General features: G+C 35.7%; 1 pseudogene; it reads left to right on the top strand.

The window, feature by feature from the left end:
- The first annotated feature begins 5,686 nt into the window (after nucleotides 1-5,686).
- LOC132667933 (protein ZAR1-like pseudogene) lies at nucleotides 5,687-57,308 on the top strand (annotated as a pseudogene).
- Nucleotides 57,309-72,089: the final 14,781 nt, after the last annotated feature.

Below are 72,089 nucleotides of genomic sequence, written 5' to 3' on the forward strand. Positions count from 1 at the left end.
TGGAATTTAGAAAGCACACAACAAGTAGTAACAAGTTGTTTTCTTTTTTTTTTTTCTAATCAAAGGTGAGACCAAAATTAACTTTGTTAGGCAAACCAACCCATAAGTAAATTTACTATTAATTTGTGTCCATTGGGGAGATGATTTATTTGGAGTGTCCTTGGTGCCATTTTGCTATGTCTCTTCAGTGGACGAATTAGGGCAAGAAGGAGAACTGAATCTGCTCTTTCTAATTAGCAGGGAATTAGTAGAGGAGTCTACTTCCCTGCCCCAGAATATCCCGGTGGTATAAAGTTAAGAGGAAAAATAATTTTCTGCTTTCATACTGTTTGTAAATTAAAGTTCCTTACAAATCTGTTAATTTTGCTGCAACATTTTTAACGGTAAAAGGGCGGGGTGGGGAGAGGGAAATCTTACTTTGTGAGCAGGAGTTCTCACTTCCTTCCTTCCACAGCTGAACTTAGTTCATACAGAATAGCTGAAAGAGTAAGTCCTTGAATTATGAGAGCGCCTTGCACTTAAAGGGCATTTTCTTTCCTGCAGCATGATAGCAATTTTAAATCTGGCTTCAATGAATATATCATAGAATCTCAAGGGTCTAAATTAAGCTGATTGTTAGTTTGAATATGAAAAAATACAAAAGCATTAATCATATGGACTACTTCCCAAAAACTCTGCAACTGAGTTATGAAAGCTCTACTGGATCTCCTTGTGTTGCTATCATTTTTCACCCAGTGTGTGGTCAGTACATCACTTGAAGCACAAAATTCTTCACTCTGTTCATTGCAGAGTCTGCGACATGAATGCCAATGTAGGAAAAAAAGAATTTAAATAACACCGCAAAGTGTCACGTTGCACAAAACCTTGAAGAGTGTAAAACTAAATCTTGAGAGTCTGATTATAAGAGAAGATGCCTGTTTTTTAAAGTCAACTTAAGATCATCATGTTTTTTCATTCACCTACATTTGACAGAATTCCTGACAAATCTCTCACTCACTTCTCTATTGCTTACTTGTATGTATGTATGTTTTAGAAAGAGCATGTGAGCAGAGAGAGGCAGAGGGAGGGAGGGAGGGAGGGAGAGAGAGAGAGAGAGAGAGAGAGAGAGAAAGAGAGAGAGAGAGAATCTCGAGCAGGCTCCATATCAGTCCCACAACCCTGGGATCATGACCTGAGCGAAAATCAAGTATCAGTCACTCAATATTGAGCCATCCAGCGGCCCCACTTAGTTGTTATTTTTAAAGATCCAGGCTATTTTATGAAACACAAATCTTACATACTTCCTCAGACCCCCTCAGTGATGGCAGCCTCCCTGACACTGGCTCACCACTGAGGCTGCCATGTTGAATAGAGTATGTTGTGATCCTCTCAGTCCTCCTGGGGCCAACCAGTTCCAAATCTGATGCAACTCCCCATCACAAGAAAGGACTTGATAGTCTGAGTTTCTACAAGAATAGCCAAGTGATGCATCACAGAATATACGGGAGTTCCCTGCTACTATGGTTAAACTTTGACTTACGGGAAGCAAAAAAGTTAGTGAGGCAACTAAGTTCTTTCTCCTTCCTCCGTCCAATAGACACCCAAAGTCATAGTCTTTGTCATTGATAAGATTTCTCCTTGTCATCCTCCAGAGAAGCCCCGTGTCCAGCAATGCTCTTGCTAAGAAGCTGCTATGTCTCTGTGCAGGGGGCCATGAAGTGGTAGCCGGTGTGGCCATGCATTCCTGTGGCTTCCCCTCTTTCATTGCCTCACTCATTTTTCCTCACCTGTGCTGCACTGGGCTGGGTTTCGCCTTTGACATTGCTGCATTATTACTTTTATCATTGCCTCAGGCTCTCTTATCTAGGCAATGACAGTTATATTTTTCTTGTATTTCAAGATAGGGAGACTGATCACTTTACTCTTTTTATCTTCCTGCAGAAAATTGTTACTTTTGGGGATTAAGAACCCTAGCATTCTAAATTAAAGTGTGCTGAAATATTGTTATGAGCAATAAGAGCAAATAACTTGATGGCGAAAAAAGGAAAACATAATTAATGTCTACTTTCACCCTATTGGGAGACCAAGATAATTCAGAGCAGAGCAATGCACCTATTTATAAACACTCTTAGCAGGAAAGAAAAATACAATTTCTTTAACAAGGCCCATGACTTTTACTTTTTCCAAGAAACATTAGAAGAGGCTGGCCCCTGGGAGTCAGAAGGATGGTTGTTAAGGCAAGCATAATTAGGCATAGTGCATAGAATCGACTCAGGAAAGGCTGAAATAAAACATGTGGTTCTAAAGGACAGCAAAGACTTTTTACAAAAGATAATAAACCCAATCTCCTGGTTGAGCTCAGGCTCATAAACCTTCACGAGTTTGTTAGTTTTTTTGTTTATGTGTTCGTTTTTGTTTATCTCTGGTTTGTTTCTTGGGAAAGGAATGTGATGGGATTTGCAACCCTCCATCCTAAACTCCACTCCTTGGAGCAAGGAGGAGATTCTCTACGTGCTCCTTCACCTCCTACCCCCTCATCTCAACAGAAAGGACCTATAACATGGCAGCCCAACAATTACCTTTTAAAGTATCTCAAATATATTATTTAAAACTTTTTTACAATTTATTTATTTTTGAGAGAGAGACAGAGAGAGTGAGAGGGGGAAAGGACAGAGAGGAGAGACACAGAATCTGAAGCACGCTCCAGGTTCTGGGCTGTCAGCACAGAGCCTGAACCGTGAGATCATGGCCTGGGCTAAAGTCAGATGCTTAACCGATGGAGCCACTGAGGCACCTCTAAAATATATTCCTCTAAGTAAAATAACTAAGTATACCTTGACCACCAACTCTCATTTTTAACTGCACACAAACTGTAATGAATCTCACAGAAGAGCATGAGGAAAACCCCTCTGATTTTCAGGTCCGCTGTTTTATTTGTATTTATCTAACAGGCAGTGATTCTACTCTAGATAAGAAATGGGCTTGAAGGATGGGAGAATATGCCACCCCAAAATATGCCACTTTGGAATAAGGATTATTTTGAGCTAAAGGCATTTAAAACTCAGCAGATACAAAAAGGCTGTTCTAATTTCCCTCTTCTTCCTAAAAGCAGGAGATTAAAAAGTCCCATGTGAAAGACACCCTCTCCGTACTGAGAGGATAGGAACATTCTTTGATGGTGAGTCAAAGCTGAGAGAATTCTGTACAGATTTTGTTAAAACAATTCGTAGCTTCCTTTGGCCTCCCCATTTATTTTAGTCACCTTTCACAATTGTCTCTCTTTGTTAAACGTAGTATAACAAAGGTGTCCCTACTCCTTTGGGTCCTCATTTCCTTGTGAGGGCACCTGTGTCAGGTAAAATTTACATACATTTGTAAACTTTTCTCCTGTTAATCTGTCTTATGTCTGAATTCCTGGGCCCAGCTGAAACACCCTAAGAAGGGCGGGGTAAAATTGTGCCTCCCCTACAGTCTCCACATCCCTTTACCTTCTCCACAGCATGTTTTGACTCCTCCTCTGCTATTGCTTGGGGCAGAATCAGGGGCAACAGATGCTACTGTGAGCAATTGGAGTCCGGCAGCTGATCTGCATAGAGGAGGAGGTAATCAGCTGACACAGGATGCAGCAATCGACTAAATGTTCTTTTCCAATTCTGCGTGGGCTGTTTAAGACTAAGGATTATTTCATGGTTCCAGGCTGACTAGAGAAACAACAGTGATGTAAAAGGAGATAGTTTATGTTTTCACGTAAAAACGAAAAGTGTTTATGACCCCCCTAAATGATAAATACACGGTCTTCATTCTACTGTTGCAGCTGATACTTTTCCTTTTGAAAATTTGTCTTACTGTGGCTTTAAAAAGACCCTTCTCCCCTGTGTGTTTCTCCTTTGTTTGCATTCATTTCACCCAGTAAATACTAATTTTCTCTAGGATTCTAAACTCAACCCTGTTTAAATAATGTAGATGAAGAGGCTGGCATAATGTCTATAGGCCATAAATAAGGTCTTTCCTTCCTTTCTCTTCAGACTCCCCCTCTCACCCTTTGTGGCCTTATTCACCATCAGCAATTCAATGCCCATCTCCAGCAGGAGCCTGCAAATCTGTCTCCAATCCTGAAACCTCTACAAAGGCCCAGGTCCATGTAGATAAATGTTTTTAGTCATTTCCTCAAATTTTTCAGTCATTTCAAAGTCAACTTCCACCGAACTGAAAATTTTTATCACCACTCTCTAAAAATGTTTCCCTCTCCTATGCTTCCTATAGCTGTCTAAGTTATCATAATTATTTGCCGCAAACACTGAAAATATTTTTATCCTCTTAGAGTTTCTCATTTCATCTTTCTTCTATTTTCCCTGCTCCTAGTCTATTGTACTCCCCATAATTTCTCACTAGTACAATGGCATCTAACACTTGTCCCTGCTTCCTGTGTCCTTCAACACCAGTATATCCATCCCTGTGCATCAGAATTATATTTTTATAATCCTTTCCATGTCATTGTACACATCTTCTCTGAAGTCATCTACAGCTCTAGCTCATTGCCAGTTGCACCAGATCTCTATTTACTGTTCTTGATATGTCCATGTTGCAGCACCATTGTTAATACAACTTCTTCTGTCTGAAATTCTACCCTTCTGACTTGATAAAATCCATATCACCCTTTAAACCTTAACTCAAATTTCTTCTTTTCACTGAAACTCGCTTTGCTCAGGCATGTTTCACCTCTGCTTTCTCTATATTCCTGTAGGAGTTCATCAAACTTTTTAAAGATTTTAACAAATGTGTATGATTAATGAGTGTACTTCAGTCTTTCTTCAATTCATCAACAGCTTGAGGTTTGCGATTACAACCTTTACTATACCATATCATTGGCCTATTTATATATACAAATCTCCCTTTCCTGTATATGTCTGCTTCTTGAGAAAAGGGGTGAAATCCTTGACACCTTCTTATACTCTGTGTCTACCACCAGTATCTTGCTTATAGAAAGTCCTGAAAATACTGTTTCTCAATAAGCTTCATTGCACAAGAATTCAAATTAGGTAGTTTGAACTTTTGTGTATCTCACTTATTTTTTGATAATTCCTCTTTATTGCTTAATTGCATATCCATCACTACTGACACTTGGGAAAAGGACCCAGCCTTTCCAGTTCACATGAGATACAACTGAAAATGATGAATACTGGGGGAAAAGAGGAGTTAAGATGGTGGAGCAGCATGGAGACCCTCAGCTTGTCTCATCCCTGAAACGCAGCTAGATCAGCACCAAAACATATTTCACACCTAGGAGATTGCTATGAGGATGAATACAACGATCTGCATAACTTGAGCCACAGAACCCAGCAGGGACACAGTGTGGAGGGGTGAACTGGGGGAGAGAGAAGCTGTGGAGGGTAGGAACCTGTTTTTGTGGAGAGGACAAAGAAAGGGGGAGAGTGCAGTGCATTGGGAGAGTGCAGGAAAAACATTCCCCCGAAAGTACCTGGAAAGAAAGAGGGAGAAAGAATGAAAACACTCGCAGGGAAATGAACAAGAAATTTGTTTCTCAAAACCACTGCCAGGAAGAAAAGTATCCTTCAACACCAGCAGGATTAATACAAACAGTGGATTGCAGAGTCTGAAGTTTTGGAGCTCAAGTGCCTGGTGCTGGTGAGGAAGCAGAGTGAATCCCCAGAAGCAGGCAGCAGGGTCTGAGGGGTCCGTGTGCCACATGGAAGAAGTGGTTCCCTTGTTTGGCAGTGGTTCCCCTGCTTGGAGAACATTTGGTACAGCCCATATGGCCTCCCAACAGGCAAAAGTCCCAGCAGATCCCAGAGACCAGCCTCGGTTGCTGATATTGGAACCAAGACGCCAGAATGTGGTGAAACCTGGCCTTGGCTGTGTGTTGTGATTTGCCATGATCTCTGAAGCTCTGCCACTGCATGGTCACATGAACGTTTTCCAGGGCAAGTTCAGTGAGACTCTCCTCCAGAGAGTCAGCATGGGTCTGAGCCATATGGGTCTCTGAAGCTTGAGGTTTTGAAACACAGCCCCATCTGAGGTAAAACTCTGGAGGGAGGTGCTGCCGGGCAGGTCGATGGCTTGGACACCGACAGGGTAGAGGCGGGGAGTGGATGGAGGCCTGAGACAAAGGAGGGGTGCTTGCTCGCAAGTTGGTCAGAGCACAAAATACCTGTGCCAGAGATTAGGGACCTGGGTGAAGCCATTACCACCTTTTCCCCACACACTCAGGTGTACCACACTGATCCACCCCTGTAACCTAAGCAGTGCCACAAGGTGGACAATGGAGCCGTTACATCAAGCCCCACCCAACTGCACCCTCCAAGCACATCCCCTAGAAGACCAACACGAGTCCCTCCACCTGCTTAGTAGACAGACTATAGAGTGCTTCCTAGTTTGAGTTCTAGGTGAAAGTGGTTATAACGTCATCCAGCTTTCATTCTGTTTGCTGGTTCATCTATTCTTTTTGTCTTTCTTTTCTTTTTCTTACATAAAGAAAGAGAAAATTTTATTTTTATTTTCTTTTTTTAATATTTTATTTTTTCATTATTTTTTACTTTACTTTTAAAATGTTTTTATTCGACTTCATTTTCTCTATTTTATTCTATTCTATTTTATTATATATTTTTAAATTTTTTAACCTTTTTCTTTATTTTCTTTCCCTTTTTTCTCCATTCCATCAAGCTTCTTTCAACAAGCAGACCAAAACACAACTAGGATCCAGCTTCCTTTATTTGATTTTTGCTTCTTTAAAAAATTTTTTAATTTTAATTTTTAATTTTATTATTTTTTTTCCTTCTCCAAAATGACAAAACAAAGGAATTCATCCCAAAATAAAGAATAGGAAGAAATGACAGCCAGGGCTTAATCAACACAGATATAAGCAAGATGTCTGAACTAAGCTTTAGAACCATGATAATAAGAATACTTGCCAGAATTGAAAAAAGCATAGAAGCATAGAATCTCTTTGTGCAGAATAAAAAAAAAAAAAAAAAAAAAAAGAAGAAGAAGTAAAATTTAGTCAGGATGAGATTAAAAATGTTATAACTGAGATGCAATCTCGAATGGATGCCATGACAGCAAGGCAGCGAATCAGCAATGTAGAAGACAAAATTATGGGGAATAATGAAGCAGAAAAAAAGAGGGAAACAAATGCAAAAGAGCATGGTACAAGACTTAGAGAACTCAGTGACTTATTAAAAAGGAATAACATCTGAATCATAAAAGTCCCAGGAGATGAAGAGAGAGAAAAAGGGCAGAGGGTCTATATGAGCAAATTATAAGAGAAAACTTTCTGGGGAAGGACACAGACATCAAAATCCAAGAATCATACATAACTCCCATCAGATCCAACAAAAAGTGGCCATCAGCAAGGCATATCATAGTCAATTCACAAAATACACAGGCAAGAATTATGAAAGTAGCAAAGGAAAAAAAGCCCTTAACCTATAAGGAACACAGAAGAGGTTCTCAGCAGATCTATCCATAGAAACTTGGCAGGCCAGAAAGCAGTGGCAGCATATATTCAACGTGCTGAATCAGAAAAATATACAGCCAAAAATTCTTTATCCAGCAAGGCTGTCATCGAAAATAGGAGAGGTGAAGAATTTCCTAGACAAAAACTAAAGGAGTTCATGACCACTAAACCAGCCCTACAAGAAATTCTAAGGGAGACCCTTTGAGTGGAGAAAAGACAAAACGAAACAAAAAAGACCAAAAGCAACAAAAACTAGAAAGGACCAGAGAACATCACCAGAAACACCAGCTCAACAGCGCAACACAATGGTGCTAAATTCATATCTTTTAGTATTCACTCTAAATGTCAATGTACTAAACACTCCAATCAAAAGACACAGGTATCAGAATGCAAAAGAAAACATACCCATCTATATGCTGCTTACCAGAGACCCATTTTAGACCTAAAGACACATGCAGATTGAAAGTAAAGGGATGGAGAATTATCTATCATGCTAATGGATGGCAAAAGAAAGCTGGAGTTGCTATACTCATATTAGACAAACTAGATTTTAAAATAAAGACTGGAACAAGAGATGAAGAAGGACATAATATCATAAGTAAGAGATCTATCCACCAAGAAGATCTAACAATTGGAAATATGTATGTCCCCAACATGAAACACCCAAATATATGAATCAATTAATGACAAACATAAAAAAACTCATTGATAATAACATAATAGTAGACGATTTCAACACCCCACTTACAACAATGAACAGATCATCTAAACAGAAGATCAACAAGGAAACAATGACTCTGAATGACACACTGGACTGGATGGACCTAACGGATATATTTAGAACATTTCATCCTAAAGCAGCAGAATACACATTCTTCCCAAGTGCACATGGAACATTCTCCAGAATAGATCATATACTGGGGCACAAATCAGCCTTCAACAAGTACAAAAAGCTCAAGATCATACCATACATATTTTCAGACCACAACACCATGAAACTCAAAATCAACCACAAGAAAAAAATTTGGAAAGACAATGAATACTTGGAGAGAGTAAAGAGCATGCTAGCAAAGAATGAATGGGAGGGCACCTGGGTGGCTCAGTCTCTTAAGCATCTGACTCCAGCTTAGCTCATGATCTCATGGATCATGGATTCAAGCTCCAGATGGGGCTCTGTGCTGACAGCTCAAAGCCTGGAGCCTGCTTCAGATTCTGTGTCTCCCTCTCTTTCTGCCCCTCCCCTGCTCGTGCTCTGTCTATCTCTATCTCTCAACATTAAATAATTGTTAATTTTTTTTTAAAGAATTAATGTGTTAACCAAGAAATTAAAGAGGAATATTGATGGAAAATACTGATAAAATTAATTAAATAATTATTTTCTCTTAATTAGAAGATAGGGTAAAAATGCTTTCTTGAGATGATTTCCTCTTTTATTTTTTTATTTGATGAACTAGTGTAAAACCTCACAGTTAAAATGTTATCTATTTGCTTACTTACTTGATTTTATTAGTTTCTTTTAATATGCCAAATACAACACATAGTGTTTCTTATTGGCGGGTTATAGCATGCAAAGTCAAATAAGACATTGCCTCTACCCCCAAGATATTTATAGGCTAGTGCAGACTAGACATGTAAATAATTAACAACAAAAGCCAAATTAATCAAGTGATAAATAGAGGTATAGGCAGTGCTGTGAAAGAAAAAAATAGGAAAAATTAGTTTATACTGAGACCAAGAGTGATGTCACCAAGATAGTGGCATAGGTTGTTTCTGACCTAACTCTCCCTCACAAGAACAACTAACAGCTACTCAAGAACAAACCACCCCGAGAGAATCCTAGAATACAGGGGTGAGGCTGAAGTATCCCTGTACCACAGAGAGGAAAACACCATTAGAAGGGTAAGAGAAGTGGCTACGAATTGACCTCATTGCCCCTCTCCCCAGCCAGCAGAGTACCACGTGGAGAGGTCTCAACTGAGCCTTTGGTTCCTCCAGTGGGAAAAGAAAACCCTGAGTGGACAACCAGAATCCCCACCACCACCAGCATTTTGTATTGCTTTACAAGAACCCATACTCTGATCCCACACCTTTGAAATTTCAGGGGAATCTGTGGGGCTCAGCCACAGGGAATTTGACTGTGATGGAGAAGGGGAAAGGGCTTGAAGACTGACTTCATACCAGCAATACTCAGGTAGTAATACCAACCATCAGCTTTGCTCACCTGCAAAACAAAGTTAGGAGCACACATTGACCAAGTAACACAGGTGGGTACAGATCTGCCTGATGCAGATCCTCAAATAAGGAGTTTTTCTGGCAATAGAGCCTGGGTTTTCATGTCTGAGCAAGGAACTGAATCACAGCCCCGCCTGTTCTGTAGAGTATCTTCTGGCCACATCTGACCAGAAGGGTTAGAGATAAATCTTGGAAGCTGTGAGGCCCAGGGGCACTTGAGCCAAGAGGTGGGCAAGAAAGACTGATCACCGCAGAGCAAAGCCAGAATCAGGTACAGAGTGTCCCCATGCTATGCACAGGCCAGGGATGATTTATAGCCAAGGCTGAGGGTAGCTTCCAACTCCTCCCAACTGGAGAGACTGCTTGGGAATATGAGAGTAGCCAGAAGTGACTTTCCTCCCCCTGCACAGGCAAAAGAGCTAAGATAATAGCCTCAACCACTGTGGAGAGGTGTTCTGGCCCCATCTGACTAGAAGAGCTGGTAAAAACACCTGGAAGCTGAGCTGCTGATACGTGAGCTAAGAGGGGATAGAGCTAACCACTTCCAGAGCAAAGCCAGTGGCCCTGTTTGGTCAGGGAACTTGGAGGGCAAGTCAGCTTGAGTTAAGACAACAAAGAGCTTTACCAGCTCTAGAGCTGCTTCTGCCGAACCAAAGTAGGGAATTTAATTCATAGTCCCACTCATTGTTGAATACAGCCTTCAGCCTGCTCAACCAGGAAACCTAACCAGAGCATGTGAGAAGCTGCATAACCCTTTCAACAACCCTAAGCAAAGTAGCACATGAACAGAGAGCACAGCCCATGGCTTCCTCCTTCTATGGAGCAAAACTAGTGGCCTCACCTGACCAGGTAATTTACCATTCTGATTTGGGTCCTCAAATAACAAACGGTATAGGTTCTGGGTCCCATCCAGCTGCCCTGCCAGGGCAGGGATACTAAGTCACAGCCCCATCTACTACTGAATATAGTACCTAATCCCAACCACCTACAAACCTGACCAGAGAATCCAGGCAACTGTGAAGCCCATCCTTCAGCCTCCTTGAGTAGGGAACCAAGCTAGCAGTCCCATCTAACTATTTCAGCCAGTGCCACACTCTCTCATTCCCTACCCTCAGAGCTTGAACAGTTGCCTCACCCAAAATCGGACCATAATGGCAGGCCCCACCTACCCAAGGACATTACCAGTAGACACACCCAGAAACTAATAGATGACTGGTGAAAAGCTATCTCTGCCAAAGGAAATTTGTAAAGTCTGAAACAGGAGCCCAATTATTCAAATATGCAGGTACAAATGTAAGGATTATGAAAATCAGGTAAATATGACACCAAAAGTATAATAATATGTTATTAGGTACACAATATTTTTTTAAGTTTTTTAATTGATTTATTTTAGAGAGAGAGAGAAAGTGTGTGCAAGCAGGGGAGGGGCAAAGACAGAGGGCAACAGAGGAGGATCTGAAGCAACTCTGTGAGGAGAGCTGAGAACCCAATGTGGGCCTCAAACTCATGAATCATGAGATCATGACCTGAGCCAAAGGCAGATGCTTAACTAAGTGAGCCACCCAGGTGCCCCCACAATCTTTTTTAAGTCATGTAAATTTTAATAGTAATAACATAGAATGTGAGTGAGAAGAAATACAAGTGTAAATTTTATGAATTCTATTGAACTTAAGTTGTTATCAGTTTAAATAAGATATTATAAATTTAAGACATTTTGTGTAAGCCTCATGGTAAACACAGGGGAAAATCCTGTAGTTATTACACAAAAGCACATGATAAAGAAGTCAAAGCATGCTAATGCGAAAAAACATCAACACACAAAAAAAGACAGCAGGGTAAGAAACAATGAACAATGGATCTACAAAACAGCCAGAAAACAATTAACAATATAGCAATAATAAGTCCTTAACCTATCAATAAGTACTTTAAAAATAAAAGTATTAAATTATTCAATTGAAAGAGAATAGCTGAATGGATTAAAGAAAAAAACAAAACAAAACGCCAAGATCCAATAATATGCTGCCTACAAGAGATTTAGTTAGTCTTTAAAGATACACATAGGCTGAGAGCTAAGGAATGAAAAAAAAGATATTTTAAACAAATGGTAACCAAAAGAAGCAGGAGTAGCTATACTTACATTGGACAAAATAGACTTTAAATAAAAAACAGTAAAAGGATACAAAGGTCACCATATAATAATAACTGGGTCAATACATAAAGAAGATATAACAATTGTAAATATTTATGTCCTCAACATTGAGGCACCTAAATATATAAATCAAAAATTAATAGTGTTAAAAGGAGAAATAAACAGTAATAAAATAACAGTTGAGGCCTTTAATCATTCTCAATAACAGATAGATCATGCAGACAGAGAATCAATAATGAAACAGTGGTTTTGAACAACACTTTAGACCAAAGGGACCTAACAGACATATATAGAACATCCTATCCAACAACAGCAGAATACATATTCTTCTCAAGCATATATGGAACAATTTTTTTTAGAATAAACTATGCCTTAGGCCACAAAACAAGCCTTAGCAAATTCAAGAAGATTTAAATCATATCAAATATCTTTTCTAACCACAATGACATGAAACTATTAAAACAAGAGGAAAGTTGGAAAATTAAACAATTAATGGATCAAAGAAGAAATTAAATTTGGGGGTAAATTTCTGGAACGTTTTTAATGAAAATGGAAACACAACATACCAGAACTTGTAGGATGCAGCAAAATCAGTTCTAAGATGGGAGTTCATAGTGATAAACACCTACATAAAAATCAAGATCTCAAATAAACAACCTAAGTCTACACCTTAAGGAACTAGGAGGAAAAAAAAGAAGACACAGAGAGAACAAACTGAGCCCAAAGTTAGCAGGAGAAAGGAAATACAGAAAAACAATAGGAAAGATGAACCAAACTATGATTTGGTTCTTTGAAAAAATAAGTGACAAATCTTCATTAGAAAACTCAAGGAAACAAGAGAAAGAACCCAAATCAACAAAATTATAAATCAAAAAGTTGATATTAGAACTAGTAACACAAAAATTCAAAGGATTGTAAGAGACCTATGAACAATTTTATGCCAACAAACTGAACAACCTGGAAAAAAATTTCTTTTTAATCTTAAAAATAAACAATTTACTAAAACTGAATCAGGAAGAAATAGAAAATCTCAATAGACCACTTACTAGTAAAAAGATTGAATCAGTAATAAAAAATCTCCCAGGGGCGCCTGGGTGACTCAGTCAGTTAGCTCAGGTCAGGTCAGCTGACCTCAGCTGAGCTCAGTCAGCTCAGGTCATGATCTTGCAGTCTGTTAGTTTGAACCCTGCGTCCAGCTCTGTGCTGACAGCTCAGAGCCTGGAGCCTGCTTCGGATTCTGTGTCTCCCTCTCTGCCCCTCCCCTACTCATGTTCTGTCTTTCTCTCTCAGAAATAAATAAAAACATTTTTATGCTTTGATTGTTAAAAAACTGAGAACAAACTGAGGGTTGATGGGGGGTGGGAGGGAGGGCAGGGTGGGTGATGGGTATTGAGGAGGGCACCTTTTGGGATGAGCACTGGGTGTTGTATGGAAACCAATTTGACAGTAAATTTCATATATTAAAAAATAAAAAAATAATAATTAAAAAAAAAAAACATTTTAAAAAAATCTCCCAAAGAAGGAAAGCTCAGGGCCAGATGGCTTCACAGGTGAAGTTTACCAAAAATATAAAGAAGAATTAACACCAATCTTTCTCAAAGTCTTACCAAAAAATGAAGAGGAAGGAATACTACCAAACTCATTTTAGGAAGTCAATATTATCCTGATCCCCAAACCAGAAATGGACACTACCAAAAACAAAAATAAAAACAAAAAACAAACAAAAAACTATAGACCAATATCCTATCCTGATGAATATAGATGTAAAAATTCTCAACAAAATACTAACAAATTGAATTCAACAGCACATTAAAAAGATTATTCATCATGATCAGGTGGAATTTATCCCTGGGATGCAAGAATGGTTCAACATTTGCAAATCAATCAATGTAATATATTACATTAATAGAATGAGAGAAGAAAATCATTTAATCATCACAATAAATACAGAAAAAAAAACATTTGGCTAAATTCAACATCTGTTCACAGTTTAAAAAAAAATTAAGAAATTAGGCATAGAATAAATATACCTCAACATAATAGATGCCATATACGGAAAACCCACAATTAACATCATACTCAATGGTGAAAGGTTGAAAGCTTTTCATATAAGATCAGGAACAAGATAGGGATCTCCATTCTCACTATGTGTGTTCAATATAGTACTAGAAGTCCCAGCCAAACCAATCAGGTAAGAAAAATAAATAAAAGATATCAGAATTGTAAAGGAAGAAGTAAAATTGTCTCTATTTGCAAATGACATAATTTTATATATAGAAAATCCTGAAGACTCAACCAAAAAACTGTATATCTAATCAATAAAGTCAGCAAAGTTGCAGGATAAAAAATTAACATACAAAATCAGTAGCATTTTTATACACTAACAAGAAATTTTCTAAAAGAAATAATGAAATTTATCCCATTTACAAGAGTATAAAAAACAATAAAATACTTAGAAATAAATCTAAGGAGACATTGATGAAAGAAATCAAAGAAGACACAAGTAAATCAAAGAAGGTATCCTATGTTCCTGGATTAGAAGAATTGCTATTTTTAAAATAATAATATAACAGCCATCTACAGATTTAATCAAATTCCTATAAGGATTCCAGTTATATTTTTTACAGATGTAAAACACTTCTAAAATTTATATGGATCCACAAAAGACCCTGAATAATCAAACAAATCCTGAGAAAGAAGAACAAAGTAGGAGGCATCACACTTCTTTATTCCAAGGTATACCATAAGGCCATAGTCAGAAAAACAGTATGGTACTGGCATAAAAACAGATAAATATATCAATGAACAGGATTGAGAGCCCAGAAATAAATCCAAGCATATACAGTTAACCAATATCTGACAAGAGAGACACAAATATTTAATGGAGGAAGGTCACTTCAATAAATGGTGCTGGCATAATTGGATCACATGTAAAAGAATGAAACGGACCCATATCTTACTCCACTCACAAAAATTAATTCCAAATGGATTAAAATGTACTCCAAATGGATTATAAAATTAACTCCAAATGGATTAAAATATAAGACAAGAAACCATAACTAGAAGAAAACATAAGAATAAAGCATGGTAATCGCTTTTTAGATATGACCCCAAAGTACAAGCAACAAAATAAAAATCAATGAGACCAGGGGTGCTTGGGTGGCTCAGTTGGTTAAGTGTCTGATTTTGGCTCAGGTCATGATCTCACAGTTCGTGGGTTCAAACCCTATGTCAGGCTCTGTGTTGACAGCTGAGAGCCTGGAGCCTACTGAGATTCTGTGTCTCCCTCTCTCTCTGCCCCTCCCCAGCTCACACTCTATCTCTCTCTGTGTCTCTCTCTCAAAAATAAACACTAAAAAAAAATTAAATAAATAAATAAATGGGACCATATTGAACTAAAAATCTTCACAGCAAAAGAAACAATCAACAAAGCATAAAGACAACCTATTGAATAGGAAAAAAATATTTGCAAACCATGTATCTGGCAATGGATTAACATCAAAACAATATAAACAACTCACATGACTCAATAGCAAAGAAACAAATAATCCAATTTAAAAAATGGGCAAAAAACCTGAAGATATTTCTCCAAAGAAGATATATGAAAGGCAAAGAAATACATGAAAAGATGCTCAACATCATTTGTCATGAGGGAACTGCAAATTAAAACCACAGTGAGATATAACCTCGCATCTGTAAAATGGCCATCATCAAAAAGACAGGAGATAACAAATAGTGTTATGTGTGAATGTAGAAAAAAGGAAACCTCACACATTGTTGGTAGAACTGTAAATTGGTACAGCCACCATGGGAAACAGTATAGAGGATCCTCAAAAAATTTAAAAAAGATCTACTATATGATCCAACAGTTCCATTTCTGGGAATATATCCAAAGAAAACGACACCACCAATTCAGGAAGATATCTGTGGCCCCATATGCATAGCACAGTTATTTACAATAGCCAAGACATGTAAACAACCCACGTGTCCATAGATGGATGAATGGATAAAGAAGTGTGGTATATATATACAATGGAATGCAATTCAGTCACAAAAAATTAGGAAATATTACTGTTTGTGACAACATGGATCAACTTAAAGGCATTATGCTAAGTGAAATGAGTCAGACAAAGACAAACACTGTGTGATTTCATTTATACGTAGAATACAAAAAGAAAAAAAGAAAAAAAAGAAGAACCAAACAAACAAACTCATAGAGATCAGACTTGTGGTTACCAGAGGTGGAGGGTGTGGGGAGGGGCAATTGGAGGCAGGTGGTTCAAAGATACAAACTCCCAGTCATGAGATCTACAAACACTTTAGATGTACTGTACCACATGATGACTACAGCTAACACTGCTGTATGATATACAGGAAAGTTCCTAACAGAATAAACCTTGGGGCACCTGGATGGTTCAATAAGTTAAGCATCTATCTGACTCTTGATTTCAGCTCAGGTCATGATCTCATGGTTTGTGGGTTTGAGCCCTGAGTTGGGCTCTGTGCTGACAGCACAGAGCCTGTTTGGGATTCTGTCTCTTTCTCTCTCTCTCTCTCTCTTCCTCTCTCTTTCTCAGAATAAACTTAAAAAAAAGAGAGAGTGTAAATCCTAAGAGTTCTCATCAAAAGGAGAAAACTTTTTCCACTTTTTTCTTTCTTTTCTTTTTATTGTATCTGTATGAGAAAATAAGTGTTAGCCGAACCTATTGTGGTAATCACTTCACAATATATGTACTATGCACCTTAAACTTATACAGTATTGTATGTCAATTATTTCTCAATAAAACTGGAAGAAAAAAAAGAATATATTTCATGGAGGAGTTGGCCATTTAAAGGACATTTAGCAAATTCAGCCTTGATTCTTGGCCCATTTGTAACAATGATTAACTCACCTTGGATACCCTTATTGCAATTGCCTCAAACAGTAACTTGTTTATTTCTGTTCCATCTATTCTGTTTTGTCATAGAATAATAGAACCTTACACATTATGTTTACTTGTTATTTGTTGCTTAACCATTACAGAGTTAGGTACTATTAAATGCGACTTAACAGAATGTGTAGAACTTTCAAGTTAATTACCTGTAACAATGCTATTAATTGAGCATTTCTGAATTCAGGATCATTTGCAATAGCTGATAGATAATTTCAAAAAGTACTGTGGACTTCACTGATTATTTTTTATGAAAAAATGTCATTTTTCTTAATGAATCTCTTCGAGACAAAAAAGGATAGTTGTTTTAGGGTGCCTGGATTGCTCAGTCAGTTGAGCATCCGACTTCAGCTCAAGTCATGATCTCCCGGTTCGTGAGTTCAAGTCCCGTATCGGGCTCTGTGTTGACAACTCAGAGTCTGAAGCCTGCTTAAGAATCTGTGACTTCCTCTCTCTCTGTCCCTCTCCCGCTCATGCTCTGTCTCTGTCTCTCAAAAAATAAATAAATGTTAAAAAACAATTTTTAGAAAAGATAGTTGTTTTGAGGTACTTAAATTTACCTTAAGTAAATATTACATTTTATCAATCTATAAGTAAAAATTAGTTTGCATAAACAGCTATTCATTTATTGATTATAATTGGAATATTAATTAATCCACCTCTTTTGTAAACTACTTAAAATTGTTATCCTTAAAAAAAAGGCAGTGAAAAAAAGAACTTCTCTAATACTGACTTCTAAGGCAAAAAAACAAAAAATAGCCAAATTACTTTACTTTGTATTTTATGTTATCAGTATAAGCATAATAGAAAGTTTTAAAATGTCTCAAATTATTTGCAAGCTTTTTTCTGCATTCCTGACCCTGTTCCAATTTCCACAATATAATTTACAATCCTTTTTCCTACAACAATGGATATAAGGAATCTCATTCCTAGAATAAATTTATTCTTAGGATAAATTAAAATCTAGGAATGTATCAATCCAAAGCAGACTTCTACAAACTGGAAAGAGTAATCATTTTTGTGGAATAGTGGGGAGAATAATAAAAATATGTGCTGCTCTTTAAGCGTGTTCAGTTATAAATTCCTTTCCTAAGCCTCTGAAATTTTAAAGACATTCTATGCATCATTAAGGTACTTATGTCAAGGAAAGGTAAATGATCAAAGAAACATCCTAGACAACATCCTCCACAAGGAATATCAAACAGACATAACGATTATTAAAGTATTAACTACTCATTAGTGGCAGTGCTGATTAATGGAACGGTTATTTGAATCTTAATAATTCTGCGTTGTTGAGCAAGATATGCTAAGTCTCTGCCTCATGCTTTATGTTTTCTTAAGCATAAGTCACGCACACACAATGCCTCCAAGAAAGCTTCAAAGAGCATAGCACTTTGTACAGGCTTTCTAGAAGAGAGTTGTAACTAATTAAAGTAGTGATCATGCCATTGAATAATAACAATTTTTATAATTTTTTTTGCTTCTACATACACTATGTATATTTAATCCACTTTATAAGCTTTCAACAGCCTGGGATAGAAAAGAAGAAAAGGTACAGCTTATGAATCATTTCCTATACCTTAGATTAGTCCTTTATACTGCTATTCACCCTACTGAGAGCTACTGTTAGCTGAAGGAGAAGACATTAGAACAAAAGTGCTCTCTGTTTTTCCTCTTACTTTTTTTCATGGACAAGCAAGAATCAGGGAATATAGGGAATTTTATACTGCTTTCACAAGAAGGAAGGTAAAATCTGCAGTTTCACTGTTAATAAGAAAACTTCTTGGTAACTTCTATTGGACCTATTTCTACATCACTGAGACAAGTATGTCTGGGTCTGATGATGATGGCCAACAATTATTCAATGTTAACGCTATATAGATATTGTGCTATATACTTATACATGCACTCTTATTTGCCCCTCATAAGTTCCACATAAAGTAGACACCATTATTACTCTCATTTTAACCTATTTCACTGAAGGCATAATATCCAAATTATAGCCAAGAAAGAAGGGTAAAAGGACATAGGGAAAAGAGGTTTCATGGGGGGTTTTTGTTTGATTTTTGACAGGCTTTGGATTTTACTCAGAAAGGATGCCTTCTCCAGGGACTTTTGCCAATAGTCCAGCCAAAGTCATATGGCCCCCAAACTGTAAAGGAGCCTGAGATATCAAATATTAGCTTCTATCCTTGATAATAGAGAAATGCCAGGAAACAGGATTTGTGGCATTGTTAGAGAATAAGCCAACCCACAGAATCTGACACATTTAAAAAAGAAAGTAAGGGCACCCGGGTGGCTCAGTCAGTTGAGCATCCGACTTCATCTCAGGTCACGATCTCGCAGCCCGTGGGTTTGAGCCCTGCATTCTGTGCTGACAGCTTGGAGACTGGAGCCTGCTTTGGCTTCTGTGTCTCCTTCTCTCTCTGCCCCTCACCAGCTCACACTCTGTCTCTCTCTCTCTCAAAAATAAACATTAAAAAAAAAAAGAAAGTAAACTTCAGGTACATTAAATAACTGAATTTAAATTTAAATAAGATAAAATTTGTAAAAAAAAGTTAAGAAGAATATACATCTATCAGGACCAGGGGAGACATTCTTATACAAGACTGGAAAATTATACATAACAGAATAAAAAAACTTATTTAATAATATAATTTTAGTTACCAAAAAAACCCCCACAAACAGGGTTAATAAACAGAACATTCAGAAAATGACTGATATAGCTGGCAAACACAGACACATATACAAACACATGCACCCAACACACATACTCAACACAAATAGTCCTTACAAATACACAAGAGAGATATAAAGTGCAAATGAGTAAATGGGCAAAGATATTGTTGGCATAATTCATAGGAGTAAATTGAAAGAGAAAAATAACATAAAAGAATCTTCAACCTCCCCAGTCATAACTAAAATGCAAATTAGATTAATAAGAAAATATCACTTCTTATTTATTAGAACTGCAAACATTTTCTAAAAAGAGAGAGATATATGTCCTATGGTGAGAAGCCCAGCAAAAGGATATTCTTTTCCCAGTGGTGGAAACGTCAAGTTTTATATCCTTTTCAGAAACCAATCTGGCAGCATCTTTTAAAATCTGAAATACACACTTGACCTTAGAAATGGCATTCCTAGGAACCTAATAAAAATAAAAGCATTACTATGTAAGGATATAACTAAAGATTATTAATTGCAATATTATTTATAATGCCAAGAACTGGGGGAAAAGTTTAATATCAATCAATAGGAACAGGGTTGGCTAAATTATGTTATATTTATGTTTTAGAATACTATGTAGCCCACTATAAAAAATTTAAATTTTACCAATTGACTTAAAGCATTTTTATAACTTTCTGAGTGAAAAAAAAATGTGCAGAAAAAACATACATGATCATCCCATTTGGGACAAAAATAACATATTTCTGATAGATAGACTTTTGTATGTGTGCACATATAGAGGCTTATATACAATTACATAAACGTGAAGAAAATATGTAAGAAATGCTGGTGTAAACATATGTTACAGAGTTGAAGAGTGGTTTAGGTGAAGCATGGGAGAAGATAGAGAACTTAACCAAGTAAAAAAGAAAGAGAAAAATACCACTAATAATAACTATATAACAGCAGATATGATCTGCTGCTAAGTGTGCATTCATGTAAAATTATATTTAAATACACATATATATGAATACATTTATGTTAAAAAATTAAAATAGTAACATGATATAGAATAAGGGTTGTGACCATGCTTATAATGTCATATGTGGTTTTAGGCAAATATAGAAGACATTAAGAAAAGAAAAGAGTTTTGTAAAAAATATTTAATGTAATTAAAATATACACAAACCTAAAATAGAAAAGTCAAAACAATGTGGAAGCAAGAATCTTCTACATGCATTACCTCACTAGCAAGATAGCGGTTTTTTTTTTTTTTTTTTAATTTACCATATTACAACAAATGGCCTGTTGCTATTGTATATTCTGTATATGGCATGGTTATGTCTACAAATATGAAACATTTGGAACAAATCTGAGAAATCCAAACATCAAAAGTGTTTTCAAGTGCTTATATAGACATCATCACGTTGATAAGACAGCCAAATGATGACCAAATTTTTCAAACTTTATTAAGGTATTTATTGTTTTATAGATACCACATTTGTTCTATTTATTAAAATTATAAGTCTATGTCAAAGTGTGTGTAAATTAATAATGGAAACCATTATTTTTTTCCTAAAAATCCTAAATCATTTTACTAAAAAAAAGAAAGAAAAGAAAAAAGATAAGAAGAAAAAAGAAAAGAGAATCATGAAACAAAAATGACAACTGAAATCATCAAGGAGTATTTGTTGTTTTATAGAACATTTGTTCTATTTATTAAAATTATAAGCCTATGTTAAAGTGTGTGTAAATTAATAATGGAAACCATGATTTTTTCCTACACCTCAAATAAATAAATAAATAAATTAATTAATTAATTAATTAAAAAAGATAAGAAAAAAGAAAAGCAGAGAATCGTGAAACAAAAATGACAACTGAAGTCATTAGGGAGTGCAGGACCTTCAATTCTTCTAGGATTTTAGGAAAATGAGGATTAAGATGGACTAGTTTCCTCCTTTTCTCCTCAACAAATTCTACCCTCCTTTTCCCTCATATTTGACAGGTGGTTTTCCCACCCACTTCAGGGAGAAAATACTAATTCGTGGACTGAAACTCCTCAACTTCCTATTTCTGTGCATATAAACTTAAACCCATTTCCATGCCTTCCTCCTTTCCTCCCTGTACAGCTAAGACTTCGCCCCAAACTCTGGGATTCCACGCACACCCCTCCTTCTCGGAAAATGCCTTCTATGCATCGTCCCTCCTTGTCCTTTGGCATCTTCAACTTACCCCTCTTTAGGCTGTTAGTTGTTTTTTTAATTAGGCCTTACCTATATATCATTTTTTTTAATGTTTATTTTTGAGAAAGCACCAGCGGGGTTGGGGAGGCGGGGAGGCGCAGAGGATGTGAAGAGTGTTCTGCGTCGCGCTGATAGCAGAGCCGGATGTGGAGCTCAAACGCATGAACCATGAGATCATGACCTGAGCAGAAGTAGGACGCTCAACGGACTGAGTGCCCTAAATCTTTTTTTTTTTTTTAATCCAAGTCTGGGCTAGAAAATGTAGCAAATGAGTCTGTCACATTTTACATATCTGAAGACAAGAAAATTATCAAAAACTACTGAGGACTTGTCAAAATGACTCACCAATTTTAAGAGGTTTGCAGGGTCCAAACATGGTATAGTTTAAGCATCAGTGAGAATAATAGCTACAGTGGGTGGAAACTTGTGAAGCCATTTAAAATTCTTGCATTCATAATAACCATTTTTGAAAAAAATTAAAAATGCCCAGGTATTCTTTGAAGGATGTCAGATAATTAACTCAGAATTTTGAAACTGGTCAATAAATGAAACTAATCACTGTCCATACAAATTATACCTCAGAGTAACCAAATAGTTAATGAGGAAAAGTCTCATTTACAGACTTATTCCAGCTAATGAATGACAAGTCAATATCACATTTTGCAACTCTTAATAAATTAATAGACCCAGGCAAAGGTTCTCAAAGGCTGCTGATTTCACAATAAAAAACACAACGGGACATTTTGTGCCTCCAGATGAAAGAACAAACTGCAACATGTGAAGCAGTCTTCAAAAAATAATTGAACTACAAGAGGATCAAGACTCCAGTTTTAAGTACCAATTTAAAGAAAATGTGGAGCATAGAAAACATATTACATAGCACAGTTCAGCAACTAGCAACATCCAAACCATGAAACATTCTGCAGGACAAATGGTCCATTTGCTCAAAAAAATCAATAAGAAGAAGGAGTGCGGGAGAAGAAACCTATAGCTTAAAAGAGATATGGGAGGATTCCTCTCTGTGCTCCAAAGGAGGACACATCCTCTTTCCAATTGGAAGTCTCCTGCCTATTGGTGGTGGGTCTGCAGGGCTGGTCAAAGTATAGACCCTGGCCTGGTTCTGGTCCATGATGGCAATGGAAGAAGACCTCACCTCCTCCACAGACACACCAAATCCACACCTATTTATATAGCAATTCCTCCTGAAGAAGAACTGAGGGCTGACTTAATAGCTTCTGTATAACAAAAGATAAAGAGACCACGTAGAGGGGTGCCTGGGTGATTCAGTGGGTTAAGCGTCTGACTCTTGATTTCCCAGGGTTGTGGGATCAAGCCCCACATCGGGCTCTGCGCTGAGGGTGGAGCCTGCTTAGGAATCTCTCTCCCATTGCCCCTCTCCCCTGCTTGTGCTTGCTCTCTCTCTCTCCAAAATTAAAAAAAAAAAAAACAATAAAAAATTTTTAAAAAGAGACCACATAGAGAATGACGAGCAAGACAAAGACATGATAATGAATCCTCACATCTGATCCTGTGAACTGCAGTGGGGAGGGATAGTACTAAGGGACTATGAGCAGATTCATCTGTCCTAAGGCAGAGAAAAAAAACCCTGTGATTTAAAAGGGCAACTAGTGGGGTGCCTAGGTGGCTCAGTTGGTTAAGCGTGAGACTTTGGCTCAGGTCATGATCTCTTGTTTTGTGAGTTCGAGTCCTGCATCAGGCTCTGTGCTGACAGCTCAGAGCCTGGAGCCTGCTTTGGATTCTGTGTCTCCCTCTCTCTCTGCCCCTCCCCCACTCACACACTGTCTCCCCCTCAAAAAAAAATAAACATTAAAAAAATTTTAAAAAACAAAGAAAATCCTAAATACTCCACCCAAGAACTATTAGAACTGATAAATAAATTCAGTAAGGTTGCAGGATACGAAATTAGTACCCAGAAATCAGTTGCATTTCTATACACTAATAACAAAGTAACAGAAAGAGAAATTAAGAAACCAATTCCATTTATAAGTCACCAAAAAGAATAGAATAACTAGGAACTAAATTAACAAGGAGGTGAAAGACATGTACTCTGAAAACTCTAAAACATTGATAAATTAATTGAAGACAACACAAACAAATGGAAAGGTATTCTATATTCATGGACTAGAGTCACTGATATTGTTAAAATGTTCATACTACCCAAAGCAATCTATAGATTCAATGCAATCTCTGTCAAAATGCCACCAGCATTTTTCTCATAGCTGGAACAAATAATACTAGAATTTGTATAGAACCACAAAAGACCATGAATAGCCAAACACATCCTTAGAAAGAAGAACAAAACTGGAGGTATCACAATCCCATATTCAAGATATACTATAAACCTATAGTAATCAAAACAGTATGGTACTGTCACACAAATTAACACAGAAATAAATGAAACAAAATAGAAAGCCCAGGTATAAACCCACATTTGTATGATCACTTAATCTACAACAAAAGAGGCAAGAATATACTATAGGAAAAGGCAGTCTCTTTTTTAAGATGTAGATATTTTTACTTTTTATTTTCTTAATTTTTTATTTAAATTCCAGTTAGTTAACATAAAGGGTAATATTAATTCCAGGTGTGCAATAAGTGATTCAACACTTCCATATACCACCTGGTGCTCATCACAAGTGTACTCCTTCATCCCCATCACCTATTTCACCCCTCCCCTTGCTCACCTCCCTCCTGGTAAACATCAATTTCTTCCCTTTAGTTAAAAGTCTGTTTCTTGGTTTGCCTGTCTCTCTTTTTTTGTTTGCCCTTTGCTCATTTGTTATTTTTTCTTAAATTCCCCCATATGAATGAAATAATATGGTATTTGTTTTTCTCTGACTGACTTGTTTTGCTTAGGATAATACTCTGTAGCTCCATCCATGTCATTGGAAATGGCAAGATCTTATTCCTTTTGATGGCTGAATAAAATTCTATAGTATATATAACCACATCTTCCTTATCTATTCATTAGTCAGCTATTTCCATAATTTGGATATTGTAGATAATACTGCTATAAACATTGGGGTGCATGTATCCTTTTAAATGAGTATTTTTGTATCCTTGGGTAAATACCTGGTAGTACAATTGCTGAATAGTGGGGTACTCTTATTTTTAACTTTTTGAGGAACTTCCATACTGTTTTCCAGAGTGGCTGCAACGGTCTTTTCAAAGTGTCCTCAGAAAACTGGACAGCTACATGCAAAAAAGTGGAACTGGAAAACTTTCCTACACTGTACACACATACACACACACACACACACACACACCCTAGAAGAAAAGATAGGCAGTGGTTTATTTGACAATGGGCATAAAGCACCATTTTCCTACATATGTCTTCTGGGTCAAGGGAAACAAAAACAAAACTAAACTACTGGGACTACACCAAAATAAAAAGCTTTTACAGCATGAAGGAAACCATCAACAAAACAAAAAGGCAACCTACTGAATGGGAGAAGATATTTGAAAATGATATATCTGATAAATGGTTAACATCAAAAATATATAAAGAACTTATATAACTCAACACCAAAAAATAAAATAAAATAAAAATAAACTGATTAAAAAATGGGCAGAGGCACTGAATAGACATCTCTCTAAAGAAGACATTCAGATGGCCAACAGACACGTGAAAAGATACTCAACATCACTAATCATCTGGGAAATGCAAATCAAAACCATAATGAGATATCACCTAACACCTGTCAGAATAGCTAGAACAAAAAGACAAATAAAAAGTGTTGGTGAGGGTGTGGAGAAAAAAGAACCCTGTTGGTGGGAATGCAAATTGGTGCAACCACCATGGAAAATAGTATGGAGCTTCCCCCCAAAATTAAAAATAGAAATACCATATGATCCAGTAATTCCTCTACTGGGTATTTATTCCAAGAAAACAAAAACATTAATTCAAAATGACATATACACCCCTATGTTTATTGCGGCATTATTTACAATAGCCAATATATGGAAGCAGTCTAAGTGCCCATGGATGGACTAAATGGCCAAAGAAGATGTGACACACACACACACACACACACACACACACACACACACACACAATGGAATATTACTCAGCCATAAGAAGGATGAGATCTTGCAATCTGTGACAACATAGATAGACCTAGAGGGTATTATACCAAGTGAAATAGTCAGAAAGAGAAAAACAAATACCATACGATTTCACTTATATGTGAAACCAAAAAAAATAATAGTAAACCTATAAACAGAACACACTAATGGTTGCCAGAGGGAGGGCAGGTGGATGAATGGACAAAATTGGTGGAGGAGAGTGGGAGACACAGTCTTCTAGTTACGGAATAAATAAGTCATGGGGATAAAAGGTACAGCATAGGCAAATAGTCAATTGGACTATAATAACACTGCGTGGTAACTACACTTGCAGTGAGCAGAGCGTAATGACTTGTCAAGTCACTATGTGGTACACCTGAAACTAATGTAACATTGCTTGTCAATTATGCTTTAACAGTAAATAAATACATAAATATGTAAATATATACGTCAGACAAAAGACATTATTAAAGGGTGATTCCGGGACTTAGCTCCGCTGTGTGTATGGGAAGTTCCTTCACACCAACAATTCACCACGACACCAGCTGGATGTCCTACAATTTATCTCAATCCTGACACTGTCTGGAGGTGGTGTCAAACTCCACAGGTTAAGGGGTAGTCCCACAAGACTGCCTCCCCGCCTCTCCCCGCAGCCACCACTTGAGACACCAGTCGGAAACCCAGGTTATCCTGTGCTTCTGACCAACTAGCTATACATTGGAGGTTTCAGGGACTCCCTTCTTGGGTTTCATTAATTTGCGAGAGTGACTCATAGAACTCAGGGAAACACCTAAATTTACCAGTTTATTAAAGAATATGACAGAGGATACAGATGAAAACAGCCAAATGAAGAGATTCACAGGATAAGATATGTGGGAAGGGGCAGAGAGTTTCCATGGCTTCTCTCAGTTCCTTGTTCTCCTGTGTCCCATTATGAAACTACAAATCATCTGTGGTAGAAACCCCTCTGTCACCACATTCTTCAGGCTCTGGTTACTTTCATATATGCTGATTTAAACCTCAGATTTATAAAAGTTACCAGGTTACCACCCAGATGCACAGTATCAGCATTCATGATGTAAGAATAGCTCTGCGATGTATCGTGATCAGATAATCATTCAGTTACTGAATTGTAAATAATTCTTGGGATGGCTTCTTGACTTTAAGTCCACTGAATAAAACTATAAAATTGTACTCTGTGTTACCAGGCACTAGGATAGGGTACTGAAAATTGTGCATGCAGACACGTGACACGAGCCCCTTTGCACACAATTCATAGTTACGCAGTCTCCGTAAACACTTATGTTCACATGCACTATGTGTATGGCAATAGATGGTCTGTGTTCAGACAAAAGTAAAAGAACAGTTTTCTCAAGTTGTTTTTTGGAGAAATTTATGAAAAGCCGGCTGTATATATTTGACATAAAAAATTTCCATTTAGAGCCAAAATAATAAGAAAAATTAATCTGTATATTCCTCAGTTCCATTGAGTATACCTCTCCTTTATTTATACCTCTGCATTTCCTTCTGAGCTTCTCTGCTTGTTAAAATGCAGCTTCGTTGTAAAATAAAAGACCATTTTGTGATTCTAAACAACACTCAGTAAATACCACCAGTGTAGCATTGGGAATCTCCATACTTCTACTTGTTCACTAACTAGAAGCTTCCTGAATCCTCTATTATTGGCATTTTATGGAAGCTTCCTCACATAACCATGATCAAGTATTAACTTCATTTTGAGCCCCTTTCCCCTCTCTGGAGGATGGAAGGGTAGACTGAAAATTCCAAGCTTCTAATCATGGGTTGGTCTTTCTGGTGACAAACCCTCATCCAGGAGCCATTCAGGAGCTCACCCAGTCACCTCAACAGAACAAAAGGTGATCCTAGTATTTCCTTATCACTTAGGAAATTATACGGGCTTTAGGAGCCCTGTGCTAGGAAACAGAGACAGGACAAACTTATAGTTTGTATTATCTCACAATAATCAATGACAATGTAAAGGCTCTATTTCAATCCAAAATTTAAATAAATGGTAAAATGAATTACAGAATAATTGAAGCAATTTGAACACTGAATGGATATTTAGCAATACTAAGTAATTACTATCAATTTTTCGGTAGTACAATCATATTGTGATTAATTTAAACAGCAGATAACTTTTGAGGGAAATAGGCTACATTACATGTTAATGAAATTACACAGTGTTTAGGATTTGCTTAAAAATACTGCAGATGAGGAGTGCCTTGGTGGTACAGTCGGTTAAATGTCTGACTCCTGATCTAGATTCAGGTCATGATCTCACAGTGTGTGAGTTTGAACCCCGCATCAGGATCTGCAATGATGGCGTAGAGCCTGCTTGGGACTCTGTCTCTCCTCTCTGCCCCTCCCCAACTTGTGCTTGCTCTCTCTCTCTCTCTTTCTCTCTCTCTCTCTCAAAATAAATAAATAAATAAATAAACTTTCAAAAAAATTAAAAAGATAATTCAGACAAAGGGCACCTGGGTGGCTCAGTTAGTTCAACTCTTGATTTCAGCCTCTGTGCTAACAGTGTGGAGCCTGCCCCACCCCCATTCACACCCACTCTGTCTCTCAAAATAAATAAATAAACTTAAAAAAAATAATGCAGATGAAGGAGCAATTGGTTTAAGTATAATTGAAGCAATATCAGAAAATGATATTGTTTAAGCTGAGTGATGATTACATGGGAGTTCGATAGTTTATGTACTTTTGTATATAATTGAAATTTTCCATATTATCTTTTTAAAAAATCTTACTTTGATTTTCCCTAACATCTTCCACGAATAGCTTCTATCTCACATTTCCGTCACAACAAAATGACTAAGTTATCCAGACTAATACTACTATTCCCCTACCTTCATTCCGTCTCCTTTCAACTTTTCATCCCCTGGCTTTCACTCTTACTACCACACTTGATCTGTACTTTCTAATCTTAGAAAAGACCTGCATACACTTAATTTCATTGGCTCCTTTTTAGTCCTTATTATGTTTAACTTTTTATCTCATCTACTCCTTTTATTCCTTCCCTTCTTTGCCGACATTTTCCAATCTTGGCTCTGTAACATTTTATTCTCTTGGCTTTTTGCCTATAGTTCAGGCTGTTTTCGCCACATCTATCTGTGGACTCCTGGCCTAGATGGGGCCACCTCTCTGTACTCTGTATGAACAATGGAGAGTTTTTAAGCCATATACTTTTACCACTTCCGATCAGTCTTTGAAATCAGAATCTCAACCCCAGGCATTATAATACATCATCCTCTGTTATTAAAACGTTTTCCTAATCCTCCCCACTCATCCCTCTGTTATTAAGGGCTCCAACATACTGTACCGGTCTAACTTATTTTTCAAGACTTTCTTTCTGCAGGGACTCTCCCCTTCTCTAAACTAAATGAAGCCTTTATGCTCTCTGCATATAAGAGAATAGACTTCCTCTAATTATTATTAGACTCATCAGACACTGTTTGCTTGCTTATTAAATTATCTTTTTCTCTAAAAGATTAAGTTCTCTAAAAGCAGAAATCTTCCACCTCTTATTTGTTGTGTATTCTGAGCTCCTAGCAGTACCTGGATCAGAATAGAACCCCCAAATATGTGTTAAATAACATGTTTGATTCACTACTTGTTGGCCTGAAATGACTTTCACTGTGTGTGTATTTCACTCTTTGTTCCAGTACCCATGGAAAATTATTTGTACTTGCACCCAAAACTCTTGGATCAAACACAGTAAGAGCTTCAAAGAAAAATCACAAATTTATTTTAAAAATAAATTCGGTCAGTGTTTCAAATTGCAAGCATCCTTCTATACATTAGCGGATACTGAAGTCAATTTAGAATATTTTTAATGAAATAGAAAAGGAAATATCAAGGTGTGTTGCAGAGTAAGTATTTATTGTTATTTTATTTTTTATTTTAAAAAATTTAATGTTTATTTACATTCTGAGAGAGAGAGAGAGAGACAGAGAGAGAGAGAGAACAATCCGGGGAGAGGCAGAAAGTGAGGGAGACACAGAATCTGAAGCAGCTTCAGGTTCTGAGCTGTCAGCACAGAGCTCAAACCCACAGACCATGAGATCATGACCTGAGACGAAGTTGGACCCTCAACCCACTGAGCCACCCAGGCACCCCTATTGTTATTTTTAAAAATTAAATATATACATATATGAATATGTGTGTGTTACCTGCATGTGTGTGTACACTGAGTTAAGATGTAAAGTGTATCTTTTGTTTTCTGCAAGTCTCAAAACAGTGTGAAAGCCATCCACTTAGGATACATGCAACAAGAACAATAATGTAAGAATGATTTCTTAGCCAGCAGGCTTACTCCCAATGATTACAAGTAACCTCTGCAGAAGCAGGCAATCGCTTGTGGATATGGAGTTTAATAAGAGCAATAGTGTCGAAAGTAACCTAATGGAAATGGGTGGCACCCGTGGTTAAGACTCACCAAGGAGGATTTAGCATGCAATTTCCTTAAAAGCACTTTGACGCTAAAGAGATGCATCTCTTACTTCAGGCCAAATTAACCATAGAGGAGACCCATTCACTAGACTCGGTCAAAATGCCAGAGAGGATTTCTATCTTGGATACATTTTTCAGAACTTTTCCAGGAAGGAATTTATGTACTGCTAAGATTTCCAAGTGTGTCAAGTTTATCTTCCCCATTTATTACCACATCTTAGTCCCATCTTCCTGTAATTCAACCCTCATTTCTTCCCCTCCCAAGCTCTACTTCTATCTACAGACTTATTGATCCATTACCCTTTCCCTGTCCCAATCCCATAATTCTTTGTTACTATGACTTTCAATTCTGACATCATTCTCTCACTGTTGTATATAATTATTTTAGAGTCCTCTTTCTGGGGTACCAGTCAAACATTAAGTGACACTGGAGGACAGGTGGAGAGAAGAAAGGACACAAAATTAAGTGCCTTGCCCATAGTAACTTTTTACTAAGGTTGTCTCTTAATTATTTTTAAGAATGCAAAATGGCGGGGGAGTGGATGAAATGGCTGAAGAGGATTAAGAGGTACAAACTTTCAGTTATAAAATAAACGTCACAGAGATGAGAAGTGCAGGATAGGGAATAAAGTTAACAATATCATAATAACTTTGTAGAATGACAAATGGGAATTACACTTATCATGGTGGCACCAAGTAATGAATATGAATGTCCAATCACTTTGTTGTACACCTGAAACTAATATAACATTGTATGTCAACTATGCTTCGGTGATAATTTTTTTAAAAGAATACAAAAGAATTACAAATGGTACTTAATTCAAAGTACTCGTATAATTACAAAGGTGTGACAGGGTAGGGGGAGACTGGCTGAGTAGGGAGACGGGTGAGAGAATGTAGGTTCAAGTTTTTCTTTAGGTTGCATTTATTAAGCCTATGTGCCTTCCTTACCTGGTCCATTCAAACAAGCATTTTGTTGAAAAGAGAAAATGATGATTGATAAAAACATACTTTGATGGTAACTGCAAGGGAAAAAAGATATGGGGCAAACGTGTAGCACATCTTGTAACTTGAGAAAGTAGCTGGCAATGACCTGTTTAAAATGCCTCCTTGTTACTTCCTTGAGGCTCCGTTTCAGACCTCTACTTGACATCATTTGAACACCTTCCAATGGCCAGAAGAGGCTGAGCTGAATTCTTTTTTTGAGGTTTTTTTGGGTAAGCTGAATATAGAAAATAATTTAACCTCAGCTTATTCACATATTTAATATTTAGTACAGAAACCAAATTGTCAATGTTTGGAGAACTTCTAATTCAGAAATCAAAGTCAGAATACCACATTTTATAACCAAAAGTTATAAAACCTGTGATATAGGTAAGAATTGCTTTTAGGTAAACTAATTAAAAAGAAATGAGAGTAGCCCTCATTCTATATGTTTTCATAGTATGGATTTTCATGACATATACTTGAAATCTATGAGTGAAGTAAACATATTAGAAACACACTTATGATGAAATCACCATTTTGTTTTGCAAAAAGAAGTAATTTCCTTGCCATCACATGCTATTTATAAATAGTTTTTCTTTATGCACCCAGTCATTAAATGCTTTTGCTTTGCTGGCTTCTGACCCTGAAAATTTTTCTGGTATTAAAACAAATTGACAGTTTCGTTTTGTTAGTGAAATGAGTTTTTACTAGAGTGCCCTTTCTCTTTCAAGTTTCTGCTTGTCAAAGTCTCAATTTCCTTGGAGCTTAGCAGACATTCTTCTGATATTATATATTGATTCCTAGCCAAAGAAATACAAGAGAGTAAAATCACAAAGGATGGATGCCACAAAGAATTAGTTCAGCATTTCAAGAAACAGAAACACATATGACATACTGTGTAATCACTGCCAGTGAGGGTGCTAAATAATCTTTATTTTGTATCCTTAATGACATCCTTGATTTATATTTTGATTTTGATTAATAATTAACTAATAATTTCTACTGCATACATTATCATCTTTTAAAATTAATGATATAAAAGTTATCATTAGTATTTTAATTAATATCTAATAAAGAATGCATTTATGTATGTAACATGGTATAAGGCTTCCTTGTGGAACTTTTGGTCTCTAAAATTTCCAAGCATTCCAGACACATATATTACAATCAGAAACAAGGGTTATATGTCAATTTATGGGATGAAAAGTATCTTCTTTGCCCTTCATGACACACAGAAGCAATAGTGTTGACTCTTGTGGATGGATGCTCATTGCAAAAGTTCTAATGGAGTGTCTAGAATGAGGACCGTGAAAGCATCAGACTCTAATCTTAGCTTTGCCGCTAAATGGCTCTGGGCCTTCAGGCAAAACAATACCTGGGTGTTGATTTACTCATCTGTGAATAGTGAGAATTGGGCTCCTTGACTTACAGGGTTTCTTCCAGCTCTGAAAGCTGTGATTCTGAGTCAAATGTTTTTTTTCCCTCATTAGCAGTTTAAAAAAATGTGTGTTGCCTTTCTTTTTCACTATAGTCAATGGTAAAACAAAGGTATTTATTTTACAATTGACTGAAGAGGACATAGCATAGAGCCTTACCAAAATAACTGTAGAATTCTTATGAAAATTAGAGAAGAAAAAGACCATTTTTGACATTTTGTACATGATTATTTTTTCTATTCTTTTATCCACATGCAGAATTTACAATGTGGAATTTGACTTGGATATGTTTTGTTGTGCTTTGATGCCCCAGACTATCTACATGAAGCATATGACTTGAATATAAGGCTCAGACATTGTACTGGTTACTCTCTGCACTGAAACAAATAATATACTTCCTGAACAAACATACTCTACTAACTTATATGTTAAAAGTTCCTAAAGGGGTTCCCAGGTGGCTAAGTTGGTTAAGCGTCCCACTTTGGCTCAGGTCATGATCTCACAGTTCATGGGTTTGAGCCCCCCATTGGGCTCTGTACTTACAGCTCAGAGCCTAGAGAGGAGCCTCCTTCAGATTCTGTGTCTCCCTCTCTCTCTGCCCCTTCCCCACTCATGCTCTCTCTCTATCTCTCAAAATTAAACATTAAAAATTAAAAAAAGAGAGAAAAATAAAGTTTTTTGTTAGAGTCTTTATAGTAACAATGCAATCAAGAATGACTGGTTTTTTTCAACATATAGAATGATGAGCTCTTTTGATAAGATTGAACTTAAAACTTCCAATTTAAGTTTTATCTGACATGTTAATGAAAATGATGTCTGGATTTTTCTGTATTAATTGGAAAAATGATAGACGATATTTCAACAATATAAAATATTTTCAACTTAAGTAGGTACTTAATAGGTAGGTACTATTAATGTGTAAAGCATTGTCAAATAGTGAAAACTTTACATACTCCTGCTCTATTTCCATGTTTTTCAGGGTACACAACTTTGTGATTTAATAAGAAATCATAGAATGATTTTTTTAAAAACATTTTAAATGTCAAACTCAATAACTCGTATACAAAATCCAATTTTTTCACTTCAGTGATGACAACACGAATACAAATTGACTAAATGTGTGCATGCACTGACTGATAACCTTTCTACAACAGCATTTGGCTGATGGTAACTGTTAGATATATCCTGATTTTAGAAATGTTCGAATATCATCATCATCTTATTTTTTTTTTAATTTATTCATTTTTGAGAAACAGAGAAAGACAAAGAATGAATGGGAGAGGGGCAGACAGAGAGGGAGACACAGAATCCGAAACAGGTTCCAGGCTCTGAGCTGTCAGCACAGAGCCTGACATGGGACTCAAACTCACGAACCGTGAGATCATGACCTAAGCTGAAGTCGGACGCTTAACCCACTGAGCCACCCAGGCTCCCCTCAAATATCATCACCTTAGAATTAATGAATTGTGGTCTATATTTATAAAATATTCCTGCATAATACTAATTTGAATAAAAGAAAAGCCACTAATTCACTATCCATCAATTGTAGCATAGTATTAATATTGCATATGCACTTTCAAATGTTGTCAAAAGCAAAAATTCTATCCTGCACTCTAGATAAATTTTTTTATATATACAGTTGGATATACCTACTCAGAACTTATTCAAATTGAAAGTGGCCCATACTGAACTTCCTTCCTTTCACATCACCTCTCTTCATGTATCTTACAACTTGGTTAGTAATAGTATCATTTGCACAGGTGCTTCTGTTAGAAACTTTGGAAACAACTGTTTACAACCTTTCACCTTTATTCTCAACATTTGAAGACTTGAGTACCAAGATTTAAATATTCTATTACCAAATAAATCTTTGTGGCTCCACCTTTCAGCCTATCCTCAAAGTCATTGCATAAATTCATTTTATGTGAAGGCTTATGGGATTTGTTTTTTTTTTTTAATGTTTATTTTATTTTTTAGAGAGAGAGCAAAAGCAGGGGAGGGGCAGAGAGAGAAGGGTACAGAGGATCTGAAGCAGGTTCCATGCTGACAGCTGAGGAGCCCAATGCGGGGCTCAAACTTCCAAACCCCAAGATCATGACCTGAGCCAACCAAAGTCGGGAGCTTAACCGACTGAGCCATCATGGCACCCTTGGGATTTCTGTATTATCCAGTTTTAAGACAGATTTTCCACACATTGATGCATTTAAAATGTGTGCATGTAATGCAGTTTTCTCCCTTTCATCCAGGAAGCTGTAATTAAAATAGTAATGCATTTTACAATAAGTCTTAGAACCAAATAAACATGATTGTGATGATTGCTCTTATGTGTCAACTTGACTGGGCTAAGTGGTGCTCAGAATACTGATAAAACATTATCCCTATAGTGTCTGTGAAGGTGTTTCCAGAGAGATAAGCATTTGCATCAGTGAATGGAATAAAGCAGGTGGCCTTCTCCAGGTTGTGTAGGCTTTGTCCAATCCACTGAGGGTAAGAATAGAAAAACAAGGCAAAGGAAGAGTGAATTTACTCCCTCTTTGTTCGAGCTGAGGCATCCATCTTCTGCTTTCAGAAACATGATAAAAGGCAAAACTGAAGAAAATAAAGGTTTAACTTCAGTAAGTATGTATGTGCTAAATGAAATCACATCTAATGACCTAACATAAACACCACTAATTTTTTTTTCAGTTTTACCTCTTATCCTTGCACAATAATTTTTATCTCATTTAATATCCTTAAACTTAAATTCTATCATTTATGGTTATTTATACCATCATTCCTGCTTTTTTGTTCTTTATCTGGACTGGGTATCCCCTTATCCATCCTGTTAGTTTTAACATTTAAAACTAAAGGCACTTTGTTTTCAATGTGTGTATGTGTGTGTGTGTGTGTGTGTGTCTGTGTCTGTGTGTGTGTGTCTGTGTGTGTGTGTGTGTGTGTGTGCGCTAAGTTGTTTGAACAGCTTAGATTAGTGCTTTTCTTTTTAACCCAATATAAAAACCCCTTTTTCACATTGGTTGTAATAATACCCATATGTGATGTATTCTTCCCATTTTTATTATTTTCTATTTCACTTATATAACTTTCTAATCAGGAACTGATGGCTTTAATATTTTATAAACAAGATACCTACTACTTTCATATTTAGAATCACTGTTTTCTCCACAAAGGTACAGATTCTTCCCAGTCTTGTTTTTTTCCCAATAAGATTAGATTTTTAGAATATTTTATTCCACTTTCTCTCTTCCTTTGCCCCAGTCCTGGCTAAGACTTCTGGAACACTTTTACTTCCCACCCACATCCCTCACATTCCCAAGTCTTTCTGAGACAATTTAGTACTTACTAGAAATTTTCTCATGTACTTAAACAGCTCTTAATTGGCATTCATATTACAGACCCCAGGTAAGTTTATTATTATCTGCAAATTACTTATGTCACCAGGCTCATTTCCCAAGATTATTTACTTTTTCTTTATCTCCCCCTACTTTGCTACCTCTATTTATTCATTTATTTTATGTAGTCATTTCACAGGTGTTCTCTGTACATGGAAAATGCAAATAATACAGTCTCAGATTCCTTGCACATCTTTAATGTTTGTCTTTCTTCTAGAATGGGTGAATGATATTTTTGCCAAGTCAAGGACTTCTATCCTTTTGTTTCAGCAATCTGCTGGTTTATTCCAGTGTTTTAGGTTCTGGCAGTGCAAATAAGGTGTGCAGTACCATCAGATATTTTTCTCTACACAAAAGTTTGTAATTTTTTATCTTGAAATGTATGAATTTTCTCTTCATTATAGGAATTCATGCTCAGATGTACAATTCATGTGTCAGGCTATGTTCAGATTCACATATTATTTTTTATCGTCCAGAATGGAAATTGGTAAAACTTTAATTTTACACTCAGATCTTTTTGCAGTTAGGGAAGTTTCTTTCCCTCTAATTGTTTAATTATTGTCCCTCCTTTATTGTTTTTCCTTTTTTGGATTTTCAATCTGGATCACTTATTTTACTCATATTGCGTCTCCTAAAGTGATCTCTCAAGTACTTTATCTTTTTATTTATGATTTCTTTCCCTTTCTCTTTCAATGCTCTGTTAGGAGCTCTTTGTTGCACATGAACTTCTCACAAGTGGTTATCTCCTATGATTTACTGAATGTTATATTTTAAAAATCATGATTTTGGAGCCCCAAACTCTCTTATTTTACATTACACTTGGTTCTTCTTGTGTGATTTTATTTTTCTTTTTACTTTCATTCCTCCTTCCTAGGACAGATTTTATTTGACTGTTCTCACATTCCAATCATTTCTCGTTTTGAAAGACGAATCAGTTTTGATGGGTGATTGTTTTCTCTGTGTGCCAGTTGGGTTTATATCTGATAGCTGGGATATCATTAATAAAAAGAATCCTGCAGTGGAGAAAGACAACACGCTGTCCAATTTTGTGCACTATTACTCTACCTGCAGCCTGTCTGCTTTTAAGTGTCCCACACTCCTCAGACTTGTCAGGAAAGACTCATCCCACTTGCTCAGTTTCTCACTAGCTATTTGTGCCTCAGGGCAATGGACACTCATGTCTAGGTCATTATCAAACAACTTCCCTTCCCTTTCTCCCCCACTACATAGATCCAAATCACAAGAACTTCCTATGATTAAACTTGCTGGTCTGTGCCTTTAGACTTTGTATCTGTCTCCAATCAATTTTTCAGCACACAGGAGAACAATCCCTGAGCTGTTCAACAGAGAAAAGGAAACCCATCTAAACATAGAAGCCAGAAGTTCCCTCTAGCTCCTGGGCTCACGAGAGGCAAGGTTCTTGGCATTGAAGGTAGAGGGAAAGGGTTCCTGTTCAGATTGCTATTCCAGTTATTAATCACTGGAAATTAAAAAACCCAAAGCCCAACATAATATGATTCTTTCGAAAACACTGTAGGCCTCTTATGTATCAAGTTGTCTTTCATAACATTAGGCAAAAATCACATCCCCATTTCTTTCTAAGACATGTTCTTCTATATCTAGGCTATATGTGTGGCCATTGTGAGGAAATGCCCCTAACATTCTTCAGAAGCACAATAAGGCATGCCCTAAATACAATTGGTGGCTCTATTATTTACCTGGAGGTGCAAACTTACACATTTCTGAGGACCTAGCAAAAAATATTATAGGTATACTTCATATTTTGATCTCTGCCCTGAGGCCATTTCTTTTTGAGAACATTTGCTGTTTGAAAAAAAAAAAAAAAAAACCTGTTCTGGGACTTCTCTATTTCCTCTAGGTTCTGTTTGAAAACTAAATATTTCTTTTTTAATCCATCTGGCTCATCTCATATTCTCTCCTAGACAGTTGGCACTTTTAGCATCCTATCTGGAAAGCTCTTCATCAAGAGCCTGAGATCATTAGATAATATTTTCTATTTCCCATGGTACTGCAGGCAAGAGTTTCACTGTTTTGCCAGAATGCAAATTTTCTCCAGCCTAAAATAATAGTTTTCTCACTGTCCTTCAAATTTTCACCAACCTTCTCAACTCCCTTCTAGCTTTCTCTAATCATCACCTTGTGGCTTTTCCAGATTTTTCTGTCACTGGTCCCCAAACCAATGCCACGCATATTAGTTTTGGATTAGAGCAGCATTCCACTTTATGGCAGCATCCCAAATTCTGTTCCAGTTATCTATGCTTTATAACAAGTTATTCCAAACTTAGCTGCTTAAATCAGAAGCAAATCTTTTTTTTAATCTCACAAATCTTCGATTTGGCGGAACTCAGTTGAGGAGGATTTGTCTACACTGCCTGTAATATGGCCAGGCTGACTGCAAATGGCGGCGGGGCTAGAACAACTTGGTGCTTCCTGGGAATCTCTCTGATAATGTGGTCTCATGGCCTCTCCATGGGGTCTCTCTACATGCTCTTTCTATTCTGCCACTTAGAGTGGTTTAACTCCCTCCATGGCTGCTCAGAGCCCTAAGAACAGCTATTTCAAGGGACCAAGCAGAATGCTACAAGTCCTTTTAGGAAGTACGCTTTGTGACCCAGGGCCAGCACTAATTCAATGAGAAAATGGGACTCCACAGGGGCATAAACAGGATTATTGGGAGAGAGGGTCAACCTACAGGCTAACCACCACAATCAGCTTTCTGCTCTTACACCCCACCCACAAGTCTTTAATTTAACAGTTATTACATAGTATTGTAAACATCCACTACTTTATTTATTCTTTTATGCCAATAAGCTTTAGAGAGACTGTGCCTTTTTTTTAAGTACCTTTAGGTGGTCATAGTCACAGTTTACATTTATTATTCAGGTATAATTATTTAGGGCCATTTTCAAGGGTCTCATTTTGGTGAGGAAATATTTGGTCACCCATCTTGTTGTTATTATATCTCTAGCATCTCAAACAGTATCTGGGACATACTTGGTAAAAAAAAAATAGATGTCTGTTAAAATACTTATATACTTATATCTGACATTGGAAACAATAAGTAGTATGTTATAATTGCAGCTTTAAAGCAAGAGGTATTATGCTTTTTTGTAAAAGAATTACTCTAATGTCCTATTTGAGGATACTAATTGCTCACTCTTAAAAGTCACATCAATCTGCATATCTGATGAGTAGGGTCACAATGTACTAAAATAGTTAGCTTTTCACTTATAGCATTCAAAACGCATTGACTTTAAAGTTTCCTAAAATAAATGCACATGGATATTTTCTATTTTTCAAGACACTTCCTCAAGTCACTTACTTTTTTTTTTTTTCTATTGACTTTTGTTAGCTCATCCTTGCATCTTGCCCTAATTTAGAGAATACAGGATCAAACACGAGAGTCAAGAATTTCTAATGACATATTCTCAATTGCCTTTTAATACGCCCATAACAAATGATCTTTTTAGAAATAAGTGCTTCACAAATAGAACAGAAATGGTCTGATCTATTTTTGATGACATTTCCATTTTCTTATGCATTCCTTAAAGAAAGAGGGGAAGGAGGTAAACTTCAAAGAGCAAAAAGAGAAACAAGATCACCTTTAAGATTCTGTCCCATATATGTCTCCAACGGCAGGAGTTCCTAGTTTATATCTGGCTTCCAAGTACACACTGGTATACAAATTTTAATGTATTTCCTGGTTATCATCCCTGCCATGGTGTCTTGGATGTAGTCACCAGTCAATGAGTATTTATTAAATAATTGTCTAATCTCATCTGCCATCATTTTACCAAGACTCTAAAATAAATGTTGCTTGTAAAGTTCTCACATTCTCACTGTGCCCTAATTATTCATCCATACCAGCAATGGTATTTATTTGTAATAGTTGTGCCCTTCCTGACAGTACTATGAAGCACAGACAAGAATCCAAACAGCTAGAGTTTATAATGCAAACAATGAAACAAGGTCTACCTGCTTTATTAATGTTTAATGTGGCTAGACTTAAGGACAATTTAACAAATTAAAACCACTATCTTGCCTAATATAATGGCTCTACAGCAGTATTTTTTTTTTCCAAATGTTTCCCCGTACGTTGTTCTGCCATGGTTCACTGTTGTTTGTTTTTTTTTTTAATTTTTTTAATGCTTATTTATTTTTGACAGAGAGAGAGACAGAGCATGAGCAGGGGAGGGGCAGAGAGAGAGGGAGACACAGAATCTGAAGCAGGCTCCAGGCTCTGAACTGACAGCACAGAGCCGGATGCGGGCTCGAACTCACAGACCGTGAGATCATGACCTGAGCCAAAGTCGGACGCTCAGCCTACTGAGCCACCCAGGTGCCCCCCGTGGTTCACTGTTAATAAGAGTTCACTGCTGACCATACAACTTCCCCAAGTACAGAAGTAATGCAACAAAAGCAGTGATTCAAACTTCAGATTAAAGAAATAAGTGTGTCAATTCCAGTTAGAATACAGAAAGTTGCCAAATAGCATTGCTCTTACCATAAAAACCAGAAATATCATGAAATCTTTTTAAAACGTGATTTTTATTAAAGTCATTGATGAGAATGGTAAGCAGAGAAGAGATGAACTTTTGTTTCTGGAGTTAATTCCTTGTCTGGATATTAGCACTTAAGAAGGTTAGAAGACTATACTGTAACACAGAAAAATGAGCTGATTATTTTTTAATGTGATAGAGCTAGAGACTAGTATGCTAAGTAAAATAAGCCAGTCAGAGAGAGACAAATACCATATGATTTCACTTATATGTGGAATTTAAGAAACAAATGATCACAGGGGAAAAAAAGAAAGAGAAAAGCAAACCAAAAATAGACTCTTAACTCTAGAGAACAAACTGATGGTTACCAGGGAGAAATAGGTGATGGGGATTAAAAAGGCCACTTGTGATGAGCACTGGGTGTTGTATGTAAGTGTTGAAATACTATATTTTGTACCTGAAACTAATATTACACTGTATTAAATAACTGGAATTTAAATAAAAACTTAAAAACAGTGTGGATTGACATAATAATTAAAGTTGAAGAAGCCCTAAACACAAGGCTTATTCACCTCAATCAACAATCCCTGCCCCCCATAGTTTTGTTTTTTTTTTTTTTTTTGAGAGGTCAAGATCATGGGAAACAGAACTGGACTGAAAAACAGACAATTTTTTTTTCTCTACAATGCTAAGGATCCAAAGCATTGCTGGGAGAAGGGTCCCAATCTCATCCTAAAGACTTTTAAGGTTAGAGGTGAACCAAACTAAGTAAGGGTGTAACCCGAGTCCAACACAGTTCAATCCCAATTTGCTCAAAGAGATCACCCCTTATCCTGGGATATCTGACATTTAAAACAGTGAGTACTTTCTGGAAAAAAGCAATATGCATTTCTATCTCTAATGATACCTTATCTACAATATTTGGCATAAAATCTAGAAAAATACAAAATATATGAAGCAAAATATGTTCCCTATCTTCAGGACTAAAACCATCAAGGGAAGCAGACAAACAAATGACCCAAGTGTCCAAAACAGCAGATAAGGACTTTAAAATCTTTTGTATGTTAAAAGATTAGAAAAAGACAAAATGCAGAAGGAGTGGGAGTATTTATAAAAATAAATATAAACTCTAACAAGGAACCAAATGGAAATTGTAGAACTGAGAAATATATAATATTTGAAATTAAGAATTTATTGGATAGACTTTATGGTAGAATGCCCATAGACGAATAAAGGATCACTGAATCAGACCCCTGTTTGAAATTATCAATATGTAGTAATCAGAATCCAGAGAGAAAGAAGAAATGGCCACAAGAGATAATGGCTGCAAATTTTTACAAAATTCATGACAGTCATCAACCACGTGTTCAAGAATCAAGCAGGATGAATACAAAGATAATGAGAGCAAGGTATAATCATAGTTAAGCTGCTGAAAATAAAATAAAATTGGAAAACCTTAAACATAACCAGGAAAACCAGGCATATTATATTTATGAGAAAAAAAAATTAGATGTCTATTTCTCATCACACATAATTGACATAAGAAGCTAATTGATTGACAGCTCTGGAAAGTGGGGGAAAAACAAAACAAAACCCTGCAACCTATAATTCTATGTCCACTAAAACTGTCTTTCACAAATAACTGTGAAATAGTCACTTTCAAACAAACGAAAGCTCAGACCTGAACTATAAGAAATTAGCAGCAGACCTGCACTACAAGAAATATTAATATATATTATAAGTAAATTATATTCCAATAGAATAAAGGTATTCGGGGCAATGATCGGAATTATAGGATTTTAATTATGTAGTTAATGAAATGATATAATGGTAATTAAGTTAGTCTGTCATAAATTAAGTCTACATATTGTTATCTATAGTTTAACCACTACAAAAAACACACAGAGGCACAGCTAAAAAACCAATAAAAAATAAAAAGAAACACTAATAAATATTTTACAAGTTTTTTAAAAGGCAAGAGAGACAAAAACAAACAACATTTAAATAGAGAACAAGCAGCAATAAGGTATACTTTTTTAAAACAAAAAATTTTAATGTTCACACATTTTGAGGGAGAGAGAGAAAGAAAGACAAAGCACAAGTTGGGGAGGAGCAGAGAGAGACACAGAATCTGAGCAGGCTCCAGGCTGGAACCCACAAACTGCAAAATCATAATCTGAGGCTAAGTCCAACCCTTAACCAACTGAGCCATCCAGATGCCCCCAGGAACGTATATTTAATATTGAAACAAAATTAGATGTTGGCCCTTTGATAACTTGGTACTCAGCTAAATATTTCCATCAAACCCTTGCAAAACAGACAATGATACTTTAGAAATATGATTTCAACACGAGTGATTGGAACTGATTGTAGGCAGTGACTAAAGTAACACTGAACATATAGCTATCTGATTCAACTTCTTGTTCAGTACTTATATAATCTGCAGAATGAGAAAGAAACACAGATGCTTTCCACTCCTTAACCTAAAAATAATAAACAAATCACACAATGATATATAATATCTATACAACATATATACAACATGTAATCACTTTAAATACAAGATAGATGTTAGATAGATAGATAGATAGATAGATAGATAGATAGATAGATATGTTATATATGTACACACATATATGTACTTTGCTGGAATATATTTCAGTGTGTCTGATAAGGACTGATGCTATGTACTGTAAAAATAATTCTTTTGATTTCTATAGGAGGTTATATTTCTTGGATTTCTTAAGTTTATAGAGCTATGTCTTTACTATGAGTCTTGAATTTATCCACATTAACAATGATAATTATTTTACTTCAGTAGGTAATCAATGATCCACTAACTCTGGAAGTTAAAGTAAAAAAAAAAAAAAAACTATGAAGAAATTGATATAGGGAAGTAGATATTTTCATTTCAAACCAGTTATAGCCTCTAAAATTGAAGTTTTAGTGCTTATTTATCTCATGGATGAAGTTATTTATTCATAGAAAGTCATTATATCATTAATTCTAACCCAGCAGAAGCCCAGTGACAGTTCACTAGTGATAACTTCGTCTTTCTATTTAAAATCCACCTATTTTTTTAGCCCATGCTTATTAAGTTTCCTATTCCTTGAATTTAAATCAATCCTTTTTCTTCCATATTTAATCATCTCATACCCACAAAAATGATTCTTCATGGAAGTGGTATACTAAAAGAGTTTTCCATTATAATAGAATTTATTTTTTCCTTTTCATAAACATGTTCCAGAGGGAGTCTTCTAAGCAGTCTGATCTCTTCTATGGAAATGAGAAATAAATTTGAATTATGAAGAGCAATCAATAAAAAAGATTTTTAAGAAGTATAACATGATATGCTAACAAAAAAGAGAAATGAAATTGTATAAAATGCTCAATTAAAGTCACAAGAGGAAGAAAAAGAGCAGAAGACAAAAACAGGCAAAAAGAACAAGAGCAACAAAAAGAACAAAGGTAACAGAAAACAGTAACGAATATGGTAGATATTAATCCAACCATATCAATAATCTCTTTGAATGTCAATGGTCTAAATGCACTAATTAAAAGACAGATTGTCAGATTGCATCAGAAAACACCACCAGCCATATATGTCTATGAGAAAACCATTCTGAATATAAAGACACATATACATTAAAAGTAAATGGATGAAGAAAATATACCATGCTAACACTAATCAAAATAAAGCAGGAGTAGATATATGAATTTCAGACACAGACGACTTCAAAGTAAGGAAATTATCAGGGATAAGGGAGATATTTACATATTCAAGGAGCAAATTCTGGAAGAAGATATAACAATTCTTAATATGTATGTATCTAACAATACAGCATCAAATTACATAAGACAAAAACTAATAGAGCCAAATTCCATATGTCAGCAAGATAAAAAAAGAAAAAAATCACGATTGTATCAATAGATGCAGAAAATGCATTTGACAAAATCCAACACTTATTCACAAAGAAACTCTTAGTAAGCTAGGACTAATGGGTACTTCTCTCAACTTGATAAAGACTATGCAGAGAAAATCTACAGCTAACCTTATACTTAGCGATGAGAAATTCAAAGCTTTCCTGCTAAGATCAGGTAAAAGGCAAGGCTGTCCCTCTTACCTGCCTTTTTCAACATCAAACTGGAAGTCCTTTCTTAAGCAATAATTCAAGGAAGAAAATAATATATATACAGATTGAGAAAGAATATATAAAATTGTCTTTGCTCACAGATGACATAATTTTCTCTATAGCAAATCTGAAAGAATTGACAAAAGAACTCCTGAAACTAAGAAGCATTACAGCAAAATTGCAGGATACAAGGTTATTGCACAAAAGTATATTGCTTTCCTTGGCACAAAAACAGACACTCAGATCAATGGAACTGAATAGAGGACCCAGAAATGGACCCAATTAATCTTTGACAAAGCAGGAAAAAATATCCAATGGAATAAAGACAGTCTCTTCAGCAAGTGGTGCTGGGAAAACTGGACAGCGACATGCAGAAAACTGAACCTGGACGACTTTCTTACACCACACACAAAAGTAAATTCAAAATGGATAAAAGACCTAAATGTAAGACAGAAAGCCATCAAAATCCTCGAGGAGAAAGCAGGTAAAAACCTCTTTGATCTTGGCCACAGCAACTTCTTACTCAACATGTCTCCAGAGGCAAGGGAAACAAAAACAAAAATGAACTACTGGGACCTCATCAAAATAAAAAGCTTCTGCACAGCAAAGGAAACAGTCAGCAAAACTAAAAGTCAACCAACAGAATGGGAGAAGATATTTGAAAACAACATATCAGATAAAGGGTTAGTATCCAAAATCTGTAAATAACTTCTCAAACTCAACACACACACAAAAAAACTAATCCAGTGAAGAAATGGGCAAAAGACATGAATAGACACTTCTCCAAAGAAGATATCCAGATGGCCAACCGACACATGAAAAAATGCTCAACATCACTCATCATCAGGGAAATACAAATCAAAACCACAATGAGATACCACCTCACACCTATCAGAATGGCAAACATTAACAACTCAGGCAACAACAGATGTTGGCGAGGATGTGGAGAAAGAAGATATATCTTGCATTGTTGGTGGGAATGCAAGCTGGTGCAGCCGCTCTGGAAAACAGTATAAGGTTCCTCAAAAAATTAAAAATAGAAGTACCCTATGACCCAGCAATTGCGCTACTAGGTATTTATCCAAGGGATATAGGTATGCTGTTTCAAAGGGACACATGCACCCCAATGTTTATAGCAGCACTATCAACAATAGCCAAAGTATGGAAAGAGCCCAAATGTCCATCGATGGATGAATGGATAAAGAAGATGTGGTATATATATACAATGAGAATTATTCAGCAATCAAAAAGAATGAAATTTTGCCACTTGCAACTACGTGGGTGGAACTGGAGGGTATTATGCTAAGCAAAGTTAGTCAGTCAGAGAAAGACAAATATCATATGACTTCACTCATATGAGGACTTTAAGATACAGAACAGATGAACACAATGGAAGGGAAGCAAAAATAATATAAAAACAGCGGGGGCAAAATAAAAGAGACTCTTAAATATGGAGAACAAACAGAGGTTTTTGTGAGACGGGGGATGGGCTAAATGGGTAAAGGGCATTAAGGAATCTACTCTGAAATCATTGTTGCACTATATGCTAACTAATTTGGATGTAAATTTAAAAATAAATAAATAAATAAATAAATAAATAAATAAATAAATAAATAATTTTTTTAAAAAAAGAAAGAAAGAAGGGCTCATCTGATCCCATGGACATTAAAGAATAAAAAAAAAAAACTATATTGCTTTCCTATAGACCAATAAGAAACAAGTGGAACCTGCAATTAAAAACACAATGTCATTTACATTAGCACCTCAAAAATGAAATACTTAGTTATAAATCTAACAAAATATGTATAAGTCCTATCAGAGGAAAAACTACAAAATTCAATGAATGAAATCAAAGAATAAAATAAATGGAGGTGCGCCTGGATGGCTCATTTGTTGAGTGTCCAACTTCGCCTCCGGTCATGACCTCACAGCTCATCAGTTTGAGTTCTATGTTGAGTTCTGTGCTGACAGCGCAGAGCCTGGAGCCTGCTTCAGATTCTGTGTCTCCGTCTCTCTCTCTGCCCCTCCCCTTCTCATGCTCTCTCTCTCTCTCTCAAAAATAAACATTAAAAAAAATTTTTAAATAAATAAATGGAGAAATATTCTACATGCATGGATAAGGAAGACTCAATATTGTCAAGATGTCAGTTTTTCCTAACTTGATCTATAAATTCTGTGAAATCCCAGGTCCCAGCAATTAGCTGATGGATATAGACAAACTGACTTTAAAGATTATACTGGAGGGGCGCCTGGGTGGTTTGGTTGGTTAAGCATCCGACTTCAGCTCAGGTCATGATCTCATGATCGGTGAGTTCGAGCCCCGCGTCGGGCTCTGTGCTGACTGCTCAGAGCCTGGAGCCTGTTTCAGATTCTGTGTCTCCCTCTCTCTCTGCCCCTCCCCTGTTCATGCTCTGTCTCTCTGTGTCTCAAAAATAAATAAATGTTAATTTTTTTAAAAAAAATAAAGATTATACTGGATAAACAAAAGACTCAGATGGCCAATGCAATATTAAAGGAGAAGGACAGAGGACTGCCACTACCTGTATTCACGATTTAATATAAAGCTACAGTAATCAAGAGAATGTGGTATTAGTGAAAGAATAGACAAATAGATCAATGGTAAAGAATATAAAGCCCAGAAATAGACCAGCATAAATATAACCAACTGATCTTGACAAAGGAGCAAAGGCAATACACTGCAGCAAAGATCATCTTTTCAAAAAATGATACTGGAACAACTGGACATCCACATGCAAAAAAATGAATCTAGGCACAGACCTTATACTCTTCATATAAAGAAACTCAAAATGGACTGGAGAGCTAAAGTTAAAATGCAAAACTATAAAAACCCTAGCAAATAACGTACGAGAAAACCTAGATGACCTTGGAGTTTTTAAGTAAAACACCTAAAAATATGATCCACGAAAGAAATAACTGATAAGCTAGACTTTATTAAAAATAAAAACTTCTCTGTGAAAGACAATACCAGGAGAACTAGAAGACAAGCCATAGAGTAGGAGAAAATGTTCCAAAAGACACACCTGATAAAGTCTTGTCATCCAAAATATACAAAGAACTCTCAAACTCAACAATAAGAAAATATGCAACCCAATTACAAAATGGGCCAAAGATCTTAACAGACATATCACTCAAGAAGATATACAGATGGAAAAAAAGCATTTAAAAAGATACACAACATCATATATCATCAATGAAAGTCAAGTTAAAACAATAATAAAATACCACTACACACCTATTAGAATAGCCAAAATCCAGAACACTGGCAACACCAAATGCAGGTGAGGATGTAGAGGAAAAGGAACTGTCATTCTTTGCTAGTGGGAATGCAAAATGTCGCAGACACTTTGGAAGACGGTTTGGCAGTTTCTTACAAAACTAAACATAATCTTATCATATTATCCTTCAATTGTGTTTGTTGTTATTACTTAAAACATTTGAAAATGCATCTACACAAAAACCCATACATGGTTATATACAGCAGCTTTATTTGTAATTGCCAAAACTTGGAGAAAAAAAAGATGTCCTTATAAGTAGGCAAATAGATAAACTATGGTGTATCCAGATAATGGAATATTATTCAGTGCTAAGAAATGAGCTATGAAGCCCTGAAAAGACATGGACGAAACTTAACTGCATATTACTAGGTGAAAGAAGTCAATCTGAAAAGAGTACATCTTGTATGGTCCCAATTATATAAAATTCTTGAAAGAGAAAAACTGAAAACAGTAAAAAAGATCAGTGATTTCCAGGGGTGTGGTAGGAAGGGGGGGCAGGGATAAATAGGCAGGGCACAGAGGATTGTTAAGGCAGTGAAAATACTCTGTATAGTATTATAATGATGGGTATAAATCATTATACTGTTGTCCAAAGGCAGCGAATGTACAACACCAAGAATGAACCCTAAGGTAAACCTATGGGCTTTGGGCAATTATGTTTCAATATGTTCATCTTTAGTTTAAAGAAAGAAACAGGGGCGCCTGGGTGGCTCGGTCGGTTAAGCGTCCGACTTCGGCTCAGGTCATGATCTCACAGTCCGTGGGTTCGAGCCCCGCGTCGGGCTCTGTGCTGACAGCTCAGAGCCTGGAGCCTGCTTCAGATCCTGTGTCTCCCTCTCTCTGTGACCCTCCGCCGTTCACGCTCTGTCTCTCTCTGTCTCAAAAATAAATAAATGTTAAAAAAAAATTTTTTAAAGAAAGAAACAAATAACCACCATTTTGATGAGTGATTTTGATAATAAGGGAGATGATGCATGCATAGTGCAGTGGATATATATGGGAAATCTCTGTGCCTGCGTCTCAATTTTGCTGCAAATCCAAAACTGCCCTAAAAATAGTCTATTAAAAATTAAATTATGAAAAATTAATAACAAGCAATTTTAATCGTATCTTTGAAATATTTTGTTTTAAAAGTCTTTCAAGATTTCAGATCCAAATTAATGTTTAGTTGACAATTTCAAGCAGTGGTGAAAGTTCTAAAAAAGAGAGAGTTAGAAAAAGGGCAGAGAGGCTAAATACCATAGTGCAGTCTCTGTGAACACACAATATGTCTTAATTTTCATCATTTGTTTCTGCTCATTCTTTGTCCTGCTGTAGATAATATGCTTTCGTATTTTAACAGGTTATTCTCATGATGTTGTCATATAAATGCAAATTTCTTCATTTTTGCTAAAAATGATGTCATCCTTGGGGCAATGTTAACTTAAACCTTTATTTTTGACTGTGGATTGATTGCTCCAGCTGGTATACAGCTGAAATAGGCAAACCGATAGCCCTGGAGACTCCAGAAAGAAATAGACAAGTACAAAGAAGATTGTAGAAAGAAAAAAGATAAGAAAACAGAAAAAAGGCATAAAGTCAGAAATTAATATAATTAGCTAACTTACAGAATATAGGTGGTAATATGGTAGAAAAATCAGTGCAATTAAAATGGGGTAAAAAGAATGGCTCTGAGGTTGCCTCTGGGTATAATTCTGACTTTTAGTACCACGGTAAAGTTTGATATATGCATGATATACACACATTTTGTAAATAATTAAAATTATCCAGAATGTGGGAAAGCACAAAATGAGGTACAAGCAGTAATAAAGCAAACTTACTGTATTACAAATGCCTAACAAAACCACACAAAACTGTGTGGGGAAGAAAAGAACTAATCTGTTAACTCAGTAAAACATTATTTGCATTATTTGACTGTAAGCTAACGGGCTAAGACAAAATGAACTACATACAAATATTCTACTCTATACTCACAAGAGTATAATTAGTAATTATAAAATTGGGATTTTTGTCATTATGAAATTAGGATTATTCACCTTCAAATGAATGTGAATAATGAGATGCAGTTTTCTTATTGTAGGAGAAAGGAATTATAAATATGAATTGAGGAAGGCTAGAATGAACCCTTGGGTGTTGGACTTACCAGATGAATCAGTATGTACTAACAATTCTTAACAAACACATAGAAAAATACATAGAAATCAATATAGATATTGGTATAGATGTCCATGTGTACCCACTAAGAAGACCTAGAACAGTAACACTACAGTAGCAATGAGCATAACTAGTGCCCATATTTTGTTTTCTGAACACCATTCTTCAATAAAAATGAAAGGACTCTGAGAAAATGGCTGATTTCAGGAAAAGTACTAGATTAGAATGGAATACTTCATGTTGCCTGAAAGTATGCGAATGCTTAAAACAAATTATTGGAGATATAGAAAGGAATAAATTTGAAGGGATTCCCATGACCAAATCCGGGATAATTTGAGCAAAAATAAATAATAATAATGAACTATGAATCATAGAATAAAATATCCAGGAGTCAATGCCAATATAAATATACCATTGAAGAAATAAAGGGGAAAATGGGCTGTTCTTCCTTCTAGTAAAATTCCAATTAATAAATGTAGAAGGGATGATGGAAATAAAAGTCACTATTTGGCAACATCACAGTAAAAATTGCCACAGCAAGATTCATCCACGAATGCTAAAATTAGTAGGCAAAAGCTTAATAAGAAACAGGATATTAGCATAATTAACAGTATCTTCCCACAAGATAATTATTATTTACAAAGAGAGAAAATTACATTACAAAGAGCATTACAATGGAGAAACTTTTTAAGTACCACCTGAACCAGGTTGTCTAGCATGACCCTTAATAACATCTATAAACATTACGTGCCTCCTACTATGATATACTGAGAAAGACATGGTATTACTTTTCTGGCACTCTTACAAAGAATGCATAATCTGAATTTAATCATCAAGAAACATCGGACAAATCCAAATTGGGAGACATTCTACAAAACAATTGGCCATTTCTCCTCAAACGTAGGATCATGAAACACAAAAAAAAGACTGACATAACTAAATGCAATATGGGATCCTGGATTGGACAATTTGGACAACTGGCAATTAAACAGGGTCTATAGATTAGTTAATAGTATTGCATCAGTGTTAATTTTTATTTTGATCCTTGTACTTGAGTTAAAGAAACTATTACTTTTTGTGTAAGAATTTTCAGTTCTATTTCTGCAACTTTTCAGTTCTCTTTCAGTTCTCTCTTTGTGTATGTCCGAAATTATCTCAAAATAAAAGGTTAAAAATATACAAAAAGCAAATCATTTTTACAATCAACTAAAGCTCTTTTTAGTTAAAATGCAATTACAAAAGAGTGAGACAGATCTTTTAATCATAAGCATGCCATAAATTACATATCAAATTATGCTTCGTATTTCAGAAAAGTATCTTCTTTGGGAACTATTTCAGTAATAATTCTTTAAAAAATGCCTCACAAATACTTTTTCTGGAAATAATTTTGCCACAAAAGTAGATCATGTGCCACTGAGAATATTAGTTATTTTATTTTAAAAGTTGGGATTTTTTCACTATTACCCAGATAGGATAGATAGGTGATAGATAAATAGATAGATAGATAGATGATAGATAGATAGATAGATAGAGAGATAGATAGATAGATAGATGGATAATAGATAAATGATAGAGGGATATATAGACAAATATATAGAAACATATACATATATATTCATATATTCATTCTTCTGTCTTGCCTCCAAAACAATTACATCTATTTTTAGATATTATGATCCTCCACATAGAATAGATTTTCTGCCCTTGAGAATATGTAAAATAGTCCATTGCAATAATTCTTAAAGTCACAAAATAATCTTGAACAATGATAGATGTGTTGGAATTGATGCACAAACTTCTAAAGTGACAGCTTAAAATGTAGTAGCACCCCTAATTTCTGCTATGTTTATAAAATTGGTTTCATTCAAGGTTTGATGAGAGACACTTTAAAGACTCAAGGGTACATTTGAAAGCTGTAATTCAACAGCATCAGGCTAAAAGGGCTTGACTGACTTCTCAAATAGGACTTGCCCTGCTATAATTGCTGTGATTATGTCATAAATCAGCACAACTGAAAACAATGTACATTTGTTGGCTACATTTTTAAAAGACAGAAGAGTTATGGATAACAGCAGTAACTCTGAATGTTCCTATAAAAATCTACATTATGGCTTCCCCTACCCAATAAAATGGGAATGACTAGCTTTTGCATTTTAATTATTGCACAAAAGCATTCTTAGGGTATTAACAACCAGCTGGTAATGGCCTTTTCCATTTCATGGCATAACATTGTTTAACTGTAAAATAATAGTCATGTTTTATGTCACTTTTTGCCATTAGTTTTTCCATCTTGCCCTCATCAATCTGGTAATTTTTATGTGAAAATCAACTTGTAAGTTCTTTAATGGCTAGTTTTATGAAACATCAATTTAGTATTATTTACATGCTGGAGAACACAAATATAATTATGAATTAATTGGATTAATTTTATCAATCCAACATAGCCGCATATTAGGAAAATGTCATTCTTTCTTGTATTGATTTTGTTCTATATAAAATCTGCAATAATTATATTATTCCAAACACCACAATTAGCTTGGGATGTCATTCATTATCGTTCAAAATAAATTTACTCAGCATTCTTTATACTATACTTTTGAATATTCTCTTAAAGAGATGTGTTTTTAAACACAAAAAGAAATGAGAAAACTCTATATTGGTTTGAAATAACACTAAGTTAAAAATTCATTATGTTTTCCTTCATTTAATATTTGGCTTCACATCTCAAGATTATTGTAGAATTTAGGACCTAGAAACACAGTCCACAATTTTTAGCTTTACATGTAATTGAAAATATTTGAGTCAGATAGCTAATGAAGATCACAGCTCATACTTTAAAAGTGCTTTATGGCTTAGAAAGAACGTATTATTGTGTCCTTAAAAGATAAGGAAGCTAAGTCTCAGAAATGTCCAGGCTATGCAAGTATGAAGTGAAAGAACAAAAGCTATAAATTCAACTCTCCTGATTTCATTGTTTTCCCAAACATAACACAGCTGCCTTTATAATAAGGCAATCTGATAACTCTTCCAGCTTCTCCTGGCTGAGGAAAAAAAGCAGTCAAAGAGCAATTTGGCTAAAGGAAGTACTTTCCTAAACAAAAAGCATTCTATAGCTAACATAGCTAAGTTACAGGTGTTATACTCCAGGTATACATACATGTAAGGATCCTCACTCCCACATTTCATTTATAATATTTCTATGAAATAATTTAACAACTCCATTCACATTAATTTTTTTTTTGAGGCCTTAGTGTAGTTTTGGACAGTAGTGATCTACTTCATTGCTATCTAATTTTACCATGATTAATCATTTTCTCTCCCCCAGTGGATTGTAAATCTTATGAGCCTAATGTCCAATACTGGCAGTACTGTATTGGATACATGATAGTTCATACCATGATTATACATACATAATAGCAGTAAAATAAATATTGTTGATTTATTGATTAACTTATTCAGGGCAATGAGTGCTACATATTTATATTATTTGCAGATTAGTCATACAGTATGTGACACATGTATATTTTATTACTGGATGCAGTTATTTTATATTTCAGTCAATAGAAGGGATTACCTTCATGGCACATAATAAAAGGAACTGGTATGGGCTACGAATATACATTGAGTGTAGATAAAATGACTGAAAAAGCATGAGAATTATGATTTTCTAAGCATAAGACAATGTAAAAGGATAAGGATACGGGCTAGTTTGGGAACCAGGAAACATAATCTAACATATGGCCAGTCCCAAAAGACAGCCAGAGCATAGTGACAAGAACTACAGCAATGGAAGATGTGAGGAAGGTGAAAACACCCAGCTGAAGCACAAATATCAATTTTGTAAAGGGAAGATGGCAACTCTGGCAAGCCATCAATCAAGGCACAGACAGAGGAGTGTGTTGCCACCTCCTAACCAAGAGAAGTTGGGAGAGTTCTAGGAAGGGTTTTGCAGAATCTAGACATTGTAGTTAGCTGTTTTGTTTTTTTTTTTTTTTAAATAAAAACTCATATTGAATAATACAGAAATAAAGGAAGACGTAAATAAATCCTGAAGCTTTGTCATTGGACACAAATCTTTCTGGTTACAGTGTTTTCCTATTGAATTAACTCCTATATCATTTATGAAGTGTCCCTTGTTATTTCTGATAATGCATGCAATTTTGAAATCTATTTCATCTGATATTATCTGAGAGCAAACCTTCATATTTTTACTTTGCATTGTATATATTTTTGTCTATTTACTTTCAACCTATCATTATATTTAAAGAACATTTCTTTTAGATAGCAAATAGTTGGATTTTGTTTCAATTTTTATCCATTCTAACAATTTCTGAACTAAATTAGCATGATTAGTCCATTAACATCTAATACAATTATCAACTGTGTCCCTGAAAGCTCATGGGTAGGATTCTTGATGGAGTCTGTTGTGTTACTAGTAGAATCTGCATCCCTTTAAAGCCCTCTGAGAGTCTCATTGGCTGTTCTGCTGCCTCTTTCCATCCACCCCCCCAAGTCATGCAACTCATGATGCAGTATTCTGAATGAAGCAAGAAACAAATGGGCTCTTTGGCAGCACAATGCACAGATAAGGAAACAGGCACCCATTCATATGCTCTTACTTTCCCCCATAGGAGAAATCAGGAGCCAAGAACTCTTTGCACTAGGCTGTGCCACATGGTGGAAGAGGTGATGCAAGTAAAGTCAAATGTTCCTCTTACCCTCTCTAATGCATCCAAACTCACATTTTTTTCTTCCAACAATGTGCAAGAGTTTCTCCACTAGATGGGTGGATGACAAATTGTTATAGTTGAGTGTGGGATATGAGTGATGAATCAGCCATATGCTGATGTCATTCTAGAAATTCTCAACTTGGGTTTTAAAAATTAACTCAGCCATATATATTTATGAAATACACCTCAAACACATATATACTGAAAGCTGGAAAATAAAGAAAAAATATTTTAATTAATGAAAACTAGAATCTTATTATGTTTGTATCAGAAAAAATAGACTTTATATAAAAATATTAGGTAATATTCAATGTCAGTCTATATTTAAAAATGATTCTTCATATTTGCTAAATATATTTAGTGTTTACATTACATATTTCATATATATATTTCATATAAATTTCATATATATATTACAAATATATATATTTCATATACATATATTTCAATTATATTATTCATATACATATATGTAATACATATATTTTTCACACATATATTTCATACATAAATTTCATATATATTTCATATATAGTTAATATATATAGTTCATTATATATTTCATATATATGTGTGTATATAGTGTATACAAAATATATACATATGAACTATATATATGAACTACATATACATGAAATACATATATATGCAATACATATATGCCATATATATAAATAAGCAATATATATATGGCATATATATATCACATATATATATGCAATATATACATATGCAATATATATGAAATATATGTGTATTTCATATATAAATAAGTAATGTATATAGATATGCATATATATTGCTTATATATATTGCATATTATATCTATATGAAATATAGATAAATAAGCAATATATATATGCAATATATATTATTTATATACATATTTCATATTTATATGTTATATGCATACAAAATATATATATATGAAAAATATGTCATATGAAAAATATCTATATGAAATATGTATATAAATAAGCAATATATATGCTATATATATGTTGTGTATATATATTGGATATATATGCTATTTATATGAAATATACATATGCAATATATATTTATAAATAAGCAACATATATATATTGCATATATATATACACTATATATATGCAATATATATACAAAAATATGTATACGAAACATACAATGATATATATGTTATATCATTGTAACAAATTATGATATATATATAATATATTATGATATATAATATATATGAAATATATATAATACATATATACAAAATATATATATGAAATATATAAAAATAAGCAATATATATGCAATGTATATATTACAAAGTATATACACGTTATATATGAAATATATGTATAAATAAACCATACAGATGCATATACATTACTTCTATATATATACTATATATATAATACATATATAAGAAATATATATACGAAATGTATACATGGAATATATATATGCAATGTATATATGCAATATATATACAATATATATAACTTACATATATTTCATATATACATTGCATATATATGTATATATATTTATGAATATTTAAATATGTATATATAAATACATATATATACATTTATATATATTTATTGCTTATATATATTCCATATACACACACACACACACATATATATATATATATTTTAGCCTGACTGGAGGCAAGACACTGGTCCCCCCACTTTCCTGGCCAGGCCTTGTTTCCTTGTGCCTGCAAATGCCTCTGACTATTGTACGGAACCTTCAAAGAAATTGGAGCTTAATTCCATCCTCACCCAGATGAATGCCAGCCTGAGCCTGAGGCTTTGCAAGGCTAACACCAGGGAGGTGGGCGTGCAGGTGAGCCTGCGGATGGACAAGTCTGTATCGCTGGGTTCTCACACTGTTCTCCCTCTGGGGCAGCACAAGCCACAAGGTACCCCTGCTGGTCTGGGGAGTCTATTCACCAGGGATAGGTTATAGGAGCTTTATCCAGCTGCAGAAGGAGGGGGAAGACCAGGAGAGGAAGGTACTTTGGAGTCCTGCAGAGGACAGCCAGCAGCACCAGAAACCACCAACTCCAAGTTCTGAAGAGTTCAAAAGGGAGTAGCTTTGCCAGTATGAGCTGGGGGGAGGAAGCTGTCTCAAGCCCTCAGGAATGGAAGAGCAAGCAGACGGGAAGTCAGTGGAACAGATTTGCTCAGAAAACCCAACTTCCAGTTTTTAGAACCAAAATATGGCTATTTTCACTGCAAAGATTGTAAGACCAGGTGGGAGAGTGGTTATGTGTGGTGCGTTTCTGGAACTAATAAGGTTAATTTCAAACAACTGTGTTGCAAATGCCAAAAGAATTTAAGGCTTATCAAGTAGAAGCATTTCAATGTCAGACCTGTTCAAAGTCTCGTTGTTCCTGTCCTCAAAAGAAAAGACACATTGATCTAAGGAGCCTGCATAGATAGGAACAGTATAACTTGTACAGGACACCCAAACTTTCCTTGTAACTTATGGTACTGTTCCTTTTTTGCAACTTAGCTCTCACCTGGTATTGGAAAATGGACTAGGCTTTTGTACTTTTTGTAGGTTGTTTAACAATTGTACAATGTGAGTAGAATAACATAAATGCATGTAAAAAAATATATCTATGAAATGCATACATATGAAATATATGATGTAAACATTAAAGTTATATATATATTTCATATATAAATATTTCTATTTTTCTATTTTATCTGTTGCCAAGATAATTGAGTTAGGAAATCTCTACTATTGTTAAGTGATTTATGAATAATAAATAGTAAATAGTGATTTATGTAGTTCTAACAATGATTGTCCATTTGGTCTAATTGTAACATAGTAGTGATTATTATGGTAATGTTTTAGTATAAAATTTTCCATCTTTTTATTGTAGCATATTGTTTCCTTAAATTTATGTGTGTCTCTTTCCAGAACATATGCTTGAATATTGATTTTCTATTCAGCCTACTAATCCCTACCTTATACTTAAAGTTTTATTCCAATTATATTTAATGTAATTACCTATATGGTTGGATTTAGTAATTCCATTTTGCTTTCTATTTCCCTTTGTCTAACTTTTCATCTGTGTTCCTCCATTCTTCCCTTCTTTCAGAATAATCAAATGGTCCCTTGTATTCTGTTTTGATTCATCTGTGGTTTTTAGCAATTCACCTTATTTTATTAGTGCTTGTTCTGGGAATTAAAATATGCATTTCTAAACTATTATAATTCAGTTAATGTTAAAATTGTATTGTTATATGTAAATATTGAAAATCTGAAATAATGTAGCTTACTTATTATTTTCCATCCTTTATGTTTTCCTTTTATATGCAAGTATATATATTACAGACCCTATAATGCAATGTTAAAGCCTTTTGCTTTAAACATTCATATGCCTTTTGGTGGGAGTTAAGATGGCAGAGGAGTAGGGAGACCTTAGGGCTGCTTCGTCCCTCAAACACAGCTAGAAAAATATCAAATCATTCTGAACACCCAAGAAATAGGTCTGAGGACTTAAAGAGCAAAAATGCACAAATAGAGGTGAGGGGCACCTGGGTGGCTCAGGCTGTTAGGTATCCAACTTTAGCTCAGGTAATGATGTTGCTATTCATGAGTTTGAGCCCTGCATCAGTCTCTGCTGACAGCTCAGAGCCTGGAGCCTGCTTCAGATTCTGTGTTTCCCTCTCTCTCTCTGCTCCTCCTTCATTTATGCTCTCTCTCTCTCAAAAAATAAATAAATAAACTTAAGAAAAAAACAAATAGAGATGAAAAAAAACCACTGTGGTAGGGTCCCCTCCCTAAGGAAAGAAAAAAAAAAACTTAAGGCAACTTTGCTATTCAAGTATTTGACAACATCCCTTGTGACCTTGTAACATGAGACCACTTAATCAGACTGCATGTTTGTGTGTTACCATATATGGGAGACAAAGAAGTAAAAAATATAATATAAAAAAAAAAGACTACGTCACGTGGCATTCGGGGCTCAGTTCTTTGGGTACGAACCCAACTGAATGGTGCCAACAGGAATACAATTGTTTCCTGGAAAGACAAACCTCGGTGTCATGACTCTCTATGCAAGAATCCTGCTACACCACCACATCATGGAAGGTAGGAGCAGTGGAGAGTTGATGTGAGGGGAAGAAGAGTTGATGGTGCTGCGATGGGGAGGGAGCCCTGACAGTGGAGAGAGGAGAAGAGAGAGAAAAAAAGAGAAAGAGTAAAAGTGCGTGTGTGGGGAATTTCAGAAGAAAAACTCTTCCCCAAAAACATTGACTGGGAAAAAGAGAGGGGCTGAATATGGCAAGTTTTGATAGCCAGCAGAGCACCAAATATTAAGTTTCAAAGGTCCATGCCATCATCAGGGTCACACCTGGTAGGCCTACCGGTTCTCCAGTGGGGGTGGAGGATGGGAACACAGGAGTGGGAAGTGTAGACTACAGATCCCTTGGTTCCCACAGGAGCAGAGTTCCCCTGTTTGGAGTGCATCTGGGAGAAGGGACACAGCCTGTCCAGGAGCAAAAGACCTGGCAGGCACCACTGAGCTGCTCTGTTCACTAATATAGGAACAAGGATACTGACTGAGGGCAATAAGCCCTGGTGATAGCTTTCTGCTACACTCTACTATAAATTCTGAACCACTGCACAGTTGTGCATTCAATTTCTGGGACAAGCCTGCACTGGCCAGAGTGCAGCAAGACCTTCTCCTACAGGATCAGCTTAGGTCCATGCCACATGACCTCTAAAATTGGGAGGTTTGAAACCCAGCCAAGTGCTTGAGATAAAACACAATGGTGCTATACTGCAGGCAGGCTGACAGCTCAGACATAGGACGGTGAAGGCAGGGATCTGGTGGAAGCAGGGGACATAAGACAGGTGGTTGTTTTCTCTTCTGTGGGGGCTTCTTGAAGAGGGGCAAGCGGAGCTCTCTGCTCTGGGGATGACAGAGCAGAATGATGCATTTTCACCCCACCCATCAGCACAACGGACTTCAGTGAGCAAAACAGTGCCACCAAGTGGAGGCCAGAGCAGCTTACACCAAACCCCACTCTTCTGTGCCCTGCAGGTACATCTCCAATAGGGCAAGTCCACCTGACAATCAGCACAGCAGGCCTCACTCCCAGAAGACTAGCACAAAACACTCACATGCACCAAGTCTACTGACCATAGAGTGCTGCAATGCTTTATTTGTAGGGGAAGTAGGATATAGCTTCCTTTGTTTGTTTTGTGGGTTTTTTTTACCTTGACAATATGACAAGATGGAGGGATTCACCCCAAAAGAAAGAACAGGAAGAAAGGACAGCCAGGAATTTAATCAATACAGATATAAATAAGATGTCTGAACTATAATTTAAAACAACAATTATAAGGATACCAGCTGCATTAGAAAAAAAAAAAAGCATAAACAACACTAGAGAATCCCTTATTGCAGAGATAAAAGAGCTAAAAACGAGTCAGGCCAAAATTTAAAATGCTATAATTGACATGCAAATCCAAATGGATGTCAGGACAACGAGGATGAATGAAGCAGAAGAAGGATTTCAGTGATATAGAATAACAAATTATGGAAAACAATTATGCAAAAAGAAGAGGGAAACAAATGTATTGGACCATGAATATAGATTTAGGGAACTCAACAATTCCTTAGAATGTAATAACATTCATACCATAGTAGTCCCAGAAGATGAAGAAAGACAAAAAGAGGTAGAAGGTTTATTTGAGCAAATTATAGCAGAAAGTTTCACTAGCCTGGGGAAGGAAACAGACATCAAAATCCAAGAAGCACAGAGAACTCCAAATTCAAAAAACACCAGACATCACCAAGACACTTCATAGTCAAATAACAAGATATACATACAAGGAAAGAATCCTGAAAGCAGCAAAGAAAAAAAGTCCATAAGCTACAAGGGAAGACAGATCAGGTTCACAGCAGATCTGTTCACAGAAATTTGGCAGGCCAGAAGGGAGTGGCATGATATATTCAGCATGCCAAGCAGGAAAAAGATGCAGCCAAGAATACTTTATCCAACAAGGCTGCCACTCAGAATAGAAGGAGAGATAAAGAGTTGCCCAGATGAACAAAAAATAAAAGAGTTTGTGACCACTAAACAAGCCCAGCAAGAAATATTAAAGGGGACTCGGGGCGGGGGGGGGGGGTGGTGGTGGTGAGAAAAAACACTAGAAAAAGCAAAAAAAAAAAGACTAGGAAGGAACAGAGAACATCACCAGAAATACTAACTTTACAGGTAACACAAAGGCACTAAATTCATATCTATCAGTAATCACTCTAAATATAAATGGGCTAAATGCCCAATCAAAAGACATAAAGTATCAGAATGAATTAAAAAAAAAAGACCTATCTATATGCTGCCTACAAGACACTCATTTTAGACCTAAAGGTACCTGTAGATTGAAAGTGAAGGGATGGAGAACTATCTATCATGCTAATAGACGTCAAAAGAGCTACAGTAACTATTCTATCAGACAACCTATATTTTAAAACAAAGACTGTAACAAGAGATGAAAAAGGGCATATTAACATAATTAAGGGGTCTATCCATCAAGAAGATCTACCAATTATAAATATTTATGTCCCCATATTGTCAGCACCCAAATATATAAATGAATTACTAACAAATGTAAAGAAACTCATTGATAAGAAAACAAAAATAGTAGGGGATTTAACACTCCACTTACAATGGACAGCTCATCTAAGCAGAAAATCAACAAGGAAACCATGGCTTTGGATGAAACACTAGACCAAATGGACTTAACAGATATATTCTGAACATTTCACCCTAAGGCAGAAGAATACACATTCTTTTCAAGTGCACATGAAATATTCTCCAGAATAGATCACATACTGGGTCACAAATCAGTTCTCAACAAGTAAAAAAAGACTGAGATCATACCATGCATAACTTCAGACCACAACACTATGATACTTGAGGGAAATCAGAAGAAAAAATTTGGAAAGACCACAAATACATGAAGGTTAAAGAAAATCCTACTAAGGAATGAATAGGTTAATCAATAAAGTAAAGAAGAAATTAAAAAATACATGGAGGCAAATAAAAATGAAAACATGACAGTCCAAAACTGCACTAAAGGTAGTCTTAAGAGGAAAGTATATTGCAATACAGGTCTACATCAAGAAGCAAGAAGAGTCTAAAATACAAAACCTACCCTTACACCCAAAGGAGCTAGAAAGGAAACAACAAATAAAACCTAAAGCTAGCTGAAGAAGGGAAATTATAAAGACGAGTAGAAACAAATAATATACAAACAATAACAACAACAACAACAAGAAAAAAAACCAACAGTAGAACAGATGAACAAAACTAAGACCCAAAACTGATAAACCCCTACCCAGACTTATCAAAAAGAAATGAGAAAGGACCCAAATAAATAAAATCATGAATGAAAGAGGAGAAATCACAACCAACACCATAGTAATACAATTATAAGAGAATATTATGAAAAATTATATGACAACAAACTGGACAATCTGTATGAAATGGACAAATTTCTAGAAACATACAAACTACCAAAACTGAAACAGAAAGAAATAGAAAATTTAACCAGACCCATAATCAACAAAGAAATTGAATCAATAATCAAAAATCTCCCAAAAACAAAAGTCCAGGACCAGATGGCTCCCCATGGGAATTCTACCACACATTTAAAGAAGAATTAATACTTATTCCCAAACTGTTTAAAAAAATAGAAGTGGAAGGAAAACTTTCAAACTCATTCTATGAGGCCAGAATTACCTCAATTTCAAAAACAGACCAAAAAAAAAAAAAAACAAAACAAAAAAAAACAACCATTGAAAAGGAGAATTACAGGCCAACATCCCTGATAAACATGGATGCAAAAATTCTCAACAAAATACTAGCAAATTGAACAACAGTACATTAAAAGAATTATTCACCATGATCAAGTAGGAATTATTGCTGGGTTGCAGGCCTAGTTCAATATTCGCAAATCAATCAATGTGATACCCCACATTAATAAAAGAAAGGATAAGAACCACATGATCCTCTCAATAAATGCAGAGAGCATTTGACAAAACACATCATCCTCTTGATGAAAACCCTCAAGAAAGTAGAGATAGAAGGGACATACCTCAACATCGTAAAGGCCATATATGAAAGACCCACTAAAAACATCAGTGGGGGAAAACTGAGAGCTTTCTCCCTAAGGTCAGGAAAACAACAAAGATGTCCACTCTTACCACTATTGTTCAACATACTACTGAAAGTCCTAGCCTCAGCAATCACACAACAAAAAGAAATAAAAGGCACCAAAATCGGCAAGGAAGAAATCAAACTTTCACTTTTTGCATATGACATGATACTCTATGTGGAAAACCCAAAAGATTCCACCAAAAAAATTGCTACAATTAATACATGAACACAGCAAAGTTGCAGAATATAAAATCAATGACAGAAATTGGTTGCTTTTCTATACACCAGTAATTAAGGAGCAGTAAAAGAAATCAAGGAATCTATCCCATCTGCAACCACACCAAAAACAATAAGAAACCTAGTAATAACCCTAATCAAAGAAGTGAAATATCTGTATGCTGTAAAGTATAGAACACTTATGAAAGAAATTGAAGAGGACAAAAATAAATAGAAAACATTTCATGCTCATGGATTAGAAGAATAAATATGGTTAAAATGTCTATACTACCCAAAGCAACCTATGCATTTAATGCAATCCCTATCAAAATACCACCAGCATTTTTCACAGAGCTATAACAAACAATCCTAAAATTTGTATGGAGCCACAAAAAACCCTGAATATCCAAAGTAATCCTGAAAAAGAAAAGCAAAGCTGGAGGCATCACAATTCCAGACTTCAAACTACACTACAAAGCTGTAGTGGTCAAAAGAGTATGATACTGGCACAAAAATAGACACATAGATCAATGGAACAAAATAGATTACCCAGAAATGAACCCACAACTATATGATCAACTAACCTTCAACAAAGCTGGAAAGAATATCCAATGGAAGAAAAACAGTCTCTTCAACAAATGGTGTTGGGAAAACTGGACAGCAACATGTAGAAGAATGAAACTGGACCCTTTCTTAAATGAAGTAAGACAAATATCACATGATTTCACTCATATGTGGAATTTAAGAAACAAAACAAATGAGCATAGAGAGAAAAAGAGGCAAACAAAGAAACAGATTCTTAACTATAAAGAACAAACTGATGGTTACCAGAGAGGAAGTGGGTAGGGGATGGGTGAAAGGTAAGGGGATTAAGGAGTGTAATTGCCATGATGAGCACTAGGTAACATATGGAATTATTGAATCACTATACTGTACACCTGAAATGAATATTATACTGTATGTTAACTAACTGGAATTCAAATATAAACGTTTAAAAATATCTATTTTAGATTGCTTGTTAATGTCTTACAGGTTTTTTGTCTCTGTTCATTTTTTTCAGGTTTTACTAATATTTCAGGTTGGATTCAAGTTCACTGACTCTCTCTTCTGCTAGCTCCAGCTGATTATTAAACCCATTCAGTGAATTTTTCATTAAATCTATTGTACTTTGTAGTTCTAGAATTTTCATTTGGATCACTATTATAATGTTTACTTGTTTGCTGACTTCTACCCATCTGTTCGTTCATTAAGGAAGTTTTCCTATAAACCTTGAACTTATTTATATGCCCGATTTGAATAACTGTAACATCTTAGTTATCTCAGGGTTGGCCTCTATTGACTGCTTCATTCTTAGATATGGTTCATATTTTTTTTTCTCTTTTTTCATATGTCTATAACTTTTGGATGAATAAAGAAGACTACTCTATAGTCTCTGAATAGTGATTTTGATTCTGGTACATTTAACCCAGATAAACTAAAACTCTAAAGCTTTTCTTCTTTATAAGTGGGCAACAGTTGACATTTCTGCTTAGTTTGTTTGTTTGTTTGTTTGTTTGTTTGTTTAGCTTCTTGATGCTACTTTTTCATGGGCCCCTTGGTGTCTATGTATAATAATATAATTTTTTTCATTTTGAATTGTGTGTAATTTAAGAGTTAGCTAATTATTTGGGCAAATTTGGGGACTCAGCTTCCCTCTGATCCTCTCTCTTTCAGAATATTTTATTTAAACTTCTTAGTTCTCTAGCCCTTAACTCTATCTTTTGACACCTCAAGCTTATACACTTGTGATTTTCTGAATTTCAAGTTTAATTGTGAATCAGGGTGTTCTCCCAGGCAGAGGTTCACAAAGTCACAAAACTTTCACATTCCAATTACTCTTTCAAGGATAAATTATACAGTTTCTGTTAGTTTCTTATTGCTCTCCAGTGCCCAGAAATAGTTGGGTTTTATAATTGTTATCTCTAGGAAAATTAGAAAGTACCAAGCTACTCTGCCATTATAAGCAGCTGAAACTCCAATATGTTTTTTTTCTTTTTTTCCAATTTTTATTTGCATGTGTATTTTTTCCTTAAGTTTGTATATGAATTCCAGGTAGTTAACAGACAGTGTAATATTAGTTTCAGGTGTACAATATAGTGATTCAACACTTCCACACATCACCAGGTGCTCATGATCACAAGTGCCCTCCTTAGTCCCCATCAGCTACTTGACCCATCTTCCCACCCACCTCCCCTCTGGTAACCATCAGTTTGTTCTCTATGGTTAAGGGTCTGTTTCTTTGTTTGCCTCTCTCTATCTCTTTTTATTCCCTTTGCTCATTTCTTTTCTCTCAAATTCCAAGTATGTGAAATTCCAATGTTTAAATCTAGAGAAAGTTTCATATAAAAAAAATCAAGATCACAAAATAACCCTTATCTTTTTCTTTCAAAAATTTTGTGAGCCAAGATGTTGTACTTAAATCTTAAATCTATCTTAAATCTCTCAAGTTGTTCTTCTAGTTCTCACAGCTATTTCATGGTCCACCAGTTTCAGTCTTTTTAACATATAGAATGTTCAAAGCATAAAATCATATTTGCTAGCATATAGGAAAATCACACTTATTAATGTCTAATCTGTGACAAGCACTGTACTAAGTATTTTGCACACTATTTCTTTTAACATATGTCTTGTGCCAAAGCCCATGCTTGACTTGAAATACTTAACACTCCAATTTACTTCCTATTGGATGTGAATGATAATGATAATGGTGACAACAATTACTCGTGGATCTGATATCTGCCAAATTGCTGAGACTCCTATCCTTGACACGACAATCACAGTATGGTTCATAAATTCTCATTTGTATTTTTTAATATTTGCCCCTGACGCAACTAGTCGCTTACACCATTTCACCCCCTAATGACTTTAGACACTACTCTCCTGGTATTTTTTTTTAATTATATGAACTAACCTTGGAGTGACTTTGGTTTTGGCTACATCGACATCATTCCTTCTGTTTTTATATTTTACAAACACAAAAGCTACTTGCTCTTTGAGAGCATTGTTTCTCCCCAGCGGTGCTGAAGTTATTTTAAATTTCAAAACACAGTGACTTGCACCATTGATGCTGGTCACTATATACTAACATAATTTAGGTTGCCTCTGAATGGTTCTGAAGCCAGTCCAACAAGAACGGATTCCAAGGCATCTGCCTCTTCACACTCATTTCTTTTCTTTTTTTCTATTTTTTTAATATTTATTTATTTTGGAGAGAGAGAGCACAAGTGGGGGAGGGGCAGAAAGAGAGGTAGACACAGAATCAGATACAGGCGCCAGGCTCTAAGCTGTCAGCACAGAAACCAATGCAGGGCTTGAACTGACAAACCGCAAGATCATGACCTGAGCTGAAGTCAGATGCCTAACCCACTGAGCCACCAGGTGCCCCTTCACACTTATTTCTGAAACTAAGTCTCACACGACTATGTTTAATGGTTATCCGCTAGGCTGTACACATTTATGCCCTAGCTGCTAAGGAAGCAGGGAATGTGTTTCTGACTCCCATCACAAGTGACTTATGAAATTCCCCAGATTCTTAAAGGTACTATTCAGCCAAAAGCCTAGCACATTTTTCCTAGATGGTCATCAGCATATGGGTGAAAATCGGGACATGGATTTAGATGCTATGAACCAGGAAAGGTAGATGATATAGCTATTCACCTTACTTATTTCTTTTGTTGTCCCTAAAAAAGAATTTGTGTACTGTCCTATTTTTAGGGCAAAACAGAGTCCATAGAAATATGTGGAGAAGACTTAGATATAAAGATAGATTATCAATAGAGTTGCAGCCCATGCAGAAAGCAGGGCAAACGTGTATTTTACAAAAAAGTTTGCCGGCCTCTATATTCCTAAGATCATCCTTATAAAATGAAACAATTTAGGAGTGCCTGGGTGGTTCAGTCGGTTAAGTGTCCAACTTCCGCTCAGGTTTGTGAGTTCTCAGGGTTTGTGAGTTTGAGCCCTGCATTGGGCTCTGTGCTGACAGCTCAGAACCTGGAGTCTGCTTCAGATTCTGTGTCTCCCTGTCTCTCTGCCTCACCCTGCTTGTGCTGTCTCTCTGTCTTTCAAAACTGAATAAACATTAAAATTTTTTTTTAATGAAACAACTTAGAAGACACAGAGAGGGACCTCATTTCTGGAAACACCGGGAGCTAGAAGAGAAATTTTAATGGAGATTTATACTTATATAATTATCGGATATATTTTACATATTATAATATTATCTAATTATTGGATATATTTTACATATTATAGTATATATTAAATAATTACATATTATTTAATATACATTATATATTATAAATATATTTACATATTATATAATATATTGTTATATATGGTTATGTTATATTATATTATATATTATTGTAGTGTTTAGTGGTAATGCCTCTTTCCTGAATTGTTATTCTCTTCCTCAGACAAGTTTCATGTTTTTACAGAGATTGAGTTTTTCACAAGCAATATAGAAAGTCTAAACACAAATAGTAACAAGTCACAGAGTGAGAAAAAAACAGCAACAATAAAATTAGCTTATTTTGTGACAAGTTGAAGCAGTGATGTCTCAGATATGCTTGATTAGAGTTGGAGGAATAGGATACTTTTTGCAGAGTTTTTAATTTTATAAATCTTGAAGACAAAGCTGCAGTGAGAATTTGGCGCATTTACTTCTGTTATGGACAATAGGAAAAATCCAAGATCTCCAAATAAAGGAATTCCCAACTTTCCCAAGACCCTCCCCTAGAGATTCCTTTAAACAGATTTGTTCTCTAAGAAAAAAAAAAAGCATTTATATATAATAGGAGACAAAATCAAAAGCTCCTAGAACTTTTTTTATGATTCTCTTTTAAATCTTTCATAGAGAATTCTGTAAAATAATTAAGAGTCAAAATCTGACATGTAGAGTTTATTTGTTTAATGTTGGTGACTTTTTTAAAAATTATTTTGCTTTGTTTGTGGTGTTTAGATTACTGCAATGAACTCTGAGTTTTGTTATCTCACAGATTTTTTCTTTCAATAGATAGCTGAAATAGTATCTCATGATGGGCCTGGTATATTTCTTCTAGGGGTCTTTGTATCTATCTAACCATATCATCAGATATATCCTTGATCTTTATTCACATCCCATAATGTAACAGATTTCTTACAATAAATCCTAAATGTAGAAAATGTATGGTAGATTCAGATCCAAAAATAGGCAAACACTGAAGTGGAAACACAGATTCAGTTAAAATGCAGGGCAGAAGGGCAAGTGAGGAAACAAGTACAGCCATAGATATACTTGGATCTATTCATCTCTCTTAGGAAACATAGAGTAGGGTCCCTGATTCCATGATGTCATCACCACCTACGAAATGTTCTTCCACTCAGCAATGTCCACGGATCACTAAAGATCACAACATTGCCTAGCAACCCTGCACATTTTCCTGGTATGCTTGATTTTCCACTGTCCAAAAAGACCATTTCAAACTCTTCTGTTGACAAGTGGGCCACACATTTCCCCCTCCCCTGCCCCAGCGAATGGCTTTGTCTTTCTTTTCATTAGAAAAAGAGAAGCACCACAGCTAGTAATCACACACCTAGGAGCCCCATCTGTCTGTCTTTTCATCTGTAACAGTTCTGCTTCCACACCAAAGAGATCAGTGCAGTGCCTGCTCCCCCCCCGAAAGGCTCACACATCTTCTCTGATTAGAATTCTATTCCTCTGGCAGGAAGCTTCTATCAATTTCCTTCTTATATTCTACCATACCAATTTCTATGTCGCTAGTGCATCCTTCTCCATCACTGCATAATACTTACTACCTTAAAGAAAAACAAACAAAAAAATACAAAAAAAAGTCATTCTTTTCATATCACATTCAGCTTCCCTCTCCATTCTTCAAAATAGCTAGCGAATGAACATGACTGGAAAATACTCTTTTTATGGCAGATTTACAACATCTCTGCTGGTTTTCATGCTACCTATTTTGACTCCTTTTCTACCTTTCCCTTCCCTCTGCTTGACATATTAATATTGGGATGTGTCCAAAGCTGTCCCGGGTCTCTTTCTCTTCTCTCTATATATTACCCATCCAAGGAAGCTTATCTATTTCTCTGATTTTAAGTTCTAACTACACATCAATGAACCCTAAATTATTCTCTCTAGCATAAATGTTTCACTATGTTATAATCTTTATAAAACTTCCTATTTCCAGCTTAAAAAGAGAACTATCCTCCATCACCAACAACTATCCTTCTCAATAAATACTATTGCCTTACATGCAATATTTTAAGCCAGATATGCAGAAATTATTCTTGTTTTGTTTTTGTTTTGTTTTGTTTTGTTTTTCATGCAACTTAATTGTCCTGTAGGTACCTGGCTAATTGGACTAGACTGTATAAGGGTTCATAGACAGCTTTTGACCAAACTAGCAGCAGGCATTAGCTTAGATAAAAATCAGGCTAATTTATTGGGTCTCTTTTCCAGGCCAGTCCTCCAATATAAACCTTCTCAATACTGCTACCATGACATGATTAAGATTCAATAAATGAGGATTTCAAGGAATATCACATGAAGTGGAGAAAGAAAGTCCATTTGTCCCAACATAGGCTTATTCACTGTAATATCTATTGTTGATACTTCAATATGTTAGTGATGCTTCAAATAAAGCTTTATCTAAGAATATGCAGGCCAGATGGCCATGGCCACCCTGCTTATTCTGGAACGTAGAATGAAGGAGAGGGTCTGAGTTCACACCAGAGAATACTGCATGCCACTCATTTTAAAACTCTCCAAATATATCAACACACATATCTCTTTATTTTATTCTATTCACTATTTAATGGGTATTCACTTTGTTTCCAGGTTGTTTGGGGTGTTGTCAGGTGATAGGAGGGGTGGTGGTGTTGCTGCAACAGTGATACATTAAATACAAAATTATAATTTGTTGGTTTGGGTTTTTCTAAGTTCTAAAGTGTGCTTACTTTATGGATGCTTTTCATTCTTTTCTTCAAGTTCAAAATTATAGAGCTGTCAACTCTGATTTATAAGATACAATGTGCATACAAAGTCTGTATCTATCTCAGAGTAAGGGGGTGGAAAACACAGTGGAAGTCACAAAGTTTATTTCTGCCCTTGTGTAGCAACAGCTGCTGGATCGAATGTAATTGTGTTTCCGTGTCTCAGTTTTATCACCTCTGTCAAACTTTCACAGGGAAAATGTGAACATAAAAAGAATACATAAGTAAAATGTGCCCCCATAAAGATTTGCATTAAGATTGCCATGGGAAAGGACAACATTTGCTTCCCCCATCTGCCCTGACTCTAGAAAGCCTAGACCTGGCCTAATTATTCATAACAGGGTTTCTACTTATATTTTAATAATGATACTGAATAAAATTATACATGTGCACACACGCATCGTTGACATAAGCCATTCTAAAACATTTTCTTTAATGAGTGGAAGTTCTAAGAAAGTGACACAATATTATATTTATGGCCAAGGTGTTTTTGATGAACAGAAAATGTATTGTGTGACTAGTTTAGAGACGGCGACTCTCTATTTGTTCTCCATTCATTTCCCTACACAGGGCTCTCAACGTAGGCACTGTTGACATTTTGGGCAGGATATATCTCTGTTATTGGAGATTGCCCTGTGCCATATAGAAGATTTAGCACATTTCTGTCCTCTGCCCACCAGATACCAATAGCACACCTACACCCCCAATTTTCACAACCAAAAATCTCTTCAGATACTGCCAAATGTCTTCTGAGGGAGAAGCGTGTGCAAAATCACCCTTGATTGAGAACCACTGTTGTAACAGAATTAGAAATTGCCTTCCTTGGAGATGACTTTCCTGGGAATTAAGAAATAAATTATGTTTTATTACTATTTTTTTTAATTTTTTTTAATGTTTTTATTTTATTTTTATGACAGAGAGAGACAGAGCATGAGCAGGGGAGGGGCAGAGAGAGAGGGAGACACAGAATCCGAAGCAGGCTCCAGGCTCTGAGCTGTCAGCACAGAGCCCAACGCGGGGCTTGAACTCACAGACTGTGATATCATGACCTGAGCCGAAGTCGGATGCTTAACCAACCGAGCCACCCAGGCGGCCCTGTTTTATTACTATTTACATGCACACGATGAGGTTAATTTGGGGGACCTATTTCCAAAGCAGAATGGAGAAGAGAGTGAAAAGCAGAGAATGTAAGTATCAGTCCATATATATGTGTCCTATTCACCATCATATTGAAAAATATATCAAAAACTTTCTGTTGGATATTGATTATGAACTTAGAAAATGCTTAACATCAGTGCCTGGGGCAAGAAGGAAAGAACTACATGTATTGATTGAAAATCTGTGGTCCAGTATGAATCTGTGGTATTCATATATTGTTTTTCCATTAAATCCAGTGGGTAAAACAAGGATTCTGCAGAAGACAAGCCTGAATTTGTTCCATTTTAGTCAATTTGTGGTTGTGCAACGTTGTACACGTTATTTAACCTCTGTGAGCTACAACTTCCTCCTTGGTACATATGGTTAATAACAGTTTCTACCTTGCAGGATTATTGTGAGATTTAAATGTGGCAGTGCATGAGCAAAGTCACCAAGTCTCAAGATGTAAATAGGCTCAGATGTGAAATAAAGTAAAATAAAGTAGAGCAGTTTACAGGTCCTTTAAACGTCACGCCCTTGAAATAAAATTTCAATGATTTCTTCTCCTTATCTATTTTTTTTTTGCATACATTGCAGTTCTTCAAGTTTTGTTTTTTTTTTTTTTAACTGCAAGAGATTAATGCTGTATTGCAA

Source organism: Panthera onca, chromosome B2, assembly GCF_046562875.1.
Source record: "Panthera onca isolate mPanOnc1 chromosome B2, mPanOnc1 haplotype 2, whole genome shotgun sequence".
In the NCBI taxonomy this organism is placed as follows: domain Eukaryota; kingdom Metazoa; phylum Chordata; class Mammalia; order Carnivora; family Felidae; genus Panthera; species Panthera onca.